The sequence below is a fragment of the Ipomoea nil genome, unplaced genomic scaffold (genome assembly GCF_001879475.1).
Source record: "Ipomoea nil cultivar Tokyo-kokei standard unplaced genomic scaffold, Asagao_1.1 scaffold1361, whole genome shotgun sequence".
Taxonomy (NCBI): Eukaryota; Viridiplantae; Streptophyta; class Magnoliopsida; order Solanales; family Convolvulaceae; genus Ipomoea; species Ipomoea nil.
The window spans coordinates 1701266-1762213 of NW_017617789.1; the positions used below are offsets into that span (position 1 = coordinate 1701266).

General features: G+C 35.0%; 6 protein-coding genes across 8 annotated transcripts; 4 read left to right on the forward strand and 2 right to left on the reverse strand.

Annotated features, from left to right (window-relative positions):
- The first annotated feature begins 6897 nt into the window (after window positions 1-6897).
- On the forward strand, window positions 6898-10042 carry LOC109185864 (polyubiquitin-like). Of its 2 annotated transcripts, XM_019335822.1 has the most exons (3): window positions 6898-7072; window positions 8025-9267; window positions 9496-10042. In XM_019335822.1, the coding sequence occupies exons 2-3, from the start codon at window positions 8025-8027 to the stop codon at window positions 9852-9854; spliced, it is 1602 nt and encodes a 533-aa protein (XP_019191367.1). In that variant the 5' UTR covers window positions 6898-7072; the 3' UTR covers window positions 9855-10042. The 2 variants fall into 2 exon arrangements, with proteins under 2 accessions (XP_019191367.1, XP_019191366.1); XM_019335821.1 differs by having other exon boundaries at window positions 8025-10042.
- Window positions 10043-15380: 5338 nt separating this feature from the next.
- Window positions 15381-18308, forward strand: LOC109185865 (CASP-like protein 5A2). The gene is made up of 3 exons (XM_019335823.1): window positions 15381-15751; window positions 17655-17787; window positions 17927-18308. The coding sequence occupies exons 1-3, from the start codon at window positions 15549-15551 to the stop codon at window positions 18116-18118; spliced, it is 528 nt and encodes a 175-aa protein (XP_019191368.1). The 5' UTR covers window positions 15381-15548; the 3' UTR covers window positions 18119-18308.
- Window positions 18309-21617: 3309 nt separating this feature from the next.
- Window positions 21618-22466, reverse strand: LOC109185866. Its single transcript, XM_019335824.1, has one exon. It carries the CDS (start codon window positions 22380-22382, stop codon window positions 21882-21884), a length of 501 nt encoding a protein of 166 aa, XP_019191369.1. The 5' UTR covers window positions 22383-22466; the 3' UTR covers window positions 21618-21881.
- Window positions 22467-46843: 24377 nt separating this feature from the next.
- LOC109185930 (probable aquaporin PIP2-2) lies at window positions 46844-48322 on the reverse strand. Its single transcript, XM_019335920.1, has 3 exons — window positions 47625-48322; window positions 47400-47540; window positions 46844-47261 (listed from the first exon to the last, which is right to left on the reverse strand). The coding sequence occupies exons 1-3, from the start codon at window positions 48225-48227 to the stop codon at window positions 47148-47150; spliced, it is 858 nt and encodes a 285-aa protein (XP_019191465.1). The 5' UTR covers window positions 48228-48322; the 3' UTR covers window positions 46844-47147.
- A 6176-nt stretch (window positions 48323-54498) lies between these two features.
- LOC109185925 (aquaporin PIP2-4-like) lies at window positions 54499-56001 on the forward strand. The gene is made up of 3 exons (XM_019335914.1): window positions 54499-55216; window positions 55301-55441; window positions 55580-56001. The coding sequence occupies exons 1-3, from the start codon at window positions 54614-54616 to the stop codon at window positions 55691-55693; spliced, it is 858 nt and encodes a 285-aa protein (XP_019191459.1). The 5' UTR covers window positions 54499-54613; the 3' UTR covers window positions 55694-56001.
- Window positions 56002-57007: 1006 nt separating this feature from the next.
- Window positions 57008-59789, forward strand: LOC109185806 (V-type proton ATPase subunit G1-like). Of its 2 annotated transcripts, none has more exons than XM_019335749.1 (4): window positions 57008-57187; window positions 57295-57393; window positions 58293-58393; window positions 59411-59789. In XM_019335749.1, the coding sequence occupies exons 2-4, from the start codon at window positions 57303-57305 to the stop codon at window positions 59552-59554; spliced, it is 336 nt and encodes a 111-aa protein (XP_019191294.1). In that variant the 5' UTR covers window positions 57008-57187; window positions 57295-57302; the 3' UTR covers window positions 59555-59789. The 2 variants fall into 2 exon arrangements, with proteins under 2 accessions (XP_019191294.1, XP_019191295.1); XM_019335750.1 differs by having other exon boundaries at window positions 57298-57393.
- The last annotated feature ends 1159 nt before the right edge of the window (window positions 59790-60948 follow it).

Sequence of the window (60948 nt, forward strand, 5' to 3'; positions counted from 1 at the left end):
TTAAGTCAATTAATTTAAAAATATACATTGAACATTAGACAATTTGCACAATGTGTGTGTGGTAATTAGTGATCATTCTTAACGACAATAACTTAATGTTACCCTAGAAGTAAATCATATAAATAAGACTTTTTATTCACTATATTATTCCTAATATGATAGAATTTTTGAATACACGAAGCACAAACCCGCATGGGTGACAAGATCTTGAGTGGGATCACGTGAAACTCTAACTCATACAACAACGTTTGATTAACGTCTTCCTGTCCTCTCCAATCATCCAACCAATGAATTATGTCGCCATTTATTTTGTCCTTCTCACTACTTCTCTTAATACACTTTTTCCTTCCTTATTCACATTTCCTTGTATGCACCTCTTCATGAATTCCACTACCTTTCTACCTAGTTGGCTCTAATTAATGTACAAACAAAGCCTAAGCATTAGAACTGTCAAAACAAGCATAGTGGGACTAGTCTTTCTCGTCTCGACAAAATAACAGGGCGGGCTTTGAGATTTTAGGCCCATTTTAAACCTGCCCACCTAACTCGCGGGTTATCATTGACCCGCTTTGATATAACTTTACTAAGCATAATTTATATAAATATACAATTCAACTATTATTTTAAGTTTTTAGTTGAAAGAGAACGTATTCTTTAATTTGATTTCAGGTAACTTAAAAGAATGGCCTGGGAGACAAAACCTTTACCAAGGTGTTTGTATTGTATGTGTATGGATGGGAGAGACAACTAACAGTCTCAGTTTGACGTTGTTTTGAGCACACAGAAAATCAAAGGATCCCTCAAAAAAAGGCATCATAAGTGTTTGTTGCATATCCCAATTTATGGATACATGATGTAAACGAAGATGATGATGAGTGGTATGTAGGCATATTGATATTGCATGTGTATCCTCGGGATTAACTAACGTAAACTGCCTGCTTGGCTTCCAATTTACGTTATGTTCAAGTGTCGGTTTCAATGTGGGTGCTGCTTTCTAGGTACCAAATAAATATTGCTGCCCATGGTTAGGTTCGATTTCTACTATGGGGCAATTCTCATAATTGATTTAGGGCTTGTTTTGTTATCAGCGGTTAGCGGTCAGCGGTAGCGAGTTGTGTTAGTAGTTATCAGTTAGCGGATTGTATTAGCAGGTTTGACCAGCGGATTGTATTAACGGTTTATAAAAAAGAGTTTGGTAAAATTAGCTGTTTAGATTAGCGGTTAACATGTAAAATGACCATAAGGGTATACATTATAATTTATAATTTATAATAATAATAATTATATATATATAAATAAAAAAAAAAAAAGAACGAAAGAAGGGAGCAGCACAAGCTGCTCCCCTCTTGTATTCCCACTTTTCCCACCGTCCCACATCGGTGGAAAAAGTGGGCAAATTATTGTGTGGACCATGGTCCACACAATGTTATGTGGACCATAATAAAAAGTGCATTTTTAATATACTGAATGTACATTATTTTTGTACTAAATGTACATTATACAATATAATGTACACTCAGAACAAAAATAATGTACATCCCCTGAATACAATGTACATTATTTTTGTACTAAATATACATTATTTTTGTATTGAATGTACATTATTTTACACTAGACAAAATATGGTCCACACAATAATGATTGAAAAAAGTGGGAATGGAGCCTTGAAGCTCCTATTTAAGGAGCCTCAAGGCTCCACAAATTTGTTGCCCACCCCAGATGGGCAACATTGATGAGTCGTTTTGGCTCCTCAAATTAAGGAGCCATTTCGGCTCCTCAGTAAGTTTTAATTTTTTTTTTTTAATATAAATAGGGGCGTTTTGGGAAAAATTAAATTTTTCCCAAAACGCCAACCCCAAACGCTGCTCATAGCAGCGTTTGGGATTTCAGCGGTTTGGAGCAAACCGCTGCTCCAAACCGCTGATAACCAAACATGGTTTCCGTCAAAACGCCAAAATGGTGGATCCGCCAAAAATTGGGCGGATCCGCCATTAACCAAACAAGGCCTTAGTATTTATAAGGTTTCAAGTTTAATTTATTACCGCTTAGACTAATTTACTTTTGTCTATTAGTATGTTTAATTTAAATCGGTCAACAATGACTAATCTTTGTAATCTTTTATCAGTTAGGGTCACAATCCGGTCTTCACCCACAGCGCATATTCCAGTAACATGTTTTAGCATTTCCGTAAATCAAAGTTCAATTTCTATTATGCGAATAATAAAAAGGGAAGTATGACCTTGTTGTAGGCACCTGGCAACCAGTTCTCCAGACTAGTGGGCACACTTGAAATTATTATTATTTATTAAAAATTTATTTTTCAAAAAAAAAAATCAAGAAGAAGAAAAATAAGCAACTATATCATCTAATAGAGCTGTCAAAACGAGCCAATCCAATCCTATACGGGATACCCCCGAGATGCCTCGTCTCGGGTTTATCTAGAAATGGGCCGGGCTAGCCCATTTTTACACAAGTTGAAATTTTCCAACCTGTGGTTGGATTATTATTATTTTAAATTTATATGCTAAAATATTTGAGTTTTTGTATAACTTAGTAATCAAACTCTCAACATTTAAGTTAACAATTAACACTGTTTCCAATCAAATACATTAAACTTTTTAAACAAACAACATATATGTCTATATATATACGCGTACACACACATTACACATATAATTAGATTTTAATTTTTAAAATGTAATTATAATTTATTCACTTTATATTTAATACTAATATAGTTTACATGTACTATTTTTTATTTTGTAATTGTAATATTATTAAATTATAAAGTTTTAAAAAATATATAGTTTATAAATTTATATAATTAATTTATATAATAAATAAATTTTATATTACTTTGTAATATTTATATAAAGATACAATTAATTGTATTAATTAATACTTGTAATATAAATAAATTTTATATATAATGCTTTTGAATGATAGAAATAAATATATAATTATATAAAGATAAAGATATTCAACAAGTATTCTTAGCATTGTTGGTTTTAATGGTGTTAAATTAATTGAAAGGCAGGGTCGGTTTTTAGATTTTTGTGACCCTGTTCGGGTAAATAAATAAGGCCTTATCAAAATTAAAATCTTTAAAACTAATACCGTAATTTTATTATCTAAATATATAACAAAAAAAATTATCCGTGCATCGCACGCACATTGCACGCGCATTGCATGCGCACTGTAAGGGCATTGTCTGAGACTGAGAAACACCTCAAAAACCTCTTTTTAAACTTGAGTGTTAGTGAGAAATATAATTCAATTTCTAATTACTGTAGGTGGTATATTCATGATGCCCGTCTTCCAAGCCGAGCTTAATTTCGAGTGCATGGTACCATAACACAAAAATGACATACACAATCAATTTTTGTGATGCCCTACGTGGGGGAATGATATATTTCCCCATTTTCATTTATATTGGGGACTCTATTTTGGGCATGTCTGGGCTTGGTGGTGCACTGGGCAAGGTGGCTCAAAAGGTGGCCCAAGTTCACTTTTATTCTTGGATCCTACTGTTATCAGGTGGTGCTCTCATGTTTGCCCTGGAGGCTCCACACCCCATCAAAAGTGCATTGCGGTTTTTTCTAATAGGGATGGACATTGGTATGGCTCGGGCGGTAAGATGTTGCACATATTTTATAATAATAACTTGACACTTTTGTGTCACTTTTAATGTTAATTGAATTTAAACTAATTATACTAATCATTTGCAGGATATCCCTATAATACTCATTCGGATGTCTCCCGACCATAATGGAGATGTTTTAGATAGGACATTTGATCTTTCTTTTGTATTTGGGGGATTTTGTGTGCATCGCACGCGCATTGCACACACATTGCATGCACACTGCACGGATAATTGGACAATTATTTGCTCGAATCGTGCATCGCACATACATTGCACGCGCACTGCACGGATAATTGGACAATTATTTGCTCGAATTCAAGCAAGGATAACATAAAAAAAAATAAAAGAAAAAACATAATCGATACAACTCATTTCATCAAATGCACTATATAATATTCGTTGTTATAATTTAAAGATTATAACAAATCTTTTCCGTGCAACGCACAGGTAAAAATAGACATATTATAGAATAATAATAGTGTGCACAAGTTTTGAACCTTAGACCTCAAAGTTAAAATATAATAAATACATATTGCTACCATTTCTTTATAAAGCTTTTTAAGTTTAATTATAAAAAATTTTATTTTTATTTCTAAACTAACTAGGTAAAAATAAAATATTGAGCTTCTAAAATTTGGAGCCCTGTGCGGTAGCCCAACTTGAACAGCCCAAAATCCGGACCCGTTGAAAGGCTAATGGTTTGATTGTTGTTATTAACAACATTTTAAAATATTAATGCAACACCTAATTACTCAAAATAAATTTGAGGGAGGGTGGAGGGTGGGGGGTGGGGTGGGGGTTATGGATTATACGGGTTGGCCCGTTAGAAATGGGCTAGATTGAAAATTTCAACTTAGCCTGTATAATACATGTTAAGCGGGCCTAACTCAGCGATTGGATCCGTTTTGACATCTCTATCACCTATATGTACATTTGAAAAAAAAAAGATAATGGAAAATTAGAGCAATGAAAATTAGAAAAATAAATTTAAAAAAAAATCTGAAGAAAGAACAAAAAATACAAAATTGAAATGATCCCAACAAGTTTCATTTAAAAAAAAAAAAAAAAAAAAATTGGTAGAGAACAAGTTTCATTTCTTTATTTCTACTTTTTCATGTTATCAAATAATAGGCCTAATGGTGAGACACTGAGACCGGTATAAAGCTGAGGGCAAATTATATTATGCACCGCGCGTCTTTTTTTTTTTTTTAAATGAAAATAAATAGTGTTAGTTTCCGCCGTTTCGCACCCTTTTACAAAAAGTAACTCTGTTATTCAGTGTCATTTTGTATACACTGCAGTTTCAGTTCAACACAACTACAGTTTCATTTCGATATAACTATAGTTTCATTTGATATTTATAGACTCAAATATGTGAAAATGTTATTTAATTTTATTTTATATACACTATAGTTTCATTAAAACACAACTACATGATTATTTTGATATAATTACAGCTTCATTGTACAATATACACTCAAATATGTGAAATGTTATTCAGTTTCATTTTATATACACTACAGTTTCATTTCACTATAACTACAGTATCATTTTGATATAACTGCAGTGTCGGTTTAGATATATTATAGTGTCAGTTGGTGTTTAATACACCAAACAAGCGGACTCCGATAACTCTAACGGCGGGCCGTTTCTTCACTTAAAGAAACGGCGCCGTTTTTTACCGCGGTGCATGCACCATGGTCTATAATATAACGACTGAAAGCTGAGAAAGTGGGCTTAATTATGGGCTATTTCTCAGATGGGGCGGTAAAGACCTATGTATTGAGTAATAATAAGAAACCCAATAAAAAATTAGGTTCAGAACTCATAGTTTGGACCTTAGTATTTACAAAGATGATGGCCCAACAAATAAGGCTTAAAGCATGCACCACGGTGCATGATCAATCATGCACCGCGCGTCTTTTTTTTAAAATAAAAATAAACAGTGTTTGTTTTCCGCCGTTTCGCATCCTTTTACAAAAAGTAACCCTGTTCTTCAGTGTCATTTTGTACACACTGCAATTTCAGTTCAACACAACTACAGTTTCATTTCGATATAACTATAGTTTCATTCGATATTTATAGACTCAAATATGTAGAAATGTTATTTAATTTTATTTTATATACACTATAGTTTCATTAAAACACAACTACATGACCATTTTGATATAATTACAGCTTCATTGTACAATATACACTCAAATATGTGAAATGTTATTCAGTTTCATTTTATATACACTGCAGTTTCATTTCACTATAACTACAGTATCATTTTGATATAACTGCAGTGTCCGTTTAGATATACTGTAGTATCAGTTGGTGTTTAATACACCAAACAAGCGGACTCTGTTAACTATAACGGCGGGCCATTTCTTTACTTAAAGAAACGGCGCCGTTTTTTACCGCGGTGCACATGCACTGCGGTCTATGATATAATGACTGAACGAATAACGCTATGACAATAATGACCATGGACCTAAAAAATAAATAATTAATTAATTAATGACATGAAATTTACTAAAAAATTTACAATAACTATTTAAATATAGGCAAATTATCATGTGGACTCGGATCTATCTTGCAAGGTAAATTCGGATCTAAATATACACAATTTACCTACTACATATTCACAACTTACTTTTTATAAATTTACAATTTGTGATAACCCTGTATTGTATTTCCAAATTTCCAAAATTTAGAAACACAATTTATATTCTACAATTGCCTAGTCAATAGATTAGAACTTATTACTTAGTCAAATCAAGAATTAATTTATGACGAAAAGTGACAATAAGAAGAAGCATGTATCACCCCAATTAATAAAAGTTTGTGTTGTAAAAACTATGTTTAGGGTACTATTCAGTGAGTATGTTTCATTCTAAAAATTTTATTGCACCAATTAATCTATCATTTATGTCACAGGTCATAATTATGCATTTTTGAAATATTTATTTTTATAAAAATTTTGATACTCTGATATTCTGATATATGTCAAGATAAAAAATGATACTTTGATAAATTTTGAAATACTAATTTAAAAATATACATTGAGTATCGCGCGACATGTACGTGGTAACTAGTAAATTAAATAATGTATTAAAATTCAATTTTTTTTTTGAATGCAAACTTCAATTTGATTAGATGAACAACTTAGGCTATTTCAACACGGAAGAAGTCTGTGGTCAGGAAATTCCAGAACAAATTAAAAGTCCTAACTACCAACTATATATTATTTAATTTAATGGGCGCGAGCTTTTGAAGGCCGCTAAATCGTCCTTATATTTTGTTGATCCAAGTCGGTTAAGCACCACTATATATACGCTTCTCAACCCTTGGGTTTTCATTGTCCTGTTTCTTCAAATCAATCAATCGCGACAAATCTCTCTCTCCATATCCCTCCATCGCTCGACACCTAAAGCCTCTCTCAAGGTAAGTTTCTTCATTCATCGTTTCTGTATCGAGTTTTGTTCATTTCCGTCTTGATCGATTGTTTCCGTTCAGATCTGATTATTCAAATCGCTTCTCTCTGATCTATGTATCGTATTTGACTGAGAATTTATTGTTCGGAATTTTGATGTTTGTATAGGGTTTCGATGCATGAGATTGTGAATTTTTTTATAGATCGATGTTATTGTGTAATTTTGCTCTGATCTGTCTTGTTTGACCAAAACATTATGAGTTGAGGTTGAGTTTATAGGGTATGAAAGATGAGATTCATTTCTGCGATTGAATACAGTTATATAGATGTTTGTGCATGCATATGTCTACCGATTTTGATTGTTGAAACTAATTTTGCGGTTTGATTCGGGTATTAGGTTATTTAGAATTTTTTTTTTTTTTTTTTTTTTAAATATTTGTTTGTTCTAGAGTTTGATAACGTGGATTATTGATCTTGTTCTTGATTAAATCAGGATAACATGATTTTATTCCAATATGTGGTGCTTTTATTACTTGAATTCTAAATTTAGACTTCAAATGATTTAACTACTGTTCATTACCTTGCCTAGTCAATAGATTAGAACTTATTACTTAGTTCTATTTGAATGAGATTATGAATTTTTTACATGCTGGTTTTACAGTATATTACCTGGAATATTGAACTTATCCATAAATTTCGAATAGTGTGAATTTGTTCATTTATTAATTTATAATCATTAACAATTTCTTGCTTTCCAAATTTAATGGATTATGTTGGTACAGGTTTTCAAAATCTAGAACCAAGATATAAAAAAATCATAGCCTCATCATTTAAGTTGGATAGTTGAACTGAAACTTATGCAATACATGTGTATACCATTTGGGTGACATGAAGCTTTTAACTACTATTTTTTGGAATACGTAGTAGGGCTTTTGGAGTTGTAACTCTTCTTAATTATTGCAGATGCAGATCTTTGTAAAGACTCTTACTGGAAAGACTATTACTCTTGAGGTTGAGAGTTCCGATACCATTGATAATGTTAAGGCAAAAATCCAAGATAAGGAAGGAATTCCTCCAGATCAACAGCGACTGATTTTTGCAGGAAAGCAGCTTGAAGATGGCCGTACACTTGCAGACTATAATATCCAAAAGGAGTCTACCCTCCACCTTGTCCTTCGTCTGCGTGGTGGTATGCAGATCTTTGTGAAAACTCTAACTGGCAAGACCATCACCCTTGAGGTTGAGAGCTCAGATACCATTGACAATGTAAAGGCTAAGATTCAAGATAAGGAAGGAATTCCTCCAGATCAACAGAGACTGATTTTTGCTGGAAAGCAGCTTGATGATGGACGCACTCTTGCAGACTACAATATCCAGAAGGAGTCTACCCTCCACCTTGTCCTTCGTCTGCGTGGTGGTATGCAGATCTTTGTGAAAACTCTAACTGGCAAGACCATCACACTTGAGGTTGAGAGCTCAGATACCATTGACAATGTAAAGGCTAAGATTCAAGATAAGGAAGGAATTCCTCCAGATCAACAGAGACTGATTTTTGCTGGAAAGCAGCTTGATGATGGACGCACTCTTGCAGACTACAATATCCAGAAGGAGTCTACCCTCCACCTTGTCCTTCGTCTGCGTGGTGGTATGCAGATCTTTGTGAAAACTCTAACTGGCAAGACCATCACACTTGAGGTTGAGAGCTCAGATACCATTGACAATGTAAAGGCTAAGATTCAAGATAAAGAAGGAATTCCTCCTGACCAACAGAGGCTTATATTTGCTGGAAAGCAGCTTGAAGATGGCCGTACTCTTGCAGACTACAACATCCAAAAAGAGTCCACCCTCCATCTTGTCCTCCGTCTGCGTGGTGGCATGCAGATCTTTGTGAAAACTCTTACTGGCAAGACCATCACTCTTGAAGTTGAGAGCTCGGATACCATTGACAATGTGAAGGCTAAGATTCAAGATAAGGAAGGGATTCCCCCAGATCAACAGAGGCTGATTTTTGCCGGAAAGCAGCTTGAAGATGGCCGTACTCTTGCAGACTACAACATCCAAAAAGAGTCCACCCTCCATCTTGTCCTCCGCCTGCGTGGTGGCATGCAGATCTTTGTCAAAACACTTACTGGGAAGACCATCACCCTGGAGGTTGAAAGTTCAGATACCATTGACAATGTGAAGGCAAAGATCCAAGACAAGGAAGGCATTCCTCCAGATCAACAAAGGCTGATTTTTGCTGGAAAGCAGCTTGAAGATGGTCGTACACTTGCTGATTACAACATCCAAAAAGAGTCCACCCTACATCTTGTCCTCCGCCTTCGTGGTGGCATGCAGATCTTTGTCAAAACACTAACTGGGAAGACCATCACACTGGAGGTTGAGAGTTCAGATACCATTGACAATGTGAAGGCAAAGATTCAGGACAAGGAAGGCATTCCTCCAGACCAACAGCGTTTGATCTTTGCAGGTAAACAGCTTGAGGATGGGAGGACACTTGCAGACTACAACATTCAGAAGGAGTCTACGCTCCATTTGGTGCTGCGATTGAGGGGCGGTATGCAGATCTTTGTCAAGACCCTTACAGGGAAGACCATCACTCTGGAGGTGGAGAGTTCAGATACTATTGATAATGTGAAGGCTAAGATTCAGGACAAGGAAGGGATTCCACCAGATCAGCAGAGGCTGATATTTGCTGGCAAGCAGCTCGAGGATGGGCGCACACTTGCAGACTACAATATCCAGAAGGAGTCCACCCTTCATCTTGTTCTTCGACTTCGTGGTGGCTTTTAAATATCAAGTCTTATAATCTCTTTGCTATACTTCTGTCCTTATTTCAAGACAATCCTTGCAACTGCTATAATATAATTGGCAGTACTTATGTTTCTGTTCTAGAATAATCTTGTTACCAAAGTGGTTTCCTTCTGGGCATTTAATGCTTGTTGGTTTCCTTTTCAATTAATGCATGTTGGTTCTCTGCCCTTTCTGCATGTTTGCCTCTTCTGTTCATTTGTGCGTAGAGATGGCACAAACATTTAATTTATCTAAAAAAAAAAATTATTTTAGATATTGACTTTTTATTTTAAATTGCCATTGTGGTAATTAGTATTTTTATTATTTAATTTAATATATATCCACAATTTTTTTATTTTTTTGTATTAAATTTTTAATGAAATGAATGTGTAAAAATTATTTGTAAATATCTCTTCATATTTTTTTTTTTTTTTTATATTGCAGTTTATCGCGTGTTTAACTTTTTTGGTTCTCAGTTTTCCCCTTTTTGCGTATAGGTTAACCTTTTTTGTCATTAGGAAAAGAAAAAAAAGAAGAGCCTACGGGGCTACAGGATACTCAAATAATGAATTAATTTCGGAGTACTTCATTGTTATGAAACATAAATAACCCCAATCCTTGTAGAGTTACTGATGAGTTGATTGATAAGATGGCAATCCCTTTAGAACACATACATCATTGGTCGTTGGGAATCCAATTTGGTGTTGTGTATAAAATGCCACAGCAACTTTCCAATCACTTTTTGAATGAGCTAAACTTGCAATGGGATAATCTCCATTTGTTGTTCTCTTGCATTAGTTGTAAAGTAACGGGGGCTTTTTTTTATCTTTGTAATGGCTGAGGCAGTGAGGCCACCACCACCGCAAACATGTTGATGGGAAAATTTCCATAAACATCCCATACTTCAATGTAAAATCTTTTTATCCATGCTTTAGTGAATAAATTATTTATAATTTGCCAATTTAGTATGATGGCATGATTGACATCTCGATTATCATTCTGAATGGGTATTTATAGATTCGAATTTCTTGGTGGAGCTTAGATTCTTTGGACTTAAAATGTTTAAAAAAGTATAAAATACTAAAATAGATACTATTTTGTAAAGAATCATGAGTATTTAAAAATTATTTATAATTTAGTTTTTGTAATATTTAATTTGGTGTTAGAATTAAAATTTATATATTTAAAAATACATTAAAAATATTATTAAAGACAATCAAATGTAAGCATAATTGATTTTTTTTTTAAAAAAAAAAGAATAATGACATACAAAATAATTGGTTTGACTAATAAAATACTCGGTAAGTAGAATGGGACAAGAGTCTTTGTTTTAAAATACAAAGTGTATTATTATTGTATAATTTAAGTTAATTTTGTCCTAAATTTATAGATGACAGTCTACTTCCTCATTTGATTCTAGTATTATTGTAGCATAATTATTTTTTGTTCTCCGTTAATAAAATCGTGGAAATGTACATTTAGGTCTTCAATTATGAATTTTTTAAAAAATATTTTCCATTAAAAATATAACAAGTCATCCACTTTGTATAAAAAAGATAAAAATATCCTTGTATTTTACAGAATTTAAACGATTTTGTTGATGAAAGATAAAAAATGATCATGCTACGATAATACTAAGACCAAAGAGTAATGATTTGAAAAAGAAAGACTAAATGTGAATTACCATTTATAAATTTAGGACAAAAAAAAAAATTTAACTCGTATAATTTTTTTCCATAATAACAAAGTTTTCCTTTTTTAAAACCATATTGTAACATGGAGACATAAACCATCTTTAGAGTTCATTTTTTTTTTTATCAGGGGGAGGGGGGGACCCCGGGGCTTTTAGCTATGGCCTCTACGCATCCAAAGTGTGCGCATTCTATCCTTTTCAATGATCTCGTCCACACCAGGGGGGCAGTTTTGAAGATTGCGCCATGGGATACTCATGTTGACACACCAGGAGGCAAGCGCATCTGCACTCTCGTTTTGTTCCAAAAAATGATTGCGCCATGGGATACTCATGATGCCATGGAAAATATTTTTCAAAAAATGATTGCAGAAAATAAATCATTTTTCAAAAAATATTTTACTTTTCTCGAGTTTGACTGAATGTTGAAAAATTATCTTTTTTTTTTTGTTGGTTGGAAGTTAAGAAATTACATTTTTCTATTTTGTCATTTTCCTGAAAATGAATATATTATTTGTTATAATAATAATAATAATAATAATAATAATAATAATAATAATAATAATAATAAGTGGTGTGGTGGCGTCGGTGTTAGTGGTGGTAATAATAATTCAAAAATTAGTTAGAAAAAGGATGAGAGAGAAGAGATATACATGAAAATAAAGAATTCAAAAAAGGTTTTTTGACTAAAAATCTCGGAAGTCATTTTTTTAAATACCAAATTGGACCTTTTTTTTTCATTGATCATAATGAATATTTTTCATTGACTCTATTTTATTTGAATACTCAAACACACAAAAAAAAAATGAAAAATAACTTTCAAAAATCATTTTCTGAATTTTCAATGGACCCCTTATATTAATTAACAACGAAAATTATCAAAATTAAATTCAAAAGAAAATGTGGCATAATTTTGATTATAGGAGTGTCAAAATGTACCGAAATTCGAGGGTTGGCCCACATATGCCCCATTGTGGGGGTGGGTTAGAGTATCCACAGCTGTGGATTGTGGATGGTTTTTTGCATAAGTAAAATCTGGAGCCTGGCAACAAATGTGATGTGTAGTTTTTTCTCAATTCGTCTTCCTGAATTGAATTATTATGGGGTCCACTATTTGATTAATGAAAACAATGCACTAGCATGAGCCCTGTGTGTGGGTGATCGTAGGCGCGTTAAAGGCAGTTTTTTTTTTCTTTCTTTTTTTTTTTTGATTTCTGTGTCAGATTTAATTTTTTTCCTTTATTTCTTTTTTGTTCTCCTTTTTTTCTCTCCTAATCACACATACAAAAACTCATCAAAAATTATAAAAAAAATTACACTATTATGAATGCTCTTAAGTCCACTAAAAGTATGGAGAGGAAAAAGCACGCTAAGCCCTTTCTAAAATTAAAAAATAAAAAATTATTTGTTATATTTGTAGATTGAAATTTTAATAAATCATTAAATTTGAAGTCTCTTTAATCTCAACGAGTGAACTCTAGGTCTCTAGTCACCATTCTAATTTTTTAATTAATGAATTAACTATCATAATTAATATGCTTTGATTTTTCTAAATTTTGTATAGGTGATTATGGTGATAATTAAGATGTTCTCATTCCAAGTGAATTTTCTAAAGTGTAGGCAACTAGGCAATACTATGTGTAATGAATTTGTTATTACTTTTGAGCATCAAAATCGTAGTGTGTTTTGGATTTTAAATTGAAGGTTGGATATGATTTTAATGTATTTATTGCTAGTGTCTTTATTCTTGTAATCCTTTTTAATTGTTTATTCATTAACATTCTTTTCTTGCAACATTTTCTGTGCCCAACGCGTGAGCCAGCTCACGGGGCCCACCAACCCGCGTGGGGCATGCTAGCGTACGTGGTGGAACAGATCGATATGCTTTAACGGTACTAATAAATCAGGTACATGCATCGAAAACATTTATAATTTTCTTCTTAATTTAAATTTATTTTCTATTTGTATTTTTGTACCAATAAATTTAATATATAAAAAAATTATCATTACAAACTCTAATTAAAAAAAAACACTATCTTGAAATCTTTTAAATGATAAATAAATTTATAAGTATATAAAGTTATTACTTGAGGATAATGTTTATATATAAATTAAACTTTGTTAAGTGTAGGCAACTAGGCAATACTATGTGTAATAAATTTTTTTTATTAATTTTGAACATCAATTTTGTAGTGTATTTTGAATTTTAAATTGGAGGTTGGATATGAATTTAATGTATTTATTGCTAGCGTCTTTATTCTTGTAATCCTTTTTAATTGTTTATTCATTAACATTCTTTTCTTGTAACATTTTCTGTACCCAACGCTTGAGCCAGCTCGCGGAGCCCACCAACCCGTGTGGGGCATGCTAGCGTACGCGGTGGAGCAGATCGATATGCTTTACCGGTACTAATAAATCAGGTACATGCATCCAAAATATTTATATTTTTCTTTGTAATTTAAATTTATTTTCTATTTTTATTTTTGTACCAATAAATTTAATATATAAAAATTTTATCATTACAAACTCTATTTGAGATTTTTGTTGAAACACTAATTGAGATCTTTTAATTGACAAATAAATTTATAAGTATATAAAGTTATTACTTTAGTATAATGTTTATATATAAATTGAACTTTATTTTTATAAACATATGAAAATAACATTATGAACTGACTACAACTTAAATGAAAATACATATAATGTATATGCAATTTAGTGTTTATATACTTTAAAGTTTATGTTTATGAATATATAGAACAAATATTCTAAACATAGTACAGATAATGTTAGTAAACATGATGCACTAGTTAACATTGAAAATAAAACGACGTCGTTTTAGACTATGGTCTAACATACATATTTTTATATATATGGACATTTTTGTATAATTTGTATATTTGAAAATTTGTCACCATCAATTAAACAATTTCACAAATTTATAGTTTCAAGTTTGAGTCTCCGTGGTCTTATAAATCCATATAAGATTTAATATGTGTGCACATTTTGAGTAATAATTGTGTGTTTTTTTTTTAAAGAGTAAATACCCAAAATGATCCATCGACTATAGCTAAATTTACAAATTGGTCCTCGACTTTTAATTTCAACCAATTAAGTCCTTAACTTTGCAATTTTAACACAATTTGGTCATTTGTCTATTTGACCGTTTGTTGACTGCACTTTTTAAGGATATATATGTAATTTCATGGTCCATCGTCAGCTTTTTAAGGTTCCGGTTGTATTTCTAGACCGCACTGTTACATTTAAATCCACTGCAGGCGCTGCACCCCATGCCGGAGAGATTATAGCTTTTGATAGATAGATCACCGAAGTCCCTGGAGTGGCTCTTCGAGAAAGCCGTGACTCCAAGCGATGTAGGCAAGCTGAACCGGCTCGGGATCCCCAAGCAGCAAGCGGAGAAACACTTCCCCCCTCCGAAACGGCGCTGTCACCTCCAAGAGCGTTCTCTAAGCTGAACCGGCTCGTGATCCCCAAGCAGCAAGCGGAGAAGCACTTCCCCCTCCGGGACAACGATGTCACCTCCAAGAGCGTTCTCTTGAGCTTTGCACGTGAAACTACATATATATCATCAAAGATCGCGGTCAACAAACGGTCAAATTGATGGAGGACCAAATCGTGTCAAAATTGCAAAGTTAAGGACTTAATTAGTTGAAATTAAAAGTCGATGATCAATTTGTGAATTTAGCTATAGTCAGGGACCATTTTAGGTCTTTTTTTAATACATTAGAAGTGGATAAATTGAAAAATATTCTTACGGAAAATAGAAAGAAAAAAGTAAAAAGAAAAAGAAGTTTTTGTTTGAAATTCGTTTGGGATAGGTGCTTTTACGGAAAGTAGAGTAGCTATAGTGCAGTGGGAAGCTGTGACGGTGCGTCTTCTCTTCTCAGTTCTCCACCACCGCTCTCTCCGTGTTAGGGTTTGTTAGTATCCGCTGCCTTTCTGCTGGTCGGTTGTAGATTGATTGCCGCTGGGAAGTTGATAGCATGATGATGAGTCGGTCGGCGGTGCATCCGGTGGAGGCTCCGGCGGTGATCGTCGCGCCGCCGAGGGTGAGGATGAAGGATATTCAAGGCATGACTGGTACTGCCGGCGGCCTCTTCCTCCGCCTCTTCCAGCTCGCGTTCGCTCTGATTTCTCTATGCGTCATGGCCACAACCTCCGATTTCCCGTCCGTCTCCGCCTTCTGGTATCTCTCCTCTCCTTCTCGCCCCCTCCCAAAAGTAAATGCAAATCAGTTCACTTATATCAGTGCTACGCCGTTTGAGAAGTGAGAATGGAGAGTTACTTGTTTTTATAAGAACCGATTGAAATTTCTGGTTGCTGCTGGTGCTGCTGCTTTGGATTTTGGTAATTTTAAGCTGTTATTGTGAAAGATTCGTGAAAAGCTAATTCAGGATTAAAAATTATGGTTATGAGTAAAAATACTTGAGCTGATAACATCTTGATGTTGATTGTACTTCGAATTGATGAATAAAAAAATGTTGGTGTAATGGTTCCTTACAGAGTTGGTTAGAGGGGTTTGAGCTTTTGTATCCTGATAGGCTAAGCTCATTTCAGTCCATTTGACTAGGGTTTGATGCCAACTTACCCTCTTTGCCCTTTGATGCACCTGAAAGAGACAGAGATAGGGCACAGTTACCTCCTCCTGTATCCAAATCTGAGGAAGTTGGCCTATGAGATGCAATTCCATCCATGGATACTTATTTGAGTTATTTCTCCTCAGAGTGGTTATTCATGTTTCTATATTCACACTTATTGCCTTGTGAACCCCAACATGATGTGCTTTGTGCATACCGCATGTCTGTATGTATGACAAGCCATGTTTTCTATTTAGGATAGTAAAGCAATATGGTGTCTAGTCATATTGGGAGTTCATACAACTTGGCTTCCAACAACCAAAATACACAAATTGCTATTTTGATACCTTATATATAAGCACTAGTGACATTACGTCTATCCTTAACATTTCTTTTGGAGTTAAATTCCAAATTCTGATTGGTTTGAGAATTAAAATAGGAATGGTAATGATAGGTGGGTGAACAGATTGTAGAATTATTGCACCCATATACTAAAACCAGTTGGTCAATAGCATAATTGTTTGTGGGTCCTAATAGGTGGGAAGTTTATCTTGATGTTTTGGTTGATATAGACAGCTCAAGTTGAGGGTTTATGCAATTTGTATTTGAACAGATGCACCAGTGCTTGATATGCTAATCTTGGTGAAGTCTATGAAGTTTATTTTTTTTTGTGGAACATTCTAAATCTGTGAATTGTTCTTAAGCAATGAATAGCTGATAATTATCCAACTCAACTTTTGCTTCTCCCCAAAAACAATGATAGTTGGTGTATGATTCACCTAAATTTACAGAACAAGGCACACTTATGCAATAGCTGTTTATTGGGATTCTATGTGTTCATTGTCTATTTGACTCCCTGTATTACTGTATTATGATAATAAATTCTCTTGAAATGAACTTATACAATTCTGTTGAACATCACTTAACGAGCATGTGTTGTTTCACGGTTTCACCAACCTGGGCGCATGATATAATTTTCAAAAGCAGTTCTATTGAAAGAAGAGGAAGTAATTTTAGTGAATATTTTATTGACCACGGTCCTTTTATCCTTGCACCAGCAATTAGCATATATTAATTAAAGATGGAAACTAATTTCTTTCCTTTACTTCTGTTTTCAAACATGAATATCTTTCCTTTTGCTTTTGGCTGTGTTTACTTCCCCATAAATGAAGAAGGATTATTCTATATTGAAGTAACTTGTAGAATTTGAAATTCTACTCTGAATATATTTACTCTTTGTTCATTTTATCACCTCTATGTTTCTAACTCCAATTTTGATTCTTCAGCAAAGATAATATCTGACATCCTTTTTTATTTCGATTGGCTAATCCTATGGTCATTGGGGAATGTTTGGTTAAGTAAGCTGGATGGTCTTGTTGGTACTATGGCATCTATTTTATGGTTCATCATACAGTTAGCTTTTAATGTGTTCTATACTTTGTGCTGTATGTATGGTTCATTATCATGGACAAGGGATTCTAACCATAGTTTTTGTGCTCTTTGATGCATTAGCTACCTCGTTGCCGCTGTCAGCTTACAAATCTTGTGGAGCCTGGCGCTTGCCATTACTGACATATATGCACTGTTGGTGAAGCGAAGTTTTAGAAATACAGGAGTCGTTAGTCTATTTGCCATCGGTGATGGGGTAATAAATCTTCGTTGTACTTAGCTTTGCTTAGTACACTGACAATTTCATCTTCCATGTTACACGAAAGCCGTGCATGTTTTGTGCGAACATTTCCCTCAATATAACTCTCTTATTATCCAAATGGTTTCTGGTGCAGATCACCTCCACTGTAACATTCACTGCTGCCTGTGCTGCTGCTGGTATCACAGTCCTTATCGGGAACGACCTCGATAAATGTGCCATGAATCACTGCAAAAGATTCATGTCAGCAACAGCTATGGCATTCCTGAGCTGGTTCTCTGCATCTCCATCCTTCTTCCTCAATTTCTGGTCCCTCGCTTCCCCATGAGGTTGGTGCTTATGTGCATGCCTGATGAGCCTTCCTGTTTTGTGTAATACTAAACTATGATCAACATTTAGGGTAATTGTGTGTATTCCTGAATCTATATGACATTGCAGCTACTGAATTTCTAAGTTTCATGGTTTCCATATTTGGTCATGGGACTCTCTGCATAAATTAAAATTTAGATTTAGTTCCACTTTTGTCCCTCTACTATATTTTGCAAATAAAATTAAGAAACCAAATCAAACGGCGCCTGATGTTTTTAACATAATATAATGCATAATGGTTAAATCCATCAAATCTGTAGACTAATTTTCCCTTCATTCTCATTTTCAGACAGATATTTAAGATTGATTGATGCCTCCATCATTGTTTCCTCCATTACTTTTTTCCATTTTAATTTCTCTTTTTTATTATTTTTTTTGGAAAGATAAAATGTCTCCATGATTCATGACATATACCCAACCCATCTCCCATAGGCCCATAGATTTGAGTGATGTGAATTCGATTTGATATCCAACTTCATTTGTTTCAACTTATTTTATTGCCTTCAATTTTCCATGAAGATTACTTGTATTTAATGAGCTTTCAATGAGGTTGACAATATAATAGTGTTGTACTAATCTTTAAGTAAAATATTTACATTCAAGCTCCATGTGTATGCAACAATACCTTTACAGCACGTTTGGTTCACAGTATGAATTTTGAGATAATAGGAATGGAATGGAATAGGCAAGGAATAGAATATTAATTCTATTCTATTGTTTGTTCGCGGGAGGAATAGACTTTAAGAATTATATTACAGTGTTTGGTTGGTTTAGGGAATAGAATGAAATATTTTTCAAAAGACATAAATACCCTTTTAAAAATATGTGGTGGTGTTGGTGGTGGTGGTGGTTGTGGTTGCGGTGGCGGTGGCGACGGTGGTAGCAGTGGCGGTGGTGGTTGTGGTGGTGGTGGTGGTGGTGGTGGTGAAGACGGCGGCAGTGGTGGCGGTGGTAGGGTATTTTCGGTATTATAAGTACTAAAGCTATTCCTAAATACTTGGGAATAGCTAATACCGGGGGTCCCCTAGGAATGGCTATTCCCCCTGCAAAGGGAATAACTCATTCCCGGGAACGCTATTACCTTGAATAAAATGACAAAACAAACAATGGAATAAGTTTATTCCCGGGAACGGTATTCCATTCCCGACCTATTCCATGAACCAAACACGCCATTAAAGAGCTGTTTTGAGAATGGATCTTTATATTGTGTGTCATGATTCACATTGCAAGATGAATTAGATATAGGTCCATTTTTAATATATTGCAATTTTATTTTCAATGTACTACCTTAAAATAAAGGAATAAGGTTCAAATTGGTCACTGAACGTAACCTAAAAATGTAATTAGGCCACTGAACGAAAAAAAGTGCAATTAGGCCACTGAACACTCCAAATGTATGCAATTTCACCTAATAGCAGGTTACCATCAATTTTAGCAGGTTACTTGCTTACGTGGCAGATGAGTTGACATTTTTAATAATTTTTAAATATTTTTAATAAATTTTAATAATAATTTTTTTTAAAATGTAAATTTTTTTTAAAAAAATAACGGGGTTTATTTTTCGTAATAATTTTTTTTAAAATCTATTATTAAAATTTATTTAAAATTATTTATAAATTATTAAAAATGCCACCTCAGCTGCCACGTAAGCAGGTAACCTGTTAAAATTGATAGTAACCTGCTATTCGGTGAAATTGCATACATTTGGAGTGTTCAGTGGCCTAATTGTACTTTTTTTTTTTTTTTTTTTTTTTTTTTTTTTTTTTTTTTCCGTTCAGTGACCTAATTGCATTTTCAGGTTACGTTCAGTGGCCAATTTGAACCTTATTCCTAAAATAAATATATAATATACTAAAAATGAAATTATACCATTAATTCATCTTGCAATGCAGCACATGGCTCGCTGTATTTTTTTTTTTTTTTTTTTTTTTTGAGTACTATTCATTCAGTGCACAAAGAGTCAATACCGTCTCCACTAACCTCTCATATGTGAGAGCAACTTAGTGTTACTAGACCACAATGTTTTGCGGTATAATTTGTTCCAAATGTGATATGATCGAGGCTCAACCAGATTAGTTTTACTCTACAACTCTACGAGGGTGTGGATAGAAGAATCTTTACATTTAACATTTTCACTAAAATGAAAAAAGAATGGCCCAAGCGTCTTTGGACAACACGTAGGATGGAAAACATTGGATAGTTATGCCACGGAAAGGGGTCTACCTTGCAAGGTGAATTCAGGTTATATATTTATAATTTTTGAATTTTATATTCACAATTTTAGAACTACATATTCACAACTAATGATTTTTTTTTTAATTATTGAAAACAACTCTATGTAATTGTGAATATAGAGTTCTTTAATTGTGAATATAGAGTTAAAAAATTTTGTATGTAGAGTTATGCAATTGTGAATATTGAGTTCTGTAATTTTGTGTATTGAGATCTAAAATTGTGAATATTTAGTTCTAATATTGTGAATATAGAGTTCAAAAATTGTGAATATAACCCGGATCCACCTTGGAAAGTGGACACTCGGCATAATTTGCCAAAAACATTCTTACAAAATTTTCAACTTTGTAAAGGAAGTTAGAAACCTAAGAAAAAATTATTCCGTAAAAGTGAAAAACTGTTCATCCGTGATTCCGCGTTTTGGAAAGGTCTTTTTTTGTTCTAATTCATGTGGGATCCATGCGTTTTTGAGAACCGAAAGAAAAATTGGAGATGGAAAAAAGTGAATAAATGGAGTTAATAAAAAGGAAAAGGTGGGGTAAACTAAATAGGGACCTAATGTTAGAATATAATTTTTAAAAAGTTTTCTAAAGACTTAAATAAACATTATTTATTCTCACCAAAAAAAAAAAACACATTATTTATTATTTATTATTTATTATAATTATAGTTGTAATTATTATAAAATGAAATTACATGAAGAAAAAAAAAATAGAACCATAAAAAAATCCATTGCTTCAAAGGGTTGTCTAAGCTTACTACGTTGCTTTCTTACCTACCACTAAAATACACAAAACAAGTCTACTGCCCCCCACCCCCTCCCAAAACCCTCCCTTAACTCTTCAATTTCCTTCCACAAAACATAGTTGATGGTTTGTCTTTTTTTTTTTTTTTTTTTGTTTTTTTTTATAACCACGAAGTGATTCGGATCTTTCTCTGTCCGTTTAACGGTCCAGATCTCCCCGACTAAAATATAGTTGATGTTGATTCTATGCATATCACAGAACTTGGTAAGTTCAAAGTAGATATATTATGAAAATCCTATAAAAGGCTATACATATATGTTTATGTGCAAGAAAACAAATTACATTAATCTTTCCATACAAAAGTTATTCTCATTAATTAGTATGTCTAGTTGCCAAAAAAAACACTAATTTTCATACATAATCTAAGTAACATACATTTACACAGCAGATTAATCCTTTGAATAAAGACGCAATAATTAATGAGATCAAATACGAAAACACTAATTTCCATACATAATATAATATAATCTGGGTAACATTTACATAGATCCGATAAAGATGATCGAATCCTCTGATTTTGAAGTCTCAATAAAATGACTAACAAACCCAGAGGATCAATTTCAGAACCACACCAAAAAAAAAAAAAAAAAAATTATTGGGTAGAGAGCGATCTTCTTTCTATTCTTCTCCTCCATTATCATTTCATCCCCTTAATTAATCCTAATTTGGTAATTAATTAATTACTTAATCTTCAAAACCAGTTTGTTTCCAAATAGCATTTCTAACTCTACTCAAATCTCTCCCCTTCAGAGTCCTCCCAATACCTTCGTGCACCGACAACGAAGCCACCCGAGTCCTCGCCAGGTAAACGTGCGGCGGCACTCGATCGTCGCCGTCGCCGTCGTCCTCCTCCTCCTCGTCGCTCTCTCGCCGGCGATCCTTGTACTCGCCTCCCAGGATCTTCGACCAGTCCGGTATGTTCACCGGCAATGACGCCGGACGATCCACGCCTCTCGCCTTCACCGCCGCCGCCGACGACTTCTTCGCCGCCGCCGCACGCGAGCTCGGTATGGACGACCGTCTGGTATTGTCGGACGAGGATACGCCGTCGTTAACTACGCTGCTGCTGCTGTTGTTGCTCCAAACGTCGGACTCTTCGAACTCGAACTGCGGAGCGCCGGAGGGCGTCATCGGAGTTATGCTCTCCGGGACTCCGAAGAAGAGGAAGCTCTTCCTTGCGGCCATGGAAGACGATGAAGAGAGTGGTTGATACGTTTGTGAGAGAAAAGGAAAATGTTAGGTCCACTATGGTTATTGCTTTATATAGGACTTAGGACTTTGGAGGGGTTTGATTGCTTTATATAATTGTCCGTAATGGATAAACTTACCATAATATTTTATTTTATTATATATATTTTTTCTTTGTTTTTATAAAGAAATTACTATATATTATTTCTAACATTTGGAAACGTATTCAATGTTCAATTCTTATCCTAATCTTAAATTCTCACCTTTAAATTCAAAGTCACACTACTAAAAAAAAAAAAAAATTATTTTTCGATCATCGAAGAGTGAGAGTTTGTGAAAGATATCAACCGTTTTGACTATATTTTTCTTTTGATTCCTTCAAAAATATGTGTCAAAAATGTTGATCAAAGGCTTGAACAAGAGAGTAGTCAGAGTACGGACAAGAATTAAACTCGTAATCTCTAAATACAAAAGTCATGATTCACTAAATTGACGACTTTTTGGGATAATTTTGTTAATATAATACACAGAATTCATGTTCATTATATGTGTTTACTATGTATATGTATTATGAACATGAATTCTGTACCTTATGAAGTCAAATCTTATGTATTGAACCATTGTGAACCCTGGTCCATGATATAAATTGCCTTTAGGATATATATATATATATATATATATATATATATATATATATATATATATATATATATATATTTTTTTTTTTTTTGAAAGGAAAAGATGAAAATTTCATTAAGCATCAAATAGGAATGAGATACAGGCTGATGGCACAGTAAACCACGAACCTAAGGCAAACAAAGAATCAGATGTTAGTAAGGTTTGTATGATATCTCTTTATAATTTACGTGAATCAAAAGGAATATGCAAAATATGGTATACATGCTATGTTATTTACATATATGTTGTGTAAATTGTTTGTAATTTTGTATATACTTTATATATGTATTACTTAAATATGCATATGCTAGCTATGTATAGTATTACTTGTCTACAATATTTTGACACTATAGATTTGTTGTGTGGTATTGTTTAAAGCATACAAATTAAAGATCACAAACTAACCTCACATAAATGCACCTACCTTTTTCTTTGATCAATTTCAAACCTACATCATACCATAAAAATACTAAATGAATTTTGAGCTACCCTATATTAAATTATGTTCTAATAGTTAAATCAATGTTTATACTTAAATATGAAATTAAAATTTGCAATAAGAAAAGAGGGAGTCTAGAAAAAAATAGTAAATTGCAAGTACTTGTAAGAAAATATGTAAATTTCGATGCACATATTCTTCTCTCACTATATATATATATATATATATATATATATATATATATCCGACCACGCATTATTTGCTAAATGGAATGCAGTTACTCAATCAATTTCTAACGAGTCTTGATACATATATTCTACTCTTGAAATTGCTTCATAATGTTTAACTTTAAACGTTTCATTATTCAATTGAACACTTTTATTATATTACTTCACATGTCCCATTTTATCTGTCATACTTACTATTCATTGATCAAACCAACCATATCTTATTTGTTTATTTTCTTTATTATTTTTACTTATTTTTAAATTTGATTTTGTGTGTGTGTATTTAATAGTACTTTTAGTATATAGTTTCTAAATATATATAAATTTTGTATATATATACTAATACTTAACTTAATATTATTAAAAATTGAGTTAATAGTACAATAACTCCAGTCAAGCCTCGTTAAAGACACATAAAATGGGACAAATGGAGTAATTCTTACAAATATCAAAGAGGGTGATGGTTTTTTCGGCAAGTGCATCCTAGAGCCACGTGCAGGGTTAGTAGATGTGGCGGAATCCTTATTCTTTCATCCTTGATATGTTAAGTGTCAAAGATTGAAGAAGATATCTTGGGAAAAATATATTTTCATACACCCTTTGAGAGATACACTGCGTGGGTTTATATACATAAGCTATAACAGAATATTAGCTATATAAGCTGAAGACCAGGCTAAGCTAGGCTATGAATTCTAACTGCCTAATACACCCCCCTCAAGCGGAAGGCGGACACGGAACGACGCCAAGCTTGAAACGCAGGTCAGTGAACCGAGACACCGCAAGCGGTTTGGTGAGAATGTCGGCCAACTGATCATGAGTGGACACAAAATTCACTTTAAGCACACCCGACGCGACTTTGTCCCGAACAAAGTGATAGTCTACCTCGACGTGCTTAGTTCTCGCATGAAACACCGGATTTGAACAAAGATAGGTTGCGCCGAGATTATCACACCAGAGTACCGGAGTTGTGGGACAATCCAAGGCAAGATCCCGGAGGAGAGACTGAACCCAAACTACCTCAGCGGAGACATCTGCAAGGGCCTTGTACTCGGCCTCGGTCGAGGAGCGGGCCACAGTCCTTTGTTTCTTCGAGCCCCATGAAATTAAGTTAGGCCCAAGAAACACTGCATAACCAGCTGTTGACTTCCTATCCACCGAGCATCGGGCCCAGTCGGAGTCTGAAAAGGCATGAACCACTGGAGATACTGCACGCGTAAGCCGAAGACTAAGTGAGAGGGTGCCTTTCACATAACGTAAAACACGTTTCAGCGCAGCCCAATTGTCTTCTTTAGGACTGTGCATGAACTGACACAGCCGGTTGACCGCAAATGACAAGTCTGGCCTCGTGATCAGCAGGTACATCAGGGACCCAACTAGCTGGCGGTACAGAGTCGGATCATCCAATGGCGCCAAATCACCATCAGTCGCTGCCGTGGTGGTGGTCATGGGAGTAGCGAGTGGTTTGCAAGAGTCCATTCCAGCTTTGCGAAGGAGTTCAGTCATATACCGTCGTTGGGATAAGAAAACCGCACCGCTGGTGTATAAAGCCTCAATGCCGAGAAAGAACCGTGATTGTCCTAGATCGCGAATCCTGAACGTCGCGGCGAGTTGCTCCAATATGGACTTCACCTGTGAGCTGTCATTCCCTAACAAGAGAATGTCATCTACATACACCAGTATATAAAGACGGACTTGTCCGGAATCATAAATAAACAGAGACACGTCAGTCTTTGAGGGCCGGAACCCAACTGACACCAGGAACTCTTGCAACCTTGTAAACCATGCCCGGGGTGCCTGTTTGAGGCCATACAATGATCGCTGGAGTTTACAGACATGATTGGGGTAGTTTGGATCGGCATAGCCGGGTGGTTGCCGCATATAAATGTCTTCAGTAATGTGTCCGTTTAAGAACGCATTATGGACATCCAGCTGCTTCATGACCCAATCATTTGACACGGCATAGGCTAATAAAAGCCGAACCGTAGCTGGTTTGACGACTGGACTGTATGTTTCAGAATAGTCAATACCCGGAACCTGGTTGAACCCTTTGGCGACCAGGCGGGCTTTAAACCGGTCGACCGAACCATCAGACTTCCGTTTTATGCGATACACCCATTTGCTACCTATTACATTCATTGAATTATGAAAAGGGACTAATTTCCACGTGTTATTGTGGAGAAGAGCATTAAACTCAGCATCCATTGCGTTGCGCCAGTGTGGACTTCTTACGGCTTGAGAATGGCATGACGGTTCGTCGTCGTCAACAGAGGCAATCATGGCTCTGGGAGGTCGCCGCTGCTGATTCGTTGTGTCACGAAGGTGCATAACATGCTTCCGAGTAGGGGAGCGTTTTCGGCGAGTACGAGGTGCAGTTGACGTTGATGTAGTCGGCCGGTAAGAGGGATCTGTCGCATTTTCCGCCGAAGGCTGCGAATAGTGTATTGGTTGAGCCCCACTGGTTGATGAGTCTCCGGGTGGTCTATGTACCTGCTGGGACGGTGGTGCACTATTAACCGCAGGTTGTGCAATCTGGGCACATGCCCACGGCAAATGACTGGTACTAGTGTCACACTGTTGCGGTAGCTCCGGGATGTGTTGATAGGGGAATACATCCTCATTGAACCTGACATGACGGGCAATATACACCCGCCCCGTTGCTCTGTCTAAGCACCTGTAACCATTAAACGAATCGGGGTAACCCAGAAAAACACATGACACAGACCTGAACTCCATTTTATGTGTGTTGTAAGGACGCAAGCACGGAAAGCATTCACAACCGAACACCTTTAAAAAGGCATAGTTCGGAGACTTATGAAACAGTAAGAAGTACGGACTTTGATTATGGAGAACAGTGGTAGGCATTCGATTGATTAAATAGACAGCTGATTCGAATGCAAAATGCCAATATTTATGTGGAACATGACTGTGGGCTAATAGAGACAGACCAGTCTCGACTATATGATGATGCCTACGTTCAACTAGGCCATTTTGTTCATGTGTGTGTGCACATGACTGTCGGTGTAAGATACCTGCAGCAGCGAACACCGAGTGTAGTTTTCGGTATTCACCACCTAGGTCAGATTGGATACTTTTAATTTGAGTGGAGAAATATCTTTCGACTAAGGCACGAAAATGTGTAAATATTGAGTAAATGTCTGTTTTATTTTTCATCGGATAATACCACACATATCTTGAATAGTCATCTACAAACAGTACAAAATATTTAAAACCTTCAGTCGTGATGACCGATGAAGGTCCCCAAATATCCGTGTAGATTAATTCAAGAACCGAAGTGGTGGAATGCTTAATTTGCGACAAGGGAAAGCGAGTGGACTTCCCCATTTGACATGCAGTACAAACTTTATTCAAGGAGTTTACAGAATTATTAACTGGACAACTAGACAGAACCTGACGAAGAACTTGATTATGCGGGTGACCGAGGCGTTTATGCCAGACTTGAGCTGACGTTCTAGCAGACAGAAGGGCAGTTGGAGATGACACATTGAGCGAGTATAGGCCACCTTCGCTGGGACCTCTAAGGAGCGTTTGGTGGGTAACACGGTCCTTCACAAGAAAACAATAAGGATGAAACTCGAAATAAACATTGTTATCCCGTGTAAATTTGTGTACGGATAACAAAGAGGCACGCAACTGTGGGACGTGCAAGATTTTATTTAGAGACAGTGACCGAAACGGAGTAGTAATAGAAACTGAACCTGTACGCAGGATTGACAAACCTGTGCCATCGCCAACCTTCAAGTTCTCGGTCCCCGTATATGGTTCAATGTCTTGTAGGACCCCAGAATTTGGTGTAGCATGCGCATTTGCCCCGGTGTCGGGAATCCATACATTATTGAACGGAGCCGTGTTGAAATCGTCTTGAGGCGGTTGTTGATAGGCCACATTGGCACGCGGAGGAGATGGTCGTGTCCAGGCTTGTTGCGGCGGGCGAATGGCGTTAGCGTCACTGTACCTCCGGTAGCACGTCAAAGCTGTGTGTCCGGGGATGTCACATATTTGGCATCGAATTCCTCCACGTCCGCGCTGGCCACGTCCGCGTTGTCCTCTGTGATTACGGCCACGACCGCGGTTACCTTCTGGAGGATTCGCCGCAGGTGGCTGCTGTGTGAAGAGAGCCGACGGAAACTGGGGCAGCGCTGGCGGGGCTTCATCTGCGAACAGATATTGATGCGTGGCGAGGAGATCAGCCACTTCAGGTAATGTCAACGGTGCACTTTTGGATGTGAGGGAAGCCACCAGCGCACGGTACTCCGATCGCAGACCCCTGAAAACATGGAGGTTCTGCTCGTCAAGACTTACCGGTCGTCCAGCCTGATGGAGTTGCTCAACGAGAACCTGAGCGCGGCTGAGATACTCCGTGGGGGATGAATCTCCTTGTCGGAGGTTCTGAAGTTGAGCCAACAAACTGAGCGACCTTGCACGCGATGAGGAACCGAGTGCCGTCTCTAGTGCCACCCATACTGCACGCGACGTACCGTGGCCTATAGCGAGGTACAGGACTTCTTCAGCAAGTGATGAGAATAGCATACTCAGGATGGATTGGTCTTGTTGTATCCACTGAGCATGCAGAGGATTTACCACCGGCGGCGCATCGGCAGAGGACGCAGCTACACATTCCGGTGGACAAGTGGAGGTGCCGTCGACGAAACCGAACAGGTTCTGTCCCCGAAGAAACGGCACAAGCTGCGCTCTCCAGAACAAATAGTTCGTGGCGGTCAGCTTAATTGACACGTAGTCATATGCCTGGTGAAGCACATTCGAAGGCGGTGTGGTGGTTGCAACGGCGGCGGGGGTGATCGCATGTGCGTCTTCGACCGGTGAAGAATCGGCAGGTTGGGAGTTGTTGTTGGAAGCAGTGGCCATGAAGGATCGAAGGGAAAAAAAAAGGAAAGGAACGATGGCTTTGAAACTGATACCAGATTGAAGAAGATATCTTGGGAAAAATATATTTTCATACACACTTTTAGAGATACACTGCGTGGGTTTATATACATAAGCTATAACAGAATATTAGCTATATAAGCTGAAGACCAGGCTAAGCTAGGCTATGAATTCTAACTGCCTAATATCAATAGGATGGACGTTCATGCAAAAAAAAAAAAAAAAAAAAAAAAAAACTCCTTAGGGGTGACCAAGTAATTGACATTATAAATTTGTTGTGTGGTATTGCTTTAAGCACACTAAGATTACAAAGTCACATCACATAAATGCACATCTTTTTCTTCGAACAATTTCTTACTTAAATTAGGTTATAAAAATACAATATGAATTTTGAGCTACTCTATATTAAATTACGTTCAAATACTTAAATCAATGTTTATTCATAAATATGAAATTTAACATTGCACAAAAGATGGAGTCTAGACAGAAATAGTAAAAATGATGAACTTGTAAGAAAATATGTAAATTTCAATGCATTTATTCTACTCCGATCTATCTATTTATTTGGCTTATCTAGCCATGTGTTATTTGCTAAATGGCATTTCAGTTACTCAATTTCTAACGAGTCTAGCTTGGGGTTTCTACTCCTGAAATTACATCATAACGTTTAAGGGTGACGAATTTTCTGGCAAGTGCATACTTGAACCGTGTGCATGGTTTGCTGGAGTGGAGGAATCCTCGTTTTTTCTCCTTGATATGCTAAGTGTCAATAGGATGGACGTTCATGCAAAAATAAAAAAGACGAGCACGATCGGAATACTGTGTGTCAAACCGGTTGGAACCATGTAGAGCTGACCCGATCTGGAGCATTTCCTAATCGTCCGGTTAGGAGTGATTGGGAAGCATACAGTTGTGATCGAGATGAGAAAGGCATCGTTTTCCCAAGCATCCTAGTTCGACCCCCCGACCTGGAAGAGTAACCCATTCACATCTCATCTTCTTTTCAGTTCCCTCTCAACACTTTGCACTACCTCCCTGACCGACCAACTAACACCATACACGTGTAAGACATGCCGGAACCTCGACATGTATCCCTGAATCCGTCCATATAAGTGCATTTATTGCATGGAGCAGGGACTTTTGACCTTTCTAACTACCCGAGACCTCTTCAACCTAATTAACTCACTTCTTGGTCTTGATCTACCTAATTCCTAAAACCTTAGTAAATAATTGCTATATTAAAACTCAATCCTGCTCATATATTTTATTGGAAATTAACTGTATCAATACTAAGATTACAAACTCACCTCACTTAAATGCGTTTTTTTTTTTTCTTCCATCAATTTCATACTTACATTAGATCATAAAAATATATACAATATGAATTTTGAGCTACTCTATATTAAATTACGTTCAAATACTTAAATCAATGTTTATTCATCAATATGAAATTTAAAATTTGCACAAAAGATAAAGTCTAGAAAAAAATAGTAAAATGCACGAACTCGTAAGAAAATATATAAATTTCGGTGAATTTATTCTACTCCGATTTCTCTATTTATTTGGCTTATCCGGTTACTTGTTATTATTTCTTAAATGGCATGAAGTTACTTAATTTCTAACGAGTCTTGATACATTGCACTCCTAAAATTACTTCATACTGTTTACCTTTAAACACTTCATTATTTAACTCTTTTATTATATTTAATTTAATTATTACTGGAGTAAAAAAGGCTAACAAATTTTTGGGCAAGTGCAAGGTTTGCTGGAGTGGATGTAAATCACGGTGATTCAATGGGTCCAACGGGCAGGGCAGGACCAAATGCAGGTGGGCACAAGAAATCTTCTCACTTTAGACATAATTCTAACATTGTCGCCACCAAGGTTCGAACCTTGGTCTCTTCTCCCAAATATTGTCCACTGAACAATTGAGCTAAGCCCGTGCGGGCTCTATTCTTTCTTTCTTGATATGCTAATTGTCAATAGGATGGACGCTCATGCAAAAAAAATAAAATAAAATAAAATCTCGTTACAGGTGGCAAAGTAATTAACATTATAAATTTGTTGTGTGGCAATGTTTTAAGCATACTAACATTACAAACTCACCCTCACATAAATAGATCGACCACTTTTTCTTCGATCAATTTCATACTTACATTATATCATGAAAATACAATATGAATTTTGAGCTACACTATATTAAATTACGTTCAAATAATTAAATCAATGTATATTCATAAATAGGAAATTTAAAATTTGCAAAAAAGATGGACTCTAGAAATTAAAGAAATATTAAAATTCACGGACTTCTAAGAAAATATATAAATTTCGATGCATTTCTTCACCTCTAATCGCTCTATTTATTTCGCTTATCCGTCCATGTGTTATTTGCTAAATGACATACAGTTACTCAATTTCTAACGAGTCTAGATTGCTATATTCTACTCCTAAAATTACTTCATAACGTTTAACTTTAAACGTTTTTTTATTAAACTATTTTGTTATATTTAATTATTGCTGAAGTAAAAAAAGCATGACGGATTTTCCGACGAGTGCACTCATGAGCCATGTGCAAGGTTTATTGGAGCGGAGGAATCCCCGTTTTTTCTTCATGGACATGCTAAGTGTTAATAGGATAAACGTTTATACAAAATACTAATAATAATAATAATAATAATAATAATAATAATAATAATAATAATAATAAAGCTAAATCGTGTTAGGGGTGACCAAGTAATTGACATTATCAATTTGTTGTGTTATTATTTTAACTTTTTAAGCATACAACGATTACAAATTCACATCACATGAATGCACTTTTTTTTTCTTCGATCTATTTCATACTTGCATTAGATCATAAAATATACAATATCCCTTAAAAAAAAAAAAAAAACTGTTATGGGTGGCCAAGTAGTTGATACTATAAATTTTTTGTGTTGTATTGTTTTAAGCATAATAAGATCAGAAACTCAGCTCAAATAAATTCACATCCTTTTCTTCTATTAGTTTCATACCTACATCTAACCACTAATTTAAAATGATAGCATAGGTGTTATGGTACTAAATAATAGTGACAATTGTAATGAATCTTGTATATTATCTTGCATTCATATACTTTGAGTTACATATTTAAATAAACAAATATGACATTTAGTTACGAACTTCTCCTATATAATCTTGCATTAATTTACTTTCAAATACTTATTTAAATATAAAAATTGGACATTAACACATTCGCGCAATACGCGTGTAAAACTAGTATATATATATGAATGATCAAATAAGAACCCCTCCTCCCGTAAGAACCCGGGGACCAACATGAATGCACAAAATCGTCTACATAAGTGCACACAAATAATTGCAGGGAAGATTGTGCATATTGTGCACTGGAATGTAAGGTTGTGTACATTTATGTAGACGCCTATTTACACTTATATACAAGTTCACAATTCTCACGGGAGGACGGATTCTCATATGAACATAATTATATATATATATATATATATATACACACACACACACACACACACACACACACACACACACACACACACACACACACACACACACACACACACACACATATATATATATATATATATATATATATATATATATATATATATATATATATATATATATATAAAATAAAGGATAGATATATAGTTATGGTTTGATGAGGTTTCCACCCCCGATATCCCAAAAAAACTTGTAAGATGTGAGAAAGTGAGTAGAGCATGATTTTCATATTTAAATATTACAAGTTTAATTTTTGTCAACATAATCTTAGTCAAGTCTGTTATACACCAATAAATAATAACTACGGGTACCAAAAAAGGAATTACCACATGCACAATTTTAAAAATATTTTAATTAACTTGCAATGTGGTTAGCCAAAATAATCAAACCAAATGATACTTGTGATAACCAAATAACACCAACACAATTTAAGTTGTTTTATCTAATTTGAAATGCCACGTTTTATATGACTTCAATTGTCCAATGAATCTACTGCCACGTGCTTAATCAGTTTACCACAACTTTTTAACAAAATTACGGAGTAAAAATACAGTAAAATATGTACATTACAATTAATTATTTTCTACAACCTATTGTATCTATTTTAATTAATGAGACTTGATTAAAATTATTTGTAATTTAATATTTTATAATATTAAGTTTAATATTAGTATATTAAATTTATATATTTTAAAATTAAATTAAAAATTATTATAAAAAATAAACAAAGAAAAAAATAATTAATCCAAATAATGTATAATAAACCAAGCAAAATGGGACATAAATGTATTTATCCGAGAATGACACGTGGGAGAAGCTTGATAGTCATTCTATTTTATTTTATATATAAAAAATTAAGAGTAAATGCTGGAGAAGATAACTCTGTTCATCCATTTATATGCTGGCGGGGGTTACGTGGACGAATCAGACGCCATTTTTAGAAAAGAAAAATATAGTCCGTAGTAATAATCCTAATGGGTAGTGATGGGCTATACGTGTGGGCCTGCACACCCATAATTGTGGACTTTCTACCTATCCAAATGTTCTTAATTCTTATCGCGACATGTCATCGTGTTGTACTTGGAAATTTCCCTAAGAAAATCCATACAAGTTATGTTTTTTTTTGGTTTTTGAGAAGTTTTGTAAGTGTAATTAAAAAGGAAAATATAAGAGGAAAGAGAAAAAAAAGATAAAAATAAATAGTAAAACAAAGCTGATTTTAACAAAAAAAAACAATTTCCACGAACAAAACGCGTTTAGCGGGCGCGTGCAGTCATGCGCCCGCTTGGCACATGTGTAACATCCACGCGAGGCGCGAGCAGCTCGAGGCTATCTTCAGTGGATCCCACTTTTCTTCAAAAAACCACTCCCTTGCAAGAGGTCCTTCAACTCTCTCTCTCTTCCATGTTAGCCCTTCCACTCTCAAAAATCGTGAACAATGTGATTTGCATGCTCTAAGACTATATGAGAGGATTCAAGTGAGAACATATTTCTATTTAACAATGAAGATTGATCTTGAATGTGTGGACTCATCCACACCCGAATCTTGAAAAATCAGAAGTTATGATTTTATTATTATTAAATTTTCATGTTTGTAATAATTATAAAATGAATCTTACTCTTAAAAGTTTTCAATAATTATAAAATTGTTCATGCGTTTTTTATACTAAAATCTTTAACTATTAATGAACATTGATGGACGATTGAGATCAATCCTTACTTTTTTTTTTTTTTTTACTAAGGACATGATCTCATTTGATTATATATATATATATATATATATATATATATATATATATATATATATATATAATGCGATTGTCTCTACCTACCTCGTTTGCGTGAGCTAATCTAACTTTACTATGGGCCATAGTTAATTGTACAATATTATTTAAACGTAAATAATTATTCATATTATCCATTTGGACCACAACCAGCCTTCAATGATGTAAAATGAGTTTACGATTGTTTGGTCGTTCAAGAAATAATAATTTAGAGAAGGAATAAAGTTTAAATTGGCCACTGAACATAACTTAAAAATGTAATTAGCTTACTGAACGAAAAAAAAAAAAAAAAGTGCAATTGGGCCACTAAACGACACTGCACCACGGCGCGTGTTGCATTGTGCAACCAGAGGCAAAACGACGCCGTTTCAATTTTTTATTTTTATTTTTTGAAATTTCGCTACCCAGCGTTTGGCAGTTAATTTTCCTTAAAAAAAATCTCATGTTCAAAAATGTACATAATGTTATACTAGAATACACATAATTGTATACATGAATGTACATAATTATATAACAAAATACACATACTCTTTTTTTAAAAGATAATACACATAATCTAACATAATACATAATAAACATAAACTTTTAACATAATACACATAAACTCTTAATATAATACACAAAAATTTCCTGATTCGGATGTACATAATTGTATAAAAGAAATGTACATAATAAAAAATATACATAATTGTATAAACAAATATACACAATCATGTCAACTTCCTGCCGCGCCTCCCAAAACGACGTCGTTTTGGGAGGCGCGGGGGCCGTGGTGTAGGGTATAACCATTGCCACTAAACATTCCAAATGTATGCAATTTCACCTGATAGCGGATTACATGCTTACGTGACAGCTGAGTTTGCATTTTTAATAAATTTTTAATAATAAACTTGTAAAAAAAAATTAAAAAAATGACAGCCACCCCGTCGTTTTATTTATTTTATTAATTTTTTTTCAATTTTTTTAAAATATATTATTAAAATTTATTAAAAATTATTTTAAAATGCCAACTCAGTTTCCACGTAAGCAGGTAACCTGCTATCCGGTGAAATTGCATACATTTGGAGTGTTCAGTGGCCTAACTGCACGTTTTTTGAGTATTCAGTAGCCTAATTGTATTTTTTTTCGTTCAGTGGTCTAATTGCATTTTCAGGTTACGTTCGGTGACCAATTTGAACCTTATTCCTTTACAGGGCGTTTGGTTGAAAGACCAAAAAATTCCCTTAAAATTCCAGGGCGTTTGACCAATTCCCACTTAATTCCAAAGGCCACAAAATTCAATGCCCTCCCCCCCCCCCGGTGATTTTAATTCTTGGGATTTTAGGAAGAAAAAAAGATAGTGATGTGTCAAAATTACTCCTTTCTTATTTAACCTAAAATTAATGCCTAATAACAACAATGGACATTTTTGACTTTATACTACTTATTCCCTTCAATTCCCATGTATACCAAACATTGGAATTGAAATTCCCAGTACTTCTATTCATATAAACCAAACACTGTAATTTAAATTTTCACTTTATTCTCAGTCATTCATCTCCCATGGAATTGTAATTCCTTTTCCACGTAATTCTCTCTCTCCAACCAAACCCCCGGTTATAGAATGAGATATTTGTGGATATGCTAATAAATAACTAAAAATCAAAATTTGAAATCTCACATGCTTTATAGATGTTTAAAAATGTTTTACATTTTCTTAAACCAAATAATGATATTTAACAGGCTCCTGGAATAAGAAACTTTTGTCTAGAGCAGGTAAAAAAGTTTTACTCAAATCAGTGGCGCAAGCAATGCCCACGTTTACTATGAGTGTTTTTTTGTTGCCTGACTCACTATGTACGAACCTGGAGCGTATGATGAATAGATTCTGGTGGCGGAACGGAAGGGATGGAGGAGGAATCCACTGGCTAGCCTGGGATAAAATGAGTGTACCAAAGAAATATGGGGGCCTGGGTTTCAAGGATTTGAGAGCTTTTAATATGGCTATGTTGGGTAAGCAGGGATGGAGATTTTTGACAGAGCCCCAGTCTCTAGTGGCGAAAATTTACAAGGCCAGGTACTACCAAAATACGGATTTTTTGAATGCCTCAGTTGGGAATAATCCAAGTTTTCCGTGGAGAAGTATAATGACTGCCCAGGGACTCATTAAAGGGAATATCAAGCGGAGAATAGGAAATGGAAATTCCACATTGGTTTGGGGTGATCCATGGTTGGCGTATGATCCTGAGCCAAGAATTATTACTGAGAAGCCTCCACATCTGGGGGGAAGTCACAGTTTCAGGGTTAATTGATCCGACGACAGGTACCTGGGATGTACCTTTGCTTAATGAATTATTTTGTACGGAGGAAGTGGACAAAATTTCGGCCATCCCAATTAGTCCTACCTATGAAGATATGTGGTATTGGCATGGGGACCCCAGAGGAGTTTATACGGTAAAAGCGGCTTATCGAAGTTTAATGGGGACCATTACTACACCCCAAAATGGATTCACATCTTGGAATAAAATTTGGAACCTGAAAGTACCTCCCAAGTGGAAAGTTTTCTTATGGAGAGCTGTGAGAGGAGTATTACCCACCACCATGAACTTATATAATAGGAGGGTAGATGTACCTTTAGCATGCCCTTTGTGTGCTCTAACCTCTGAAAATATTTTGCACTCATTAGTACAATGTGAATTTTCTAAATGTGTGTGGAATATTTCGGGATTTATTGTGCAGAGTACGGTGGATGATGACTTTGGTGTGTGGCTTGAATTACTGCTCCAAAATATTGATGACAAACAATTTATTTCTATGGTGGCTATTATGTACAATATTTGGATGCAACGGAATACGGCGGTTTGGGAGTATAAGATGGGTAGACCACGGCTTGTGTATGAACGGGCAATGGCTGCGTTGGCAGCATGGTGCACCGCGACGGAACGCACGGGCTCACGGCAGCAGCCTGGCGCTGCTACTACCGCTGCCGGGCAGTCCCACTCACGGCAGAATGGTGCCCACGCCGAGCAGTCACGGACGCAGCTGTGTTGCTGCTTTGATGCGTCCTACTCGGCCACAACACATCACGGGGCGTACGGCATATTATTACGAGATGCGGATGGAAATTTCATGGCAGCCAAAAATTGACCCTTGCCGTATTGTCAGGGTCCCTTCATGGCAGAGGCATATGCATGTAAGGAGGCCCTATCCTGGCTTAAGGATCGTGGAGTCATGGAGGTCGAGCTACGGTCAGATTGTTCGAACCTATGCCATGCACTTGGCAATTCAGCGACTGAGTTTCGCACTTATGATGGTTTAGCTGTTTCAGCATGTCGGGATTTGATGAATCATTTAATTTCCTGCTCAGTTGTTTATATTCCTCGTACTTTAAATATTTTAGCTCATTCATTAGCTCAGTCAGCCTTTACGCAGGCGAACTCGATGTTATGGGAGGGTATTCCCCCTTCCTTTATTTCGGCTTTGATTGATTAATATATCTAGCAGTTTATTTTCAAAAAAATAATGATATTTAACATTTCAATATTCACATTAGGTTGAACCAAATATATTAAAGAGTAAAACTCATGTTATATGTTATAGTTTTATTTAAGAGGAAGAAGAAAAAGAAATGATTATTCAAAACATGTTTTTTCAGTCAATAGGAAAATTGGAGTAAAAACTAAAAAGTGATAAGACATGTTTCTCCTGTTCTTGACGTGTCAACTAATATAACATTCAAGTCAAGACTCTAATTTGTAAAAATAAAAAAAATAAAACTTAGCTCAAGTGTAGATGTTAGTTTAATCTCATATTCAAGTACCACTCCATATATAATTTTTTGTGAAATCGACGTGAGATTCTATTATCTACATTAAATGGGTGCAGTGGAAGGAAAAAAGAAAAAAAAGTAAGTCATTCTCTAAAACTAATGATCAAGTAATATATTAATAACTCAATAATAAATATAGAATACAAGTAATACAACTCATTTAATTTGATGTAACAACATCCAAGAGAAGAAAAAGAACTTTCTTATTATTGCCCAAAAAATGGTGACTAAGTAGGTAAAACATGATTCTCATATTAGAATATTCCGTGTTCAATTGTTGTTAATTAGCACCCTCTTGGTTGAGTCTGTTTTGCACAAGGTCTTTCTAAGTGCAATTTTTTTTTTTTTTTTTTTTTTGTATGTGATTTACGAGTTATTAGATAAAAATGAGATTTATTCCGAACAAACTCTTGAATAATAATTGTGATTTTTTTTTTTTTTTTGGTAAAAAAAAAAACTTCAATTCTCTATTCTTAAAAGAAGTGCAGGACGTAACCAATCATGCATGCAAAATATACAATATGCAAGCAGCTAGGGATCAGAATATATTAAAAACCCATTCTTCATTTAAACGTGCTGAATACATTATATTATACATATATACGTTCAAAGTCAAGCTGCCTTTCAAACTAAAGGCTGCCCCAAAACCCATATCCAAAAGTAAAAAAAGTTACGTTGTTCTTAGGATATACATATACACGTTACGTGCCTAACATATACACTAATACACATAGGACAATATTATATATAAAAATGCATGCATGTGCAGTGGATAGATATAGGTGCAGTTAAGTTAAAAAATAATAATGTTAGGTTGCATTATATTGCTTTCAGATCATTATCCTATCGGACAACTTTCTTACGAAACCTTCTCTACCTTAAATTTCTGTTCTTTGTTTTCTTTCACAAGAATGTTAGGACCAACCCAGTGTTGGATGTGCGTTGGCGAATGTTGATGTGTTGAATTTTAGTGACCAAAATTTTATGTAATTTTTAAACTCCAGCAACCCCAGAAAACGACCAAAGATAGATTATTTTGTACAGAATTTCACTCGTTTTAACAACCTTGTTTAATTTGACATTGAGTATACGGTAGATGATTCCTTTGTGGTATATATATATGATGGAATAATTACGGAGCGGACCTGGAGCGAAAAAATATGGAGTGGATCACACACGGCACTGAGCGGACTACGCACGCGGCCGGACAGACCATGGAGGGGTCTACCACCCCGGGGTCCTCGACTACTACCACAGGGTCTTCGGCTACTACCTCCCCGGGGTCCTCGGCTACTATCACGGGGTCCCCGTCTACTATGCACACGGAGTGACGAACCACCCCGGGGTCGACCAACATGGGCTCGGCACCCCGGGGTCGGCCGGCACGCCTACGCGTGGAGTGAGTCCCGCGGCGCGGGCCGCGGCTCCTCCCGCGTGACCCGGGCCCGGTTCGGCCGGGGGTATAAAAACACCCCCGGTATCCTATTCAATCACCTTCTACTTTCTTATAGCACTTGTACTGTTATTACACGTTCCGAATCTCTGTAATAGCATTACACACTAAACCAATACAATATTTATCATTTTATTATTTATTTCTCATATTTAAACATATATACGGGTTGTATAATCCGGACCCCCGGGTTCATATAATCCATCAAAATATATATATATATATATATATATATATATATATATATATATATATATATATGTGTGTGTGTGTGTGTGTGTGTGTGTCTGTGTGTAAGGTTTTGTTGTAACGAGAGTTATTTGCCTTGTGAGGACATGTGGAATAATCTCATCCGTTCATCTAAGATAATCATGATTGTTTAGAAACTAAGAAAAAAAAATGAGATGTCATTTGTGTAGTTACGATAGAGCATTTAGAAATACTTGATACTGTCTCCATAAATCATTAATTGTGTACACATGCGAGTGTACTATTATAGATTATGATTGCATTGTCATTTATCCGCTAATGACTATCAAGTGTTTCGAAATATATCGTTATAATTACAAAAGTGCCACTATATTTTTTTTCCGTAATTTTCTACCCTAAGTCATGCACTCATGCTTGTTAGATGGATAATTAGTCTGCATGTTCTTATGGGATACAAAAGCATAACACCTTTCATAATTTAATGAAAATAGAGAATAGAGAAAGTGTCACACGTACTCTGATCCTTATCCATGAGACGGGTCGGGCCAGGTCATTATGCAAATGTAATACTTATACTAGCAAATCTAATATTAAATTAGAAATAAAATGTGTGTAACTTATAAAGGAAAACGTAATACTTTTATATTTTGATGTAAAAGTATTACATTTTTTCATATAAGCAATAAACATTTTATTTTTGATTTAGTATTACATTTGCTAATATAAGTATTACATTATTTCATCTTGACCAGACCCGTCTCACGAACACAGATCCGTGAATCGGTCTCACACAAATTTTTGCGTAGAGAAAGGGGTAAAGATTCCATGGCGTGTGGGGATGAGTGAAAGCAATTGTTACAATTAACAAACATTTCAAATCAAAACATATTAATTCGAAAGTATATGTTATATAATGTTGTTGTGGAATTGAAGAGAGATCGATAGAGCTAGGCAATTAATTATTTAATTTGGAGCCTCGATAATTCTCCACCTTGAATTGGCTTTTCGTGTCTTAATTAAGTCATGACTGGGAGCTATCTAGCTAGCTTATCTATACTATACTTTAATTTCTCATAATAATTACATGTCCTTTTCAGTTCCGAATCTTATTAATTTAATCGACCTACCTTACTCCATTATATTGTGTTGTCATGTCCGAGTAAAATTATGTCTTTTCTTAATAATGCATTCCTTTATATATGGTTAAATTTAGTTGGTTCAAGTAAAAACAACGAGTTAACAAATTATTAGAAGTTACTAGAATACTAGGTGATGATTTCTACTTTTCTAGTCCTAAACCCACTATAAACCAACTATAAAATTAGGTTATGTAAAGTGGGGTAAAACTGTAAAAGATACGAATAATATCATAAAAGTTAAATGAGGTATTAAATAATAATGTCCAATTATCAATAATGTTACTTGAGACAAGTCCCGTTGTGATTGGGGCATGCAGTGTAAACCGGCCTAGTCATGTGTAGCCATGGCACTGGGACAAGCCCCCAAATTTTGAGGGTCCAATTATTGTCAAAAAAACACACACACATATGGCTTGCCTCCCCATGAGAACAATGTTTCCTTGTGGAAAAATGTTAGTCATCGATCTAGTATATCTAACTGTTGAAAAATAAGGAAAAAAATGTGATAACGTTTTTGTAATTATTACAAATTGGAATAAGGTTCAAATTGGCCACTGAACGTAACTTAAAAATGCAATTACGCCACTGAACAAACAAAATTTACATTTAGACCATTAAAAACTCCAATTATTGCATTGGACTACACTCATGTTGTGCCACCCTGGCCCTTGTGTCGTGCCTAGTTGCACCTCCATTTCAAACATGAAACACCCCGACTTTTTACCCTACCACTTTTTCGCTTAAGGCCCGAGACACATTTGTGTATAATATTTGAAATATTTCAGTTTAAACCGGTTCTTGGATTATAATAAGTAATGTTTGATTTACCACATAATAATAATTACTATAATAATGTATGCAAATATACCACAATAATACTTATGTATATATATAGTACACTACGTAGTCGTTACGTTTCATTATTGGTCTTAGGCATTCGAGCCGGTCATAATATTCTTACATAGTTCCATTCAATTAATTAGATATTTTTGTGATTGGTCGATCTTATCATTCGAGTACGAGCGTGAAAAACGTTAGATTAGTCGAATCTCATCCATTTAAGTGGGAGGACCAAAAGACTCGTGGTGTTAGGCTGCTAGCTAGCATGCACAGGATGGAGATGCGGACCTCGGGCTGCATGCCGTGTTCAACTTGACCAAATAAAGTATGATCTTTTTGTTTTTGTTATGTGTGTGTGATCACCATACACCATTATGTGTGGTGTATTTTTTTTGTTGTGTGTTGTATTTTTGACATTTTATACTGGTGCATTCTCGAACACTATATGATGCATTTATGCATACTTAATGGTGTATGCCGCACTGACCGCACGGGAAGACATGTTCTCACATGAATCAATATATATATATATATATATATATATATATATATATATATATATATATATATATATACATATAGGGATGCACTCAAGTGCGAATAAGTGCTCAGAAGGGAAATGCGAACGAATCAGCGCGCGACACGTGTCCAGATCTAATAACTTTAAAAAAAAACGCGGTGCCATTTTCGTAAATAATTGAACATCGAAGTGCAAGTAAAATCACTTACAAGCGCACCTACTTTCACCTATAAGTGCATGTAATTTTGCCTTGTTAGCATTCACTTTCCGCAAACATTCATGCACCTGGGTGTGCTTATAACTATATGTGCAACTATTTATAACTATAGGTGCAACTACTTATAACTATAGGTGCACCTACTTTCACCTATAAGTGCATGTAATTTTGCCTTGTTAGCATTCACTTTCCGCAAACATTCATGCACCTGGGTGTGCTTATAACTATATGTGCAACTATTTATAACTATAGGTGCAACTACTTATAACTATAGGTGCACCTACTTTCACCTATAAGTGCATGTAATTTTGCCTTGGTAACATTCATTGATCTGAGTTCAGCGGGTAGTAATACTCCTGAAAACCACTCGCAAACATTCATACACCTAGGTGCAACTACTTATAACTATGTGTGTAACTACTCAGAACTATAGGTGCAACTACTTAGAACTATAGGTGCAACTAAGTATTGATGCTCAGTGTAAATTTTTACTTGCACCTATAATACATTTTACATGCACTTGTAATACATTTTACTTGCACTTCGATGTTCAATTATTTACGAAAATACCACCGCGTTTTTTTAAAAAAATAAGTGTTTCTCATCCATTAGATCTGGACACATGGACGAACAGAATTAATTCATATTTCGCGCCTGGGCGAAGCATTCGAACCTGAGTGCGATTCTATATATATATATATATATATATATATATATATATATATATATATATATATATATATATATATATATATATTAGGTTTTCCAGCTTACGCCAAATTAATCGTAAACTCTCAAAATTTCTACCCAAGAGTTATTGCATGAGGTATCCGGCAATCCCTAAGTTCCCACCTCTTATTTGTACGTACACTTTGCACACAAGGAATCTTCATCACATCTTATCTGTCAAGGTTTCCCAGAGGTTCCTAAATGTTCAGTGGAATTTAAACACTCACACTACCATTGGAGCGTAACTTTTAAGGGGGTGTTTGGTTCAAGTTATATAAGATAACTAAGGTTATATTTGCTTGGGAATATAAGATTCTAATGTTTCATTTGGTTCATATTATGTAATTTTCCCGGCCAAGGGATGGGGGATGTCACATAAACTCCACATTAATGTTTTTAGCTATATATTGGAAGGGAATGTGAGATACCCTCCAATTTCTTACATAATCTCACATTCCCTTGTCTTATTACTAGTTTTGGGATTTTGGCAATTTAATCAATTTGTCTTATTTACATACCTTAGTTTTAAACCAAACACAAGAATCTAACATTCCCAGTAATCTAAAATTCTCAACAATCCAACATTCCCTAAAATAATTTAACATTTCATGAATCAAACGCCTTTAAGGTGATCAGCCGAACCAAGTATCACGATCAATTATTTTATTTTACTTATGATGTCCTTTTCGTTGTTTTCTTTAGTTTTTGTCTTAGTTCATGCATAGACATAAATGCCACATCTGCATTTGGTATGTAGTTTGGTTGGAGTTTAAGGTGCCACTGAGATACCAACGTCGTAGGGCGATTATATTGAGAGGAGAAATATATATATATATATATATATATATATATATATATATATATATATAATAAATTTGACTAGGTTTGGTGTGTTAGGATGGGGACGTTGAGAAGGAAGTATTGGTACTATGGTATATGGAAAAACATGTAAAGTATTATAAATGTTAGAAGAAAGTGTCATTGTGACATGGAAAACATGTAAAGTACGTGTTTGGTTTACGGAATAACAATTTTATTGCATAAAAAATGGATCGATAATTATAGGATAGAAGTTCTATTTTATTATTTGGTTGGTTTAAAGTAAAAATTTTAATTTTGTTAGAGTTAAGGTGCAAAGATTAGTTCACTTTCAAATTAACCTAATATTTTTCATGTAATTAACAAATATGAAACTCACACTCAGGAATAGAATAATGTCACAAGCATATAGCTATAGACATAAAAGGCTTACGAGTGACGTGTGTCTCCCCTTTATATGGTTAGGATGCCGATAAATAACGGAATAAAAAGCATATAAAGTTGAGTTTATATTTAAACTTTCCCTTCATATAAATTGTAAGTCCATTATATTTTTAGGCAAATAATCCAAACTTTAAAAAACTTATGTTCCATAATTGTAACATTCTTCAAGACTTCACGCTACAAAGATAATAATACAACTAACTATATTCACATTAATATTTTTCATTACTTCTCAATTATTGTTGTTATTGGATTAGAAATATGATCTAACTCTAAGCCCATTTAATGGGCACTCTAGGCCGATAATCCAACAACTCTAATGTGTGGTTAATTTAAAGAATAAAATATAATAAACATTTAAAATATAAAAATAGATTCTAGGAGTGGGCTTATATAAGCTTACTAACTAAAATTAGAAGATGTGGGCCTAATGAAGAAGTCATTAGAAGGAGAAGACTAAAACAAAGGAATCCAGGATATTCACTAACTCACTAGGGATGTCAATTGTACCCGCATCCGACGGGGAACCCGATTCCCCGCTCCTATGGGGACGGGGATGGGGATAGTAATAGGGGATCGGGGATGGGGATGTGGGAAATTTTGAATTCCCCGCCGGGGACGGGGACGGGGATGGGGAGTACTCTCCCCACTCCGCCCTGTCCCCGATGTATGTATGTATGTATGAGGAGTACACACACATATGTATTAGTTTGTATACAATATATATAATTTTAGAAGCATTCTTGTCATTGTTTGTCATGCTTATGAAATGCATATTTAAATAACATGTTTAATTGTAAAATATTGAATACTATTTTAAATTGAGGATTAATATATATACGTTATTTATTTAAATGTTTAGGAATGTTTAATTTTTAATTTTTTTTTATAACTTATTAATGGGGTGGGGATTCCCCGTCCCCGAATAATCCCCGTGGGGATGGGGATGGGGGGAGTTTTCCATTCCCCGGCGGGGATGGGGACGGGGACGGGGAATGGGAAAAAAGTCCGGGGCGGGGATGGGGGGTATGTCCCCCGCCCCCACCCCGCCCCGTTGACATCCCTATAACTCACTAACTAATTAACTCCAATTTATATCCTACACCACGGCGCGCGTTGCACTATGCGCCCAGATGCAAAACGACGTCGTTTTAATTTTTTTTTTTTTTTGAAATTTCCCGCCCCAGTGAATGGCAGTAGTTTTTTCTTTAAAAAAAAAAAAAAATCGCTGTTCAAAAATGTACATAATGTTATACTAGAATACACATAATGTTATACATGAATCTACATAATTATATAACAAAATATACATACTCTTTTTAAAAGATAATACACATAATCTAACATAATACATAATAAACATAAACTTTTAACATAATACACATCAACTCTTAACATAATACACACAAATTTTCAGATTCGGATGTACATAATTGTATAAAAAGAATGTACATAATTGTATAAAAAATACACATAACTGTATGAACCAATACACATAACGTTGTGAACAAGTACACATAATCTCAGCAACTTCCTACCGCGCCTCCCAACACTACCCCAAAACGACGTCGTTTTGGGAGGCGCGCGGCGCACAGTGCTATGTGCGCCGTAGGGTAGGATATAACGATTGCTATATATGGCACTTAGGCAATACACAAATTAGATAACACATCATATTTAGACAAAATTTGAGGTGGACTAAGGGCCCAATTACAGGTAATGATAGGCCAAATGGGCTTGACTATTTTAGATTAAAAAAAAATGATAAATAGACTTTTCAAAGAGGGGAGCGTTATGCTTTGCAACCATGTGCACTATGGTCACACGATTGCAAAAATGATGTCGTTTTGATGTCTGACTTAAAAAAAAAAATCAAAATTTCATAACTACATATCTATAACTTTATAACTATACATCCAGAATTGCATAACTACACATCCATAACTTCATAACTATAAATCCAGAATTGCATAACTACACATCTATAACTTCATAACTATATATTCAGAATTGCATGCATAACTACACATCCATAACTTCATAAATATACATTCATAATTGCATAACTACACATCCATAACTTCATAACTATAGATTCAGAATGTGAAATTATAACTTCATAATTATACATTCAAAATTGCATGCATAATTACCTACATCCATAACTTCATAACTATAAATTCAAAATTGCATAACTACACATCCATAATTTAATAATTATAAATCCAGAATGTGAAATTATAAAATTATGAACATATGTTTATGTAACTAACAGCAATCGAAAATAATTTTTCTTTTTATTTAAGTAAAACGACGTCGTTTTTGCATCCGTATGCACCATGTATAATGCACACGGATACACAACATAATTTACCTCAAAGAGTAAAATTGTCTTCAAGAAAAGTACATTATTTAAGTATTGAATGTACATTATTTTGTATAATGTATTCAATATTTAGTATATTAAAAATATACTTTTTTGTTATGGTTCCACACTGTACTTAGAAACTCATAAATTTGATTCTTATCAACACCTTAAACAAGTTTATCGTATAATATGATTTATCTTGCAATTTTTTTAATGAGATTTACTTAATGCACACTTTGCAATAATTTTTTTTTGTCAACAAAAACTTATAGTGCAATGAGATGCCAAATTCCATCCCATATAAAGGTAATCAAGTTCAGTTTTATCATGTGAAATAGTGAATCGAGTATATAACAAAGAAATGGCCCAAAAGAAAGATTCGTCGTTCCATAGCTTTATTATTCATTGTGCATTACAACCAGAATCAAAAGACTACATACCAAACAAGAAGAAAGGACCCAAGAAATTAAAAAGGTGAAAACGAAAAGCAAAATGGAGAAAGTGGAAATCACAATCTTGATTTGCATTGGCACACACTTAAAACAGAAGTGCCAAAACATGTAGATGGAGATAGAGATAGAGACCCTCAGATCAATTCACCAAATCTTGGTTGGTATTTACAATTCCTCCATGGATTTGGCTCACAATTATTGCAGACCTCCACAATTAGGCATTGCTCCTGTATGATCCCAGAGCTTTGGCTGCTCCTGCTCTCAGCACATACTGGTGGTACACTGCAGCAATGGCAGCTCCAACAAATGGTCCAACCCAGAATATCCACTGTCATAACAATTCAACCATGTCACTATCCATATAACTAATATAATCCCAACCAATTAAGTTAATAAGACAGTTGACTTAATAACTACTGAATCAGTCATGGTTACGGGTTTTTCTCGTCATTCTGTATTTACTTACTTGGTCATCCCAGGCCTTGTCTTTGCCATAGATGACAGCAGCTCCAAAGCTCCTAGCCGGGTTAATCCCGGTGCCGGTGATCGGAATTGTGGCCAAGTGAACCATAAACACAGCAAATCCAATTGGGAGTGGAGCCAACACCTTCACAACACATCAAACCACAAATTAGTATTCTGAAAATAAAGTGATGACAGTAGAGAAATGAGTGTAAATATAAAGACTTACAGGAACATGGGAGTCTCTGGCATTTCTCTTGGGGTCAGTGGCGGCGAAGACAGTGTAAACAAGAACAAAAGTCCCAATTATCTCAGCGCCCAACCCAGTGCCTTTGCTATACCCATCTTGCAATCCATTTGCCCCGCCGCCATATCTCACATAGTAAGCTTTCTGGAAGGCCTTCACCAGCCCACATCCGCAGATGGCTCCCAGGCACTGCGCCACCATGTACATCACGGCTCGGACCAGGGACACCTTCCTGGCTAAGAACAGCCCGAATGTCACCGCCGGATTAATGTGACCACCAGAAATACCGGCAGTGCAGTAAACAAGAATGAAGATCATGCCACCAAAGGCCCATGCGATTCCAAGAATGCCCACGCCGCCACATTCATCAGTGCCCTTCACATTTGGGTCGGTCTGGCTCTTGTACCCAATCACAGTGAGGACAGTGACGTAGAGAAACAGGAGAGTGGCGATGAACTCGGCTATGATCGCCCTGTAAAATGACCACTTCCCCAGCTCTTCTGGGTCGATGAGTGGGGCTGGAGGAGGGTCCTGGTAGTCTTTTGGAGCAGCATACTCGGTGCCAACCTCAACGTCCTTAGCCATTTTTAACTCTTAGCAAGAAAGAATGTGATTGAAGAAAAGGACTAATCTGAGAAGATGGAGAGAATTGTGGAGTTGTTGGCTATGGTGGAAGAGGGTATTTATGGAGAAGCCCTGGGATTTGTAGGAAGTGTTAATGGTATTAATTAAACTCAGTTTTCGTTTTCTCCTTCGCCGCCCCATTTCTCTGTTCTCCTATCTGTCACCTTCACCATTCAGTGGTTCCCACACTCTCACCACATTCACTTACTTTTTCATTTTCGATCACTTTCTTGGGATAATGATTTTGATTTTTTTAATTACAGAGTAGTTCAGAGCCTTATTAATTTGGAATGGCAATAAGGCGGGCAGAGGTTGGGATATATCGCTGCACCGGCCCAATATTTCTTGGGATATAGTTTTGTATGTTTGTTCAAGAGGCTGAGCGTAATTCATTCGTAGTTTACCTTAAAAATCGTCAATGTAGAAGTTTGAATCTTACTAGAAACATGTATGTGAAAAGTATCAAGGATGATAAAAAGTTTAAATTAGATCTCTTGTGCGTATATAAACGGTAAGGTGATTGCATAACTTGCGGTCCTACAAGCTTAGAATTAATCCTTCAAAGCTAAGATCATCTGAGGTTTTTATTTTATTTTTTAAATATCAAATAAATCTCTTCCTAGTTCCTAAGGTTCCTATTTTACTTAATCCTTCAAAGCTACGATTTTGCTATTAGTTTAGTTCTATTAGTTTAGTTCTACGATCGGCTAATTTGATTGCTCACACTCTTGCTTCGGAGGCTTATGCTCCGACTAACTCTTTGTATTGGGACTCTATCCCACTCGACTCTATTTCAGCATTGATTTAATACCATTGCTCTTTTGGTTTTCCAAAAAAAAAAAAAAAAAAGAATAAATCTCTTCCTAGCTAGTTCCCACTATTAGTGCTTATGCGTTCGAGGAATCAGAATCCAGAAACTTCTTTAGATCACGAGGTGTTCCAATTGGTATTCCATAGATCATGGTTCATCTTGCATTATAGATTCTAGGAAAAAAATTATGTGGGAATTGTATTTGCAATCAATGTTACAAAGATCGCGCCTAGTCGCCGCCAGCTGCCTAGCGTGTATCACCATAATCGGTGGTCTAGCCAGCCGACTAGGCCGCCTAGTTGGCCGATTAGCTATTGTTCTTTTTTTTTTTTTTTTTAAATGTATTATTTCACTCAGAACAACATCATTTTGAGCGAAATAACCTTAAATTATTCAAACTCTATTCTTTAAAGTTAATATTTAATATTTTAGTATTAACTATTAAAGTATTAAATAGTTTATACTTATCAAGTCTTAAAAAATTTTAAAAAATTAAACAATTTTTTTTTTAAAATACACAAGCCCCTAGGCACCGATTAATTAGCACCTAGCGATTTTTTCAACCATGCCTACAATTAACCATTTATTTACCTTGTTAATACAAGTACATAATATGTGTTGTTAACATATTTTGTACACAATTTATGTGTCTGTAGTTATTATGTTATATGCCTTTAATTTATTTACACGTACAAAAATGGTTAACTGCATGTACATAATATATCAACTACATACAGATAATTTGAATGTTATTTTGGACTAGTGCCCACAATGCAAGGTAAACCCTAAGTAGGACCTGGCAGAGCTTATTTATTAGTTTATAGCTTATTTTAAGCTACTAATAAGCTATAAGCTCTGTTCCCAAAATAAGCTCCTAGCTTAAAATAAGAGCTTAGGTAGTGTTTCAAAATAAGCTCCTAGCTTCCTAACATTTTTTTCCATCTTTATCCTTATTATTATTATTATTATTATTATTATTATTACTACTACGAGATTTGCAACAATATTGCTACATCATTATGAGATGCTAGGTCATGATTATGCTAATAGTTTTATTTCAAAATGTTAAATTTTAATATGTAAACAAACTAATTTAAATTTTATGAAGATGTCATTTTTAGTTTTTTTTTTTTTTTTTTACATTTATCAACTTATCAAAAAGCTAATTTTCCAAACACTTTCAATCATAACAGCTAGCTTAACAGCTCTTCGGTTTTCAGCCCGAGCTTATAACTTTTCAGCTTTCAATTCCTTTTCAACTTTTAGCTCCTAGCTTATAGCTTTTCAGCTATGAATTTTATACTAAAAACACCACTTTTGTAGTTAAACTGTGGCTTAGTACTAAATGGGACGTTATGCCATGGAACCGTATTCACCATTCATGGTGTGAACACGGTTCCAACGGTGTTAGTACACCGTTATCTTTTTTTTTTTTTTTAAATTAATTGCGTGACTTTTCTTCTTTATTTTTACATTTTGCGGTTTCACTTTAATTTGAGGTGAACAAAGATTTCGGACATTCATAAATTATGAATTCATGTCTGCACATTCACTTTGGAATCATGCCTACACATTCCCGTCCGAAATCACGGACATTCATAAATTATGAGTCCATACCTGCACATTCACTTTGGAATCATGCCTACACATTCACTTTGGAACCATGAGATTATGAATTTTCTGTTATAAGATTATGAATTTTCTGTTATGAGATTATGAATTTTCAATTATGAGATTATGAATTTTCTGTTATGCGATTATAAATTTTCTGTTATGAGATTATGAATTTTCATTACATTCATAATTTCGGACATTCATAAATTATGAATTCATGCCTGCACATTCACTTTGGAACCATGCCTACATATTCCCGTCCGAAATCACGGACAGTCATAAATTATGAATCCATGCCTGCACATTCACTTTGGAACCATGCCTACACATTCACTTTGGAACCATGAGATTATGAATTTTCTATTATAAGATTATGAATTTTCTGTTATGAGATTATGAATTTTCAGTTGTGAGATTATGAATTTTCTGTTATGCGATTATGAATTTTCATAAAATTCATAATCTCATAACAGAAAATTCATAATTTGATCAAACGCACGCCGTTAACTCCACATCCGCGAAATTTTTTTTTTTTACCTAAAAACGACGTCGTTTTGCCTTGTGTTCACCATTCTCGGTGAACACGATTCCATGGCATAATTTGCGGTACTAAATTACCAAAAACAAATTACAAACTTTACCATTATTTTATCAAATCTTTACGGATTGTTTTTTGGCCCAGATAAAATTATGGAATTGTCATCTTACTACGGATAAGGTTTTAGGTTTAATTGGATTAATTCAATTTGAATTTGAATAACTTTAAAGGGACAAATACTCATTTTGTTGCCAATCTCCTCTTGTCTCCACACAAGAGACTCCAGCTCCAAATTGTACAGATCAAGAAATTTGCACTATACATTATTATGTACTATCATATCACGCATCCAAATCCTTTTGGTTTTTATTTTATTACCTAATGAGATATATGTAGCATATATTGTACAAATATAGGTTGATCTAATTAGCTTTAAAGCAGATCTTTAACATGTGTTTTTTGCTCCAATGAACTCGATTGAGAGGGAGCTGACTTCTTAAACTTTGTACACTTCCCGGCCTAAACAGTGCCTTTTGAACTCATTTGTAGCCTGGAATTATATGTCTTAACTTCCTTAAGATAATCAATAATATTGTCTCTTTACTTCGTTGCTAATTTACTACACAACTATAATATTTCATAGCGTATATATACTAACCTGCAGGGTGCAGTTGAGTAAAAGAGATTCATCCATTCTTAACCAAAGATCAAGGCCAGGATTCGATCTTTGGCTTTGAGAATGGAGCAGCCTTAAATCTCCAGCTAGCTGTCCCACCCAAAAGATGTGCCTACAACTCAGCGAGGGGATTAGTGACTATACAAAAAAAAAAGTTTATTTGTTTAGAATATGATTCAATCATTGTTAAATTCCAAAAGACTCACAAGTGATAGTAAGTAAACATTAAATTAAACATGTGACAAAGGACACAAACGAAGTGAATACCATGCCGACTAGAATTTTCCAGAAAAAATTAAGTAGGGAGAACCGACCATTGATTGTAGTCCACAACAGCTCCAATTCTATAGTCCATAATTCCTGCCCCTCACCGCCTGTCGTTCGACAAATGGCAACTTCATAACCATGTATTCTACGCACGGGAAAAAAAAAAAAAAATTGGGGTGTCGACTAAACAACATTATTATCAACGGAAAACTTGTTCCATTAATGAACAGAAATTCCAAGGAAAAAATATTGTCAGAGACTTGTCATGTAATGAAAATCATCATTATATTGTCCTATTCTCCCTCTGTGTTTATATATCCATTGTGATCCCTACCTTTCTCTAATTTACAATATCATATCTGCTATTATTACTTTTTGATAATATATATATCTATATTATTCCATCTATAAGATTTGAATATAATTGAACTTTAAATTTATTTAGTGCATTAAACCAAGACTTCATCAATATTTTAGTTGGATGAGATTATATAATAAGTATGATTAAGGGCAAATGATTGAAGGATGGCGGCTGAGATGAGGTGGCAAGAGGGGAGTGGTTGGGAGGGTGGGGGCCGGGCTGAGTTGGAGTGTGGACAAATGGGCGGTGTGGCCTGTGGGGAAGATAATACTATATTACTACTATACTAATAATAGTAGTACGTAGCGCTAGCTGTAGCTGCGGTAGAGCTAATCAAATTGATGATATATATGTATCTATATATAATGTGTGTATTTGTGGTTGATGAATGATGATGGTCGGTTCTGGTGATGTGTCACTCACGGTGACCGTCAGATTAGACGTGTCGTCGTCTTCCGCCGTCTGCGCTGTGGTTCAGAGTGGCGGGCCCCATTTCCGCCCATATTTTCTGTAATATGTCGTCTTCACCCCCGACTCCCTTGCCTACCCTTCATACTCTTTCTCCCCAATTTTCTCGGCTTATCTATCCTAGTTTGAATATACACAAATAATGCAACTTCACTTCCGTGAAAGGAGTGAATTCTAGTTTTAATTCTTCCATTATTATAAAAGGTAAACCGCACGAGCTTGACGAAATTATATGGACAAAAATGAGACACCCGTGAGATTCAGTAAATTTTTTTGAAATAAAGTTTAAATTGGACGCTGAACGTAATCTGAAAATGTAATTAAATCACTGAACGAAAAAAATATAATTAGGTCACTGAACACTCAAAAAATGTGCAATTAGGTCATTAAACACTCCAAATGTATGCAATTTCACCGAATAGTAGGTTACCATCAATTTTAACAGGTTACCTGTTTACGTGGCAGCTGAGTTGACATTTTAAATAAATTTTAAAAAATTGAAAAAAAATTAAATAAAAAAATAAAACGACGGGGTGACCGGTGTTTTTTTTTTAAAAAAAAAATAAAAATTATTTAAAATGTCAACTCAACTGCTACGTAAGTAGGTAACATGCTAAATTTGATGGTAACCTGCTATAAGATGAAATTGCATACATTTGGAGTGTTCAGTGGCCTAATTGCATTTTCAGGTTACGTTCAGGAACCAATTTGAACATTTACCAATTTTTTTTATGAGTATTACATTTTTCTCTGTATAGTATTACATTGTATAATTTTTCAACACCTAATATTATATTTCAATTTAAAAATATTATATTGTTCATCAATATTACATTTTTCTTCATAAGTATTACACTTTCCAACATGAGTAACAATCAATCGATTAGTATTATTATTATTATATATTTTTTTTTCTCATAAGTAACAATTTGACTCCTAAATATCACATTTTGATTTTAAAATATCTTTAAACGTATTATATTTTCCCCTAAGTAACAAATAATTTATTTATAACTAGTATTATATTTTTCAATATAAGTAGTACATTTTCATTTTCACCAGAATAGTCTCATGAATAAAGATATGTGGTTATTACTGAACACTCACTCAATGATCAAAAGTAAACTCATCTTGTGTGGATATGATGAAATTAGATGGTGTTTGTTTCTTTTTTCTTAATAAGAGATTTGATGTGACATGCTTGGAAGGTTTCATTTTTTGTGTCAAATTTAGAGAATAATAATGTTTATATAATTACAAGTATTAATGTTTAGTGCATGAATATTTCCTAAATAATTCAAGAACTCAAAATCATTACTACCTAATTAAGTGATTAAAATGAACAATTAGGGGAATATAGTGAGGGTGGCCTGGGAGCCACTGAATGGTGAAGGCGACAGATAGGAAAACAGAGAAATGGGGCGGCAAAGGAGAAAACGAAAACTGAGTTTAATTAATGCCATTAATACTCCCCACCAAACCCAGGGCTTCTCCATAAATACCCTCCTTCACCTCTCTGCAACTCCACCATAGCCAACAACTCCACAATTCTCTCCATCTTCTCAGACCACTCCTGTTCTCCAATCACATTCTTTCTTGCTAAGAGTTAAAAATGGCTAAGGACGTTGAGGGTGCCACTGAGTATGCTGCTCCAAAAGACTACCAGGACCCTCCTCCAGCTCCACTCATCGACCCAGAAGAGCTGGGGAAGTGGTCATTTTACAGGGCGATCATAGCCGAGTTCATCGCCACTCTCCTGTTTCTCTACGTCACTGTCCTCACTGTGATTGGGTACAAGAGCCAGACCGACCCAAATGTGAAGGGCACTGATGAATGTGGCGGCGTGGGCATTCTTGGAATCGCATGGGCCTTTGGTGGCATGATCTTCATTCTTGTTTACTGCACTGCCGGTATTTCTGGTGGTCACATTAATCCGGCGGTGACATTCGGGCTGTTCTTAGCCAGGAAGGTGTCCCTGGTCCGAGCCGTGATGTACATGGTGGCGCAGTGCCTGGGAGCCATCTGCGGATGTGGGCTGGTGAAGGCCTTCCAGAAAGCTTACTATGTGAGATATGGCGGCGGGGCAAATGGATTGCAAGATGGGTATAGCAAAGGCACTGGGTTGGGCGCTGAGATAATTGGGACTTTTGTTCTTGTTTACACTGTCTTCGCCGCCACTGACCCCAAGAGAAATGCCAGAGACTCCCATGTTCCTGTAAGTCTTTATATTTACACTCATTTCTCTACTGTCATCACTTTATTTTCAGAATACTAATTTGTGGTTTGATGTGTTGTGAAGGTGTTGGCTCCACTCCCAATTGGATTTGCTGTGTTTATGGTTCACTTGGCCACAATTCCGATCACCGGCACCGGGATTAACCCGGCTAGGAGCTTTGGAGCTGCTGTCATCTATGGCAAAGACAAGGCCTGGGATGACCAAGTAAGTAAATACAGAATGACGAGAAAAACCCGTAACCATGACTGATTCAGTAGTTAATAAGTCAACTGTCTTATTAACTTAATTGGTTGGGATTATATTAGTTATATGGATAGTGACATGGTTGAATTGTTATGACAGTGGATATTCTGGGTTGGACCATTTGTTGGAGCTGCCATTGCTGCAGTGTACCACCAGTATGTGCTGAGAGCAGGAGCAGCCAAAGCTCTGGGATCATACAGGAGCAATGCCTAATTGTGGAGGTCTGCAATAATTGTGAGCCAAATCCATGGAGGAATTGTAAATACCAACCAAGATTTGGTGAATTGATCTGAGGGTCTCTATCTCTATCTCCATCTACAGTGGTGCATGTTTTGGCACTTCTGTTTTAAGTGTGTGCCAATGCAAATCAAGATTGTGATTTCCACTTTCTCCTTTTTGCTTTTCATTTTCACCTTTTTTCTTGGGTCTTTTCTTCTTGTTTGGTATGTAGTCTTTTGATTCTGGTTGTAATGCACAATGAATAATAAAGCTATGGAACGACGAATCTTTCTTTTGGGCCATTTCTTTGTTATACTCGATTGATTATTTCGCATGATAAAACTCAACTTGATTGTCTTTATATGGGATGGAATTTGGCATCTGAGTGCACTATAAGTTTAGTTAATTATTTTTTTGACAAAAAAAAAAAAAAATTATTGCGGAGTGTGCATTAGGTAAATCTCATTAAAAAATTGTAAGAGAAATCATATTGTACGACAAACTTGTCTGAGAAGGTGTTGGTAAGAATCAAATTTATGAGTTTTTAAGTACAGTGTGGAACCATAACAAAAAAATACATTTTTTAATATACTAAATATTGAAAACATTATACAAAATAATGTACATTCAATACTTAAATAATGTACTTTTCTTGAATACAATGCACATTTTTAATATATTAAAAGTACATTATTTATGTACTAAAATACAATGCATATTTTTAATATACTCAAAGTACATTATTTATGTACTTAATGTACATTATTTAATAGTATCGTACATATAACTGTATGGACTAATAATGATTGGATACCCAAACACTGGGCAAATTATGCTGTGCATCCATATGCACCATGAATGCAAAAACGACGTCGTTTTATTAAAAACGCACGTCTCACTTTAAAAAAATTAGTTTCGATTCCCAGCAACAACATTATATTGTGCATAATTTGAACAATATATCCAAAATTAATGAAATAAAATTCCAGAATGAATGAACTAAAAAATCATAATGAATGAACTAAATATCCAGCATGAATGAAATAAAAATCAGTTTCGATTCACGTCTAAATATCAATAATCAATGAACTAAAATTTCAGAATCTATGAACTAAAATTTCAGAATCTATGAACTAAAATTCTAGAATCTATGAACAACATAATGTTGTTGAGGAGAATCGAAACTGATTTTTTTTTTTAAAGTGGGATGCGCATTTTTAATAAAACGACGTCGTTTTTGCATCCGTATGCACCATGCCCAGCATTACGATCCCAAACACTGAGCCTATTGGACCGAAATATAATTGACTTGGTCAGTTGGGCCCTTAATATGCGGAAGCCCAAATCCATTAGTACCTCTACCGCCAATTGTAACTGTCCTAGCTTAACGTTTTCCCTCCCTCACCGTCGTAACAATCTGGTAGAATCCGGCATTGCTTAACCGGTTTCCGTTCCTCCTATCTATCTTCTCCGGCGATTCACCGTGAGGTATCATAATCTCCGTTGATTTTCAAATTGCATGTTAAGCGAAGCTTCGTTTTTTTTTTTTTTTGCTAAACTAAATGCTTTGGTTTTAATGCATGAACTTAACAAAGTAGTTCACATGGAAGCCCGTAAGCGTGGAGATTTTCTGATTCAAACGCTGTTAGCCGCCGAGAAAGAAGCTCGCCAAATTATAAATGCGGCCAAGGCTGGTAAAAGCCTTATCATTGTCTCTATTTCATCATTTCTGTTGGATTATTAATTACTGTATTTTTAACGGAGCTAAGAGATTCCGAGCTTATACACAAGCTGAAAGACCTTGGAGTGTTAAAAAATTGGCATGCTCTTTGTAAGAAGTAGGGATATGATTGCAGATTTCTCACATAATGTTTTGGACATCTTATTTGGTATATGTTACAAGAGGAGGGTTATTGATGATATTCAGTCTCTGGTGGATGGTGGTGTTCGAGATGTGTTTGGCATATTATGAACTTTTGTTTGATTATGTACCCTGCAACCTCTGAATCTCTGATTATGATTTATGACTTGCACATGTTTATGCCTCACTTTGTCTGTTGCTGTGTACAGAGCAGCAGTTCTATAGATTTGTCAATTTTGTTTGGATCTGTCCTTGCAGTAACTCTGCCTTAGCTAATATGATTTGTCAATATGATAACTCGACAGAGTTTGATTTTATAGCTATTTCTTGTGTGTGATTTGATATTCACTCTATGTTGCTCACATTTTGAGACCAGTAGACCACTACTGGTCTACCATTGCCCAATGATAGACATAACCTTGTATATATATTTTTATACTCTCTTTACTTTAGTAGGTGTGCCAATAGAAAATAGTAACATTATTATATGTTTGGGATATCCATTGTAATTGGGCATTTTGAATGATATTAAAATATGATCTGCCGACCTTGATGTTTCTGGGATTTATGTTTTTAACTTGTGAAATGTGGTCAATTCTTAGTTTGATTCTCATATATCTTTCTTAAATTAATTCAGTCCCAAAGTATAGAGTTTGTGTGCATTTTTTTTAAATTCATATACTTCTTATGCTCCCAACTTTATTTCACAATTAACTGGGTTTCTCTTTTAAGGGAAAATGGATAAACTCAAACAAGCCAGAAATGAGGCTGAAAAGGAGATGGTTGAGTATCAAGCCAAAGTGGATCTTGACTTTCAGAGGAAAGTGGCAAAGGTACATCCACATGAAAAATAATTATTCATTATAGTTCAAGACATCAAGAGGCACTGCTTAAGGCCTGTCTCTTCTCTAGCATCTTTATAGTGAATGTATGGCCCAGCTCTTTTGGGGGCTTATCTACACCAAAAATCCAAAAGCTGGGCCAAACATTAATTGTATAGAAATGCTTTTTGGTGAAAAACCTCTTGTAAGACAAATAAACTGTTTTCTAATGAACTTGTTGTCCTTTCACATTTAATGACACATTAATAACACCTCTGAAATTCTGAACGTCTCCCTTGATTTAATAACTTTTAACTTCTAACTTAATAAATGCATATATTTTATCATGATTTTGTAACTTTGATGATCATTAATACAAAAAAGAGTTTTAACAGTTTTTTTTTTTGGAAAAGAGTTTTAACAGTTAAATATCCAATCAATTTTTCTACTCCCCAAAAAAAAGATACTTTCAGTATTTATTAAACCAAAAAAAAAAAACTGAAAAAGCTTTCAAATTTTCTTTTTTAAGCACTCTCATCAGAATAAATGTTTTTGGAACATATTTATTTGGGCCAAGCATGCTCATGGGTCTTTTCTAGAGCTAAAAACCAGATTTGAAACTTGAAAGTCGTGTATGTGAACCGACTAGTCAATTTCAACCTTTAATTTTGTGGGTCTCTTGAATGTTTTTGGTTACCTAGTTCTTTTCTTAGGATTAAGATGTTTATCCAACTAAAATTTGTTTATCTTTTCTTTTCAGTTTTACTTACTGTGTATACTCTCTACAGAATTTATGCGCATCTTGTTATTATTAATATTATTATTCTATTCAGTACTATTTTTCTTAGGAATTAATATCTTTACCCAACTGAAATTTGTTATCTTGTCTTTTCAGTTATGCATAGCTTCTATAATCTATACTATGTACACAATTTTTGTGCATCTCCTTGTGATTTTTTATTTATTACTGTTTATCTTATCATGGTAAAACTTATTATATCTCTATTGATGGATGTTTGAAAAATACAGTGCAGTGGAGATTTTGATGCCAATATGAGGCTCCTTGAGCAGAAGACACAAGCAAAAATATCTGCTTTGACAGCTGAAGCGGATTTAAAATCCCATGTTCTTGCTAACACGCTGGTCAAGGGTGTTATATATGTGAGAGTTTAAACTCTTGCATATCCAAGAGAGGCAGCTTGACTTTATTAATCAATAGTTTTACAATAATATAAAGCTGGAGGCTTATCCGTTTTGACTGAAAGTGGTAAATCTTAATTTTACCACGTAGTATCATTGAATTGAATTACTCCTTAATAGCATAGTTTTGCTGAAGACTAAATCTGTATCTAGTGTGAGCTTTTAAATTCTTCATCCTCTCTGCTAATAACCTCCTTATTTACATTAAGTGGCATGTAGGAAAGTATTTTATGCTTCTCCCAAAAGGTTGAATCCCCAACCCCATGGCTCAACAGAGCATTTGGGAGGATGTAATTTAACAGACAGGGCCAAATGCCGGTGGGAATATGGGATCTGCCCAATTTGGGCATAATCCCCACACTGCCGCCACCGAGGTTCAAACCTTGGTCTCTTCTCCCAAATACTGCCTACTGAACCATTGAGCTAAGGCCGTGCGGGGGTGGGGGTGGATTATAAATTTAGTTGAAGAACTTGGACTGTTGCATTGGTACACAAAAGTCACATGTACATGCATGAATAAGAGATGAGAGATGGACAAAAATTGTTTCTATTCTGGCTTTGTACTCACATTGGCAATCAATCTCATGATATTATTATATGTATGTACAACTTGATAATTGCATAAACTTGATGTTTTGTTTTCAGATTTACTAATTGTGTGTTAAGACTTGCATTTTGCGACAAGCAGAAAAATTATTTGATCTCATGCTCATGTTTGTCAAGTCCTGGTCTCTATTGGCTAGTGCTATTCAGCATAGATCAGGGTTGATGCTGTTACTATGTTGTTCAATGAGAATTTTAATATTAGGCCGTGGGTGGCTGTCTCCCTGTCAATATAATATTCAATAATTAAACAACAGGCTGAGATTTAAGAAGAAGACAATGTCTTTGATCTTTGCCATACCCTACAAGATTTGCTGCTGGATTGTCTTGTAAGTCATACATGAAGCTGCCATTATGTTTAAGTTCACTTATTTAGCTCAATAATTCTGCTTTATACTGTCTTTTAACATCTCACATTTCAATACTTTTATTTAATTTCTACTACATATTTTCATCAAGATTTGAGACCTTGTGGGATTTACAGGGGATTCTGGGAACACTGCCTTGCCTTGTCAGGTACATAACAATTGGGTGTTGACTCATGGATTTACATAATTGTTTTATTAACCTTAGTTCAGGTTTAACTTTTTCTTTTTTTCATGCATCTGATGAGTTGAGATACAGATAGTGATTGGAAAATTCGAATGGTAATTTATTACGAAATTACGTTTTGAAACTCATTGAAGGGTATTGGCACATCTTTAAAAAAGTTTAACTTATTACTAAATTATAATTTGAGTATTATTTTATTAAGCTTGTCCCAA

Excerpts from the sequence above, each read along its gene's own strand:
- LOC109185864 (XM_019335821.1), top strand. The coding sequence starts at position 8,025 with ATGCAGATCTTTGTAAAGACTCTTACTGGAAAGACTATTACTCTTGAG.
- LOC109185865 (XM_019335823.1), top strand. The coding sequence starts at position 15,549 with ATGATGATGAGTCGGTCGGCGGTGCATCCGGTGGAGGCTCCGGCGGTG. Across the intron at positions 15,752-17,654 it reads CCGTCCGTCTCCGCCTTCTG|CTACCTCGTTGCCGCTGTCA; the intron begins GTATCTCTCCTC and ends TTGATGCATTAG. Across the intron at positions 17,788-17,926 it reads TATTTGCCATCGGTGATGGG|ATCACCTCCACTGTAACATT; the intron begins GTAATAAATCTT and ends TTTCTGGTGCAG.
- LOC109185866 (XM_019335824.1), bottom strand. The coding sequence starts at position 22,382 with ATGGCCGCAAGGAAGAGCTTCCTCTTCTTCGGAGTCCCGGAGAGCATA.
- LOC109185930 (XM_019335920.1), bottom strand. The coding sequence starts at position 48,227 with ATGGCTAAGGACGTTGAGGTTGGCACCGAGTATGCTGCTCCAAAAGAC. Across the intron at positions 47,541-47,624 it reads CCAGAGACTCCCATGTTCCT|GTGTTGGCTCCACTCCCAAT; the intron begins GTAAGTCTTTAT and ends TGTGTTGTGAAG. Across the intron at positions 47,262-47,399 it reads ACAAGGCCTGGGATGACCAA|TGGATATTCTGGGTTGGACC; the intron begins GTAAGTAAATAC and ends TTGTTATGACAG.
- LOC109185925 (XM_019335914.1), top strand. The coding sequence starts at position 54,614 with ATGGCTAAGGACGTTGAGGGTGCCACTGAGTATGCTGCTCCAAAAGAC. Across the intron at positions 55,217-55,300 it reads CCAGAGACTCCCATGTTCCT|GTGTTGGCTCCACTCCCAAT; the intron begins GTAAGTCTTTAT and ends TGTGTTGTGAAG. Across the intron at positions 55,442-55,579 it reads ACAAGGCCTGGGATGACCAA|TGGATATTCTGGGTTGGACC; the intron begins GTAAGTAAATAC and ends TTGTTATGACAG.
- LOC109185806 (XM_019335749.1), top strand. The coding sequence starts at position 57,303 with ATGGAAGCCCGTAAGCGTGGAGATTTTCTGATTCAAACGCTGTTAGCC. Across the intron at positions 57,394-58,292 it reads TATAAATGCGGCCAAGGCTG|GGAAAATGGATAAACTCAAA; the intron begins GTAAAAGCCTTA and ends TTCTCTTTTAAG. Across the intron at positions 58,394-59,410 it reads TTCAGAGGAAAGTGGCAAAG|TGCAGTGGAGATTTTGATGC; the intron begins GTACATCCACAT and ends TGAAAAATACAG.